This window comes from Sinohyriopsis cumingii, chromosome 13, assembly GCF_028554795.1.
Source record: "Sinohyriopsis cumingii isolate HCF-2022 chromosome 13, ASM2855479v2, whole genome shotgun sequence".
NCBI classification, from domain to species: Eukaryota; Metazoa; Mollusca; class Bivalvia; order Unionida; family Unionidae; genus Sinohyriopsis; species Sinohyriopsis cumingii.
In genome coordinates this window covers 15,535,518-15,607,606 of record NC_142973.1, presented here as the reverse complement: position 1 = coordinate 15,607,606, position 72,089 = coordinate 15,535,518, and the positions used below count along the sequence as shown (strand labels likewise).

Sequence of the window (72,089 nt, the reverse complement as noted above, 5' to 3'; positions counted from 1 at the left end):
TGGGTTATTTTCTTTCTTGCAAGCCCCTATGTTCCACTTCTGTTTGTGATAATAACTTGTGATACTTCACATTTTCTAAAGTAGAAATCTTTACAAGCCGTACAAAATACAAAACTTATTTGACTTTGGCTTTTGACACTTGCACAGACTCTTCACTTTATAAGTGTCACGAGAAAATTGTATATCCAATTTTTACCATTTTCAAAAACACGCACACACTTGCAGCTTGACCAGAAATATGTATATCTTGTTTTGTGGATAAGTCACAGACAAGTCCAAGCATATATAGGTGGTTATGAACGTTAGGAATATCCCCTCCTTTTTTCAGAAATATCAAAGCTTGTATGTGCATTTTCCCTTTTCCACTCTATATTAGTGCTTAGATTTGTTCCAAAAAAAAAAAAAAAAAAGAAACGAAATAATTTTGAAGAAAAAGAAACAACTGAATTTTGAATTCAGGTTTCTCTCTGTTTATAATGTTTTTCAAGTTGACGGTGCATGACAGAGTACATTCGCCTACCTTTCCAAAGTGAGAGGCATTTCTTCACATGTCATTGCCTTTGTTAAATTCGGTTTCATTGGTTAGTTATCGTTAATCTTCAATTTTTTTCATGCATTTCTTTTTGATAGAAGATTTAAGGCTTTCTATTGTTGTAACGGTATTTATGTTGTTTGGTCTGTTGATGAAATTATCTATAGCAAAGTGCTTAAGATTTTTCATTTTTTTTTTATTATTTCAAGCCCTACAAAAGGAGACCAAGTTTGTCTTCAAAGACGACTGAAATTCTAAATTACACGGGCGTGAAGGAAAACATCGTTGTGTTTAATCTAATCATGCTTGCCGTATCTCTTTGTGTTTTAGAGGTCATATTTCTTCTTAAGTAAATACACGCATCAATAGACAGACAGATTGGGTCATCATCCTTGAGTTTCACTGTACTTTCGGTTCTTTACTTCATACAAACCCCAAATTTATTAGTTTGAAAAAGAAAAGATAACATGCCCCTCAATACTGTAACACGTCTGTTCTGACTCTACCGATGTGAGTGTTTATGTCGAAATGTTTAAGTGAGATATAAAAAAATGGTCAGCTTGAAAACGCGAACCAATACTGTGACGCTCAGTATTTTGATGTGGTAAGAGGAAATGGTACAACACACACAAAGAGGGCTTGTAAGTTCACATTTCAGTCTGTCTGCACTGTAATGGTAACAACGCAAGAACATAGGGATTATTATGCCACACAGCCCTAGAACAAAACAATGCATCACCCGTTGTAAGCCATTTCATTGGCTATACTTGTTTTCTTACCGCGTTCGCTTCGAATTGACTTGAGTAGCTATTCAGACAGTGACGAGAATGGCCATGCTTTACTGGGTCTATCCTATAGGCGATTTATATAAAAAAATATTTTTAAAAATTAAACTAATGCACGAACAATCGTACCATGGGCGATCCCATGGAAATTGTGTCCGTCTTATTGCAAAATACATCAACATTTAATTTAACCGTGCAGATCGCTAGAACAAACCTCTGATAATATACATTTTGAAAAGTGTTGTGTGACACGGATCGCCATTGTCGCTTGGTGTCTTCTTTCTTGTTCGAAAAGAAATCGTTTCGTCTTGGCTATAAAAATTTAATTTGACTAAGTTTTACGCACTACTTGAACTCATACATTTCACGTTGTAGGTGTAAGCCGTCGTTCTCAGTTTTCTGGAAGTTCGTTTTTGCGTTTCTCAGATGTGATACTATTTTTTATGGACCGAACGAAATTTCTTTTGGCGTGAATCAGGACTCGTGGTTTTGTGGCATATTTGGAGAGCATTGATTAAAGCTCAGTTATGTCGTCTTCGAAATCGCTGACACGGATTTGAACTAAAACTTCAGGTTTTGTGTGAGGCGATACGGTACATCATTGCTTTTTACTTCCTCAATGAAATCGTTTCATCTTATTGCAAAATTATATTTGACTAGGTTTCATACGCAGCAGGTCCATGTATATAGGGAGAGTGTCTTAGCGTCAGAGTATTCATTCCGCTCTCAAACGATCAAGAAGATGGAAGAGTCAGCACAGATCGACCTGCTGGTCAAATATTTGCTAAAAGTCATACGAAAGCATAATTCACATGCGAAAGTGGCAACAAAACTTACTCTTTTGGTCGTTGATTTGATGAGAGTCATACGAAAGTGTGTAAGTGCTAATGAAGTTTGCTATATCTGCAAAGGTAAATGGGTATTTGTCTCCAGAATACCTGCTTCGTCTAAGAAAGAGAGACAAAAGTCAAGATACCTAATATCGTTGTCAGGAGAAAGGACACTGGAATTCAGAGTGCCCTACGAGAAAAGAGAAGAAACAAAAACAAGACGAAACAGAGAAGAGGGATTCAGAAGAAGAAGAAATTGAAGATGATGAAGAACTTGTGCCAGTAAAAACATGGAAATGGAAAAATTGACAATGTGAGCCGATGCGTTGGCCCTGATGTGAAATTTCATACTACCTTCTAAAAGAGAATAGACCAGAAAGAAAACGTAAGTGTCTCTTGGTCTTGACATTGTATAATAAGGATGGCGTGTTTTGTTTTTACTCACACTTTATGAAATTGTGCTCTTTCACCTCTCTCTATCCCTCTGGATCATGTTTTAGTTAGAATTGAAATGGAAGGATGTTTTCCTTCACGCACGCTCTTCAGGCATGCAAGTCCGTAAACAATAGTCAGTCTATTCGTCCATCATTTTGTGTCTTGATGTTTCCTAAATCACACACTGATGCCATAAAATAACGGGTTAAATGGGTTTTGTAGTGTTGGGAGTGGGGGTGGGTGAGGTGTAGGTGTTTGGCAGAGTTGGTCATTGCAGGTGAGGGCTTAGGTGCTTTCAAAAAACTTTTTCTTCTTCACTCTGTGTTGATGGAATATAATGGGTTATTTTCTTCACTCTCTGTTGATAGCATATATATAAAGGGTTATTTCTTCACTGCGTATGGATAGTGTATACTGGTTTTCTTCTTCTTCCCTCTGTGGTGTGCGTGTGTGTGTGTGTGTGTGTGTGTGTGTGTGTGTGTGTGTGTGTGTGTTCGCGTACGTTGTGTAGATCGCATATTTGGTTGTTTTTCTTCTTCTTCCTCCCGAGTGTGGATAGTATATTTGCGGTTTGTATGCGTTAGCGACGTTGTGTGGATAGTATATCTGGGGTTTGTATGCGTTCGCGTACGTTTGTGTGGATAGTTTATTTGGGGTTTGTATTATCTCCTTTCTGTGTTGATAGTGTATTTGGGGTTTGTATGCGTTCGCGTACGTTTGTGTGGGTAGTTTATTTGGGGTTTGTATTATCTCCCTTCTGTGTTGATAGTATATTTGGGGTTTGTATGCGTTCGCGTACGTTTGTGTGGATAGTTTATTTGGGGTTTGTATTATCTCCCTTCTGTGTTGATAGTATATTTGGGGTTTGTTTTTTCCTCTTCCCTCTGTGTGTGTGTGTGTTCGCGTACGTTGTGTAGATCGTATATTTGGTTGTTTTTTTTCTTCCTCCCGAGTGTGGATAGTATATTTGGGGTTTGTTTTTTCCTCTTCCCTCTGTGTGTGTGTGTGAGTGTGTCTGCGCGCGTATGTTGTGTGTGTGTGTGTGTGTGTGTGTGTGTGTGTGTGTGTGTGTGTATTGGTCTCTGTTTGTCCCTATAAAACTCATTTTATCCCTATCAGATACACTCTACCTACCTACCTACAGTAGCGCGTATTCAGGTCAGCCACTTGCAACACTGTTGCCATTTATCCCCTAGTGTTCAGTACAGTGGCGTCACTGACGCTGGAAATATCGACTTGGGGATTTCCACATTTTGTAGCTATACATATATACTAGAATTCATAAACAGCAACGTCACTCAAGCTGAGGCTATAAAAAGATAGTGGGATTTTTCAAAGGAAAAACCCACAAGTTGGAGCTATAAATAGATAGTGGGATTTCATAGGAATTTCAGCTGATTATAGATACATAGGTATTTATCCACGATCGTCACAGAAGTTGATATTGTAAGTAGTTACTAATTTTATCCATTTTAGTCTAAACCATTGTAACTTAATTTTCGGGGATATGTTTATTTTCCTTTAAATACTGGGACAATTTCGTCATTTTAACGTTACTTTTAGTCACATCCATTTTGTCGTTGAGCATTTCCTTGATTATAGCTATTTATAGCATCATTACAATTATGCAAATTTTTGAACACCCCAGCAAGATTTCAGGTCTTGGTAACGCTTTATATATAAATCCCACGCTTGTACTAGTGTTTGTATGTTTCTGTCTCTGTTGTGTTTGACCCTCTACCATCATTGTCCCTAGATAATCCCACCATGTTCAATTCCCCTTGACGCTATACAGATCCACCATGTTCAATTTCCATATGTTAAATTCCCTTGAGGCTATATCCCCCAGGGGTTTCCGTAATGTTAAATTTCCCATTGTCCCTAGACAGTCCCACGATCTATTCCCCATGTTAAATTTCCCATTGTCCCTAGACAAGCCCAAACTCTATTCCCCATGTTAATTTCCCCTTGTCGCTAGACAGACCCACACTATAGTTCCATGTTAAATTCCCCTTGTCGCTAGAGTGACCCACGATTTATTCCCCATGTTAATTTCCCTTGTCGCTAATCTGACCCACGAATTTTCGCCATGTTAAATTTCCATTGTCGCTAATCTGACCCAGGGGTCTCTGTAATGCTAATTCCCATTGTCGCTAATGTATGCCACCTTACTACTTAGGAGGCTTCCTACGATGTACCATTGCTAAAGAATCAGGTATAGTATAGCATTCCTAAAATTATTTTTTTTTTCTGGAGAGGGGGATACGCCTGTTATGGACACATACTCCAAGTGATAGCATGAATGATGGTGCTGGTTTCATGCGAATTCTTATCTTCTTCGCAAATATTATTGTTGGTAGTGGCACCATCAACTCCTTCTCAATCATTTCAAGGCTAGGGTGATTTCAGAACGAAACAGAAGGAAGAGTTAGAGACTTTTTTGCAACGCCAAAAAGAAGAAGAGATATTTATTCTACAAAAACAAGAGAGGCGAAGCAATATGACAAAAGGATGAAATCCTTAAACAGTGAACAGAAAGACAAGAATGAAAACAAACGTTTGATTGTGTTACAAGACATTTTAGAAAAGTTAAAACACTTGATAAACGTTATCAAACTTCTTTTGAGAAACATAAGAGAATAAAACCTATACCTAAACCTTCTGCTGTCAATGTTATAAGTAGCGGCAAACACTACCGCTATTTTTTTTTAAGAAAACCCTAAAGGTCCATTTTAAGGCCACTCGATTTTGAAAAAAAAGACAAATCTCCTATTCAATCATTGCCATTCTAATTTTGTTTATGTGTATGCATATGTCCTCCTGAATTAAAAACTAAAATTAAAACTTAAACTCCTTGTTCCTCTTGTTTATAAGCATGTTAGTGCGTATAGTGTGTTTAATCGTTTTATCCTTGCTTGTGTGCGATAGTCATATTTACATACAGAGGGAAAAATTATTTTCTTAACAAGTACAAAATACTCATGTACGATAGATCACTTTGATATAGTTTAGGTTTTTTCATTTAAAAAATGGTATTTCCTACTTGATAGAAAAATCCCCAAAGCCCTGCGCCAAGCTTGTTTATTTTTTTAATACATAACGTTCTCCGATATAAAAAATGTCCAAGACAAAATATCAATTTGAGTACTGACATCAACCGAGAATAGTGAATTCCACAGAAAAGAATGATGTACCTTAGCAAAGTTAAACTATACCGGGTGTGATGTCACTCCATGCACGCTGGGTGATGCTGCTCCCAGTATTCATTTGAATGGAAAGTTTAGAAGAACAAATCCAGAAAGTACCTTTGGAATTGTGATAAATCAGTTAACACATATTTTGTACAGATTAAAATTAAATAATTCCAACATTTTAAAACTGTTGCTATCCAAATAGTATAAGAAGGCTTATTCTCAGAAAAGACTACGACAGACACCAAACTATACGTGGATATAAATCATATAAGCTTCTGGACGTCATGACGTCTGCAAATAAAAACCAAAGTACATTTGCGTAAATAGCCATTATAGAATAGTGCATTTAAAAAAATGCACCTTTGGAACCACGTGAACGCATTTACAGAGACTAGATTCAAGTGAAACACAAATGACTGGTATCTGAAATTACTTTTTAATAATTGGTATCAGACTGTTATCAAAAGACTAATTACTTTGAAAATGTTCAGATTATCACACATCGATCAAACGCGACACGTTAGAGGAAATTACATTGCTCAAAATTTAATGACATGTCGACAGTATCTGGTTTAAATGGAACGCAGCGATGTTTAGGACCAATATCTTTCAAGATTCAGAATTATTCAGATAATCATTCACTTTGGTACTTAGTGAATCTGGCATCAAGAAGGTCTGCCAGGATTCCAATCAGTCAGGCAAGCACAGACATATGTGGATTATATATTTTCATTTTATCACAGCCAGGAAGATCGATTACATGTTTATGTATACCACAGAGCATAACTCATTTTGACCAAGTTCGAAAGATCGGGAAAAAATAAAAATTGAATAGACGGTTTTGCAAATGTAGTTTACGCCACTTTTTCCAAATAAAATAATACAATTCATGCAGGTAATATTCATGAAAATTATGATGGACAAGAGATTCGAGTCACTCATTTCTACTTGTAGTTACATGTAATTCCTCATATGCTAATAATATATCAAAGACAATTTTTGCAATACTTAAACAATCAGCTGTCCCTGCTTTAAAAAAGTGCATCCTATCTACCATGATAGTAGGACTATTTGTTTATAGCTTAATGGAAGAAATTATTTGTTCTTACCACAAATGCTAAATCTGGTTGATATATATGAGGCGAATTGCCATTATCTATTATACAAATATACTGAAGTACGATTGCAACAATTAAATGGTAACGTACATGAGATAAAAGAATACATACGTGAACCGCAGTCTAGTCTCATGACAGTAATTTCTTTAAATTTGGTGTTGTATAAACGACTGTGCCAAATGAGAGAACACGTGCATGCACCGTTAAATGGTTACATAAAATTTTCTTTCATGTATATTAATTAATCCTATGTTCGGACCTCCAAAGAAGGCGGGGTATATTCAGAAATGTATTTGCCTTTAGATGTGATAGCAGTTCAAACTGACGCCGCAGCTCACCAAACAGAATAAGCTGCCATGTCTGTGCAAATATCATTACAAAATCATTGAACTTGGGTTTGAAATTATTTGAACTTGACAACAGTTAAGTTGCATTGATAATTTGAGCACTTGCTATGGACTGCAATACTAATAAGATATGATTTACTTGACAAATAGAGACTAGAAAGTGTCGATTAAAGAAAGCTATGCCAGTCTCCGATAATTCCTTTCATACAGGCAAATTCTACACGTCCTGGATACAATTGAATTCAATTGTCACTGCTCGTATGTTGTAAAATCATCCACTCAGGTTAGCCCGGGATGACTGTCTCCGCGTGTCCTTGAGGAATTCACCTCATTCCCATTTCCGCCGCTTGATACAGAAACCAACCCACTCCGGGGGAAAACCAAGAAAAACAAAACACAATATATTTTTCTTTTATATTAACACATGATTGTTACGAATCTATGGTCTTAAACCGACTAACAGAAAAAGCAAAACCAACATTTTTAACAAAATTCAACAAATAATTTACTTCCCTAGAATGCAAATTGAAAATTTAAAAAGAACTCCCAGTATTGTGAATTAAATCCCAAGGAATCCTGAAGGTTCTATCAGAAGCACAAAAGTATATAGTGTTCTAAATGAATTCCAGTGTAAAGGGTAAAAGGAGATATTTGCATTGGACACACACGACAAAAAGTAATGAGACGGTGTTATACATAACTGTTCTGAGTTTATATAGGAACAAATGATTTAAATATCAGTTCTATAAATGTTTATATCCCTACACTCAGATATTTTTTTTTTGTGCAGATTTCTTGTGTATTAGCATCTAGAGTAAATCTTTTTTTTATCTGATGAAATGAACCATTGTGCTTAAAAAGCGTCCCAAAGTGTACAAACTAATCAACTACTAGATTTCCCACTGATGTTTTTATTTACTACACAGAGAATATTTTTTCAACATTTCCTCGTAATCTCCATTCTCTGTAATATAAACAGAATGCATTCAAAGTCTTCTAAAGATCTTTCCTGTTATCGTCAAGGTTAACAGCATAGTCATCAGAAGAATAAAACTACCATCTCATCTAAGGTAGGATCTTATTATCGTCCACGTTTATGATATTGTAAACAAAAAATTAAGGTATGAACCATTTGTATTTACGTCTCCGCTTATGGCTGTGTTAGATTTTAGCGATTTAGTGGTTTATTAATGGGAAGTCGGTGTTGGGGAAATATTTATCAACCGACTAATAGGCCAATTTCTAGGAACAGACGTCAAAGTGTACAGCATTCATGAGATTTGATGATGGCGTGGATTATTTCCGTAGTTTGAGATAGGGTGAGGGGTCCATATCTCAATTTAAAGGTGTTGAGTGATTGTGCCTTTCAATGTGAAATATTCGTGGCAGGGACTAATATTTTGTTCCAATTAATAATTTAGAAGGAGTTGTTCTTGTATATGTATATGTTCCCATTAATAATTTAGAAGGAGTTGTTCTTGTATATGTAGATGTTCCAATTAATAATTTAGGAGTTGTTCCTGTATATGTAGATGTTCCAATTAATAATTTAGAAGCAGTTGTTCCTGTATATGTAGATGCCTTTTATTGGTGTATGTGAAGGCATGTTGGTTGAAGGACATATGCTAATATTGAAGGACACATGCTAACTGTGGTTCAGAATTGTGTTTCGGTTGACCCGGGTATAGAGTCTAAAAATAGTTCCCTCCAATGGGTGTTTGAGGTGTGATTTGTATTTCATGGTATGAGGTGCTGACGTTACACTACGGAATCCTAAAAAGGTGAAACCATGTAATTGTGAAGTTGTGATATTTGTGGTCACTGATTGATTAGACAAAAATTATGTGTAGTCTTGGCGCGTAATGCGAACTTATAGTTGTTAAAAGTGCTACGAACGGTGATCAATACATATTCATTATGACAGTGTTATAGAGACCGTCGTCGCACTTTATCTACTCTCCATAAATACAGCTAGTTGGCTACACCAAGAGCTGTATGACTGGAAGGCTGTGCGTGACCGGAAAAGTCTTGGATTAGACACATGGAAACAGAGGTAATTGCGTATGACAAAGACACAGTGTGTGACCGATGAAAGAAATATAACATTAAATTTTTAACAAAGATGTAAATATGTTTCGTGCAAAAGAAAAGAAACATTCGAATAATTTTTCTCCCTATACACAGAGAATACATTCGTGGCACTTTATCTGTTAAAATGAAAGATCGACATCAAGCCAGACTTTTGCTCTGAGATTTACAGAGACTTTTTCAACATGCACTCACAAGAAAACGTCTGGAGAAACTCCAGACCACTCCACTCAAGATAAAAGTCAAAATATTTGTTATGTCAGTCAAGAGAAAGGACATTGGATTCCAGAATGTCCACAAATGTAAAGATTGTTATAACTTTATGATCTTAAACTAAATAACAGAAAAGAGCGAAAATCAATTTTTGTAAAAAGTCAACAAATACTTTATTTCCCTAGAATACTAATTGAACATTTAAAAAAGAACTTAAAGTATTTTTAATTAAATCAAAATAGTCCAAAAGGTTCCATCCCCAATCCTAATGAATAAAGTTCTAATTCATTTCCAGTGGTGTCCCAAAATTTCGTAAACTCTGAATGTGTTAACGTGCCTGTAGTGGCATGGAACATGGAAATGCGCCAACAGCCTTTTGATGAATCACAATAGTATAATCCAAGAGGTCTTTGTTTGAATTCACTCTCATTCAAAATTAGTGTTTCTGTCCATGAATATTAATGAGCACTTTCTAATTCCAGTGACTAATAATTTGAATAAATCCAAATAAAAAACTGAACACAATAATACAAATGATTCTGCTTCAGATGTTATAGCAAGAATTAGCAATTTTTCACTTAAACAAGATTATATAAAAAGCTAAGACACACTATTAAAACAAGGATGAGGGTAAAACGTTCATTTCTAAAAACTTCTGAGTTGTCAACAAGATAAAGTCTGGTAAAAAAAATTATACTAAACACCATGTGAAACATCATGTAGACCAGGTTTATATGGGGGACTAGACCCAAATCCAAATAAACATGTTTACCTCAATCGATAATGATCTGAATATTTAACCCATACTTATAGAAAAACGTTAACTATATATTACGTTGTTCACAAAATAAATGAACTTGATTTTTGACACGGTCAAGTCCAAATACAATTATACATAACATATAATCATGGAGAAAGAAATTGGCCAAGAATAAAAATCTAATATACATAACAAGATACCAGGTGTCATTGTCAAGAAAAAGGACACCGAGGTGTTGAGAGTGACCCAATGAAGAGAAATATTTTAAAAAGAAGTAAATTTCCGAAGATAAAAGAAGAAGAGGATGAGGAAAAGAAAAATTATCCAATCCCGCAAATAAATTCAAAGCCGATTTAGTTTCCTTGAAAAGATGAGCAGTTAATGTAAGCTTTACAATCGTAGCATTATCTTAGTCTTTAAATATAAGAAACCTTTCCATAAAGATTCCTTCGAAATGATTCGTAAAGATATCCCCCCCCCCTAAGGATTCCTTCTGAATGCGATCAATGTACATGTGTAAGCTATAAATTCAATTTATCACATAGTCTGTACACTTTGCCTATAGAGTGTGCAGTTTCATATTTTTTATATTATAACATGTGAACATATCACTTTATGTGATTCTGATTGGTCCAAATAAGCCCATGAAATTATTGTGTATCATTCTCTTTACTGACTGGCTGCGATCGTGGGGTAACCTTTTTAACCCCTTTTGGAATTTTTTGTTTTCACTGAACATTTTTACCCGCCATTTTTGTATTCGACTCTCAAAAGGGAATAGGGGGAAAATGGTATCATCTGTTTCAGTATTGCCAATTTCCCCCACAGGTGTTATTATATCATATATAACATATCATTACATGAAAAATGGCAAAACCCCCAAGACAAGAGCAATAACAACAAGTAAATCTACGGGGGTTGGGATGGAGGGGCGGTATATCTATAGCATGGAATTAACCCTATATACAAGCTTGGTTTAAATGTGAGTGTGTGATTTGGATTTTTATTGTAGCTTTAACAATTTTTCAGTCATATCGCTACGATGTCTGCAGTGTGGCAGTTTATAGTAATGTCAAACACTGGGGCATCATGTCGCAGACATGTAGCATGATGTCCCGCCCAGTCACATTACCCTGACACCAGGCCGACCAGTCCTAACACTAATCTCTTAATGCGGAGCGCCAAGGAAGACAGCTGTTAGTACCATTTTGTAAGTCTTTGGCATGACTTTGCCGGGGATCGAACCCACGACCTCCCTCACCCGAGGCGGACGCTCTAACCACTAGGCCACCGGAGCGATCATGGTTTAAATGTGAACTTACTGAAGTAAATAATCTCACCTATGTTCACAGAAGAATGTATTCATAAACCAGTCTCCACAACTAACATAACTTTATCCAACCACAGCAATATTTACGCGATATGTGTAGTTTTTACTCTTGACTATAAATTGTAAAGATCATATAAAGTGAACATATTAGACATTTCATTTTTGTACCCATGTAAAAAAAAAATCTCTTTTAAGATATTAGGAGTGTAGCTTGCATAGATCTATGAATAGTTGTTGACGTAGGTGTTTAAGACCAATAATAATAACATTAATAATAAGTCCTGTTAACTACCTTGTGGTTATTTCCCATTGGAGGATATATGTCAGGTGAGTTCTTAGAAGTTATTTCCCGTTTTGAAATATTAGATTGAGTAGCAATATTTGTCACGTAGGTATATATATACATATATAATCGTAATAGACTCTTGAAAGTGTATATAAGGAGAGAACTGAGCAATAAAAGTCATTCTTTATTTGATTAATTTCTGTTTCGGATTCTTCTTTCAGTGTTTAAAATCAGACCGCAGATATGTTTAATGTTGTGTTTAGATAATTTGAGAGGATACGTTTATTAGGATTATTTATAGGAATTACAAAGTGCTCATTGGACTAGAACATGACTCTGGAACCATTGTGAATTATTCAAAGGACTTCTGGACAATGCCATTGTGATATGTACATTGGAGGTTATAAAATTCTTCCGGAACATGGTATTCTTCTTTTACTTGAGTATAACGTTTATGAATATTTTGGATTCACTTATTAATACTATAAGTTCCTCTTTTATTTTAATTTTATAACTTTGATAGTTAAATTATTTGCTAAGTTTTACAAAACGTGTTGCTTTTGATTCCTTCTGTTACTTAATTTATGACCATAGAGTTGTAACAATTCCTTATACTTTTTATATAAATATTCCGTTTCTTCTGTCCTGTTTCGAATATTTCTCTTTATATAATGAGATGTTCTTGAATAAGTTAGACTAATGCAAAAGTAGCATACAATACTTCTACACCAGAATTATCAGTATTCAAATAATTTTCTAATGGTACGATATTTGTAGAATATGGCGATCTATACCCAAACGGAAGATCAGACTTAAATAAGATGACAGAAATCTAGACCCGAACGAGAGTTATGTTTTAAACAAGATTATAGAAATCTAGATCCGAACGGAAAATTGACATTAGACCACCATCTTGTTGATGTAAGTCTGTCTAATTGGAACAATGTTAGATGTGTTTTGGGCGGAAAGTGTGAGTTTGTCTGCACGCTAAATGAATTGCAAAGCAAAAGGTGTTTCATAACGGGGGAGAGGGGGGGTTGAGAGAAAGAGATGAGTGGATACTCAATTGGGTATATACAATTCTTCTTCTTCTTCTTCTTCTTCTTCTTCTTATTATTATTATTATTATTATTATTTCATGATGTGTCTGTATGAAAATAGAGAGACGAAAAGAGTGAGAAAGAGACGGAAAAGGAGAGAGATGGAAAAAGAGAGTCGGATGGAGAAAGGGGACTTATTTTAAAGAGGTACAGTTACAATTATGATATAAATCTAAATCATTAGTTTTAATATCAAGAAGGGGATGTGGGATTAGAAAAAATAACAATCGTAAATTTTTCAATTCACACTGACAACCGGTTGTGGTCGATTTTTTTTGTGATCACTTTCAGAAAATCAGTATTATATTAAAAGGACCGATCCTACTGAAAAGGATTTATTTGCCAGTAAACTACTTACGATTATGGTACGTCCAGGTATGAAAACTTTAACTGGGAAATAAATCTTTTCTAATAGGACCCGTACGGCCTGTTAGCACAATTGTCAATCAAACATCTAGGTGGCCCTTTGCCACTTTTCCCCCACGCTGAAATTAATTAGAAACATTATAATATTAATGCATATGATTTGAAAGAATCAATGCAAATGGCTCCACATGGGGAAGACAACTTAATTTGGCCTGCAATGTGTCAATGAATATTGTTGGATACAAAGTCGTCAGTCAGTTATTACGTTGACGCTGAGGTCGCCACCTGGGATGTTGACGGGCATCGACGACGTCTATAACAAAAATGAATACTCGGTCACTCCGGTTGTACATGAAATGTACGTGATGAATAAACCAGATCGCTATGCACTGGCACCAAATGTTCATTGGTACAATTAATTGTGTTGCTGCGCGTGTTTTGAGCATTTTACTGGTGCAGCACAAGGCTCTGGTTTAACCGAACATCGACATGCAAGGAAAACTAAGTGGGAAGAGCTTGTGAGAGAAATTGGCGCCAGTCCCAGAGACATTATTGCGCTGTATCGCTCGTTGAAATGTCTTATCGTTATTACCACAATAACCGGCGAAGTTCTTGCTGATACTGGACTATTCCGGAATGGTGGTGTTATCAAACTCATTGTAGAAAACGCACACAAATGATCACCTGAGCTACAATGTCAACTCAGTCAAATTAAATGATTAAATTTTATTCAGGATACGTTTACCAGTCAGTTGGTGGTATTCGTAAGAATAACACTGTATTAGCTTGGTTACTCATCGGCGGCGAGATAGCTGAGGGAGCTTTGATCAATTTGTGCTTCCCAATGGTGAAATGAGAGAAGAGATGGAGAAGTTCAAGGCGGCGTGTTAAAGAGGCTCGGGGAGCTGGAAAGGAACGAAAGAAAGCTGCAAAAGAGGAAGAGGGACTTCCCTCTTCTAAATGCCATGAAGATCCAGGAGAGAAAGGTCAATGAATGGGACATCCAGATTGCATCTGTAGGAAAAGGAAGACTGAAAGAAGGAGAGCAAGGAGCGTTGTTTTAGGCTCGTGGTCTCCACCAAGACATCATATAAGAAATGGGTACAACAATGTGCAATCTGCGGGCTCCGACCTGACAGGTGTGGACACTGCTAAGGAAGTAGTAAACTCAAACGGCCACTCCGATCAGTTGAGAAGTGATATATTAATCTTATTATAATTTTGTGTTGTATGTGATTGTTGTTTGTGTATGTTGTTGACTACTAAACGTTTAAATCCCTTTATCGCTTTGCATGTGTTTGTATAGATGCAGGTAAACTTATACAGTTATAGTAGTATATCTGTAAAATAAAACACTCCCCACCCTATTGTATGATAGTATGTTTGCATATTTGTATTTGGAAGTCTGTGTCTATTTCATATCCATCATTTACATCCTTCATTCCTCTTGTGTGATAATATGTGTGTGTGTGTGCGTGTGCGTGTGTGTGTGTGTGTGTGTGTGTGTGAAAGTGTGTACATCAACACTTTCTACCCTTTCCGTTGGATGGTAGCGTAGTGTATTTGGATGGTATTTAAAATGTGAGTGCTGGATTGCATACATAGTGTGTTTGGATAGTCGAGGTGTTTGCTGGTTTGTAGATTTTTATTTAAAAAATGCTGACATTATATTTTGCCTTGTACCAATAGACTTTTGACCATTTTTCCTTTTATTAATTTATCACTGCCATTCACGTTTGTCCCAATAAACTTCGACCAATTTTTCCTTCACCATTTTAACAGTACCATTCCCGTTTGTCCCAAATCACTTTTGTTCCTATAATAACATTCCCATGTTAAACCTATATACTATTTTAGCATAGGATTTCCCTTTGTCTCTATAGTGGCTCCCGCATGTTAAGTTATCGGCGGCTATGCGATTATGATATGTCCATAGAGTGCCATATACAACTGGTTGTACGTGGACACCACATTTCCAAATGAATTTAACTGGTTGTACGTGTCCATCACATTTCTGGAATCTTGATGGAAATTAGATTGTAGTTTTATACGTTCTTGATATCTCCAGATCAATATCTCCTTCCCAAATGACAAACAAAACTTCAACAAATGCATGCAGGGCCGTAGAGAGCGATGACGGGCCTTGGGATAAGAAACACCCGGGCCTCTCCTAGTTCTTGTTCAAATAAAAAAAAGTGTTGTTCGGCCCGTGTCTCCTTACTGTCTCCCCGCTTGCCCCACCCCCCTCTTGTTGGCCATGAATGTGTGGCAACAAAGTGCAGGAAGCTTCAAGCTTCCTAACCAAAATCAAGGCCTTTGAAAGAATAACTATTTATTTGTTATGGCGTGAGGAGGGGAAGGGGAAGGGTAACTAATTGTCTCTCGGGATGAAAATCCCCTTGCCTAAAGGAAAACGCTGAGAAAATAAATGTTAATGTACATGATTTTTTTTGTGGGGGGGGGGGGGGCGTGGCTCTTCATCCATATATTTCAACGGAGCTGAACGCATTGTAATAACCCATCACATTTCCAGATGGAAATCTCCATGCAGAAAGGAGATCTCAAACGAATTACATGCCAAGGTGCGTCAAGCTTTTAGCTTTTAGCATCCTTTGCGCAATAAAAAGTTTTGAATGAACAGATATATGTTTTGGAGATAGAAAAACGTGATCCGCCATTATATTTAAATTGAATTGAAGTAGTTTTCTGGGCCCACAACATTTCCAAATAGAAATCCCATTACTTAAAGGAAAACTGCAAGAAACAGCATGCCAGAAAACAGGATTAACAAATATATTTTCTCTGATGGCGGAGGGAAAATGTGGTTATCGTCCCTTATATTTGAACTGAACTGAACTAGTAGTAAACGCTTTTGGAAAACTCCAAGAAAATGCATGCCAAAGTGCAGGAGCCTTTCTGCTACCAGCTGAAAGTCAAGGGTATAAAACGTGTTTATCTACTCTTATATTTTAATTAAAATTTTACTATCGTCTCAACAGTTCATAGGGGACATTTCACACTAGGAAAGCAAACTGAAGAACTAAATCTGTCTCAGTTGACACTGGATAGTTTTTCAGGTAAACTTTCTATCAGTGTTTATCAAACGACAAAATGTTACCGTTTAATGAGATAATAAAATCTATGACGGCAAACATAAAAAAGTATTACAAATTCTAAACACTGTTGACTCCATTCATCGTCAATGTCTATGTTGGATATGTTGTAACGCACCTTTGGTTTGTAAAATTAAGCAATTACATGTTATTATGTGTGTGTTTATTCTTTTCTCCATCCTGTTTCATATAAAACCATATTTGTGTATGCTTGTAAGTAATCCTGGTTTTTTCCTTTTTTTCGTTTCATGTATGATTGTTTATAAGTATGTTAGTGCATGTGTGAGCATCTCAACTTCTTCCCTTCTTTCATTCACACCTAAACTTCTTCCCTTCTTTCACTCCATGAAAGATATATAAATATGATTGTACATGAGCGTATATATTCCTTCAATTTTTCTCTCATTGTACTTCACTGTTAAGGTTAGGCCTATATGGATTATAAGAGTGGTAGGGTGTGTTAGCATTATTTGAATGGAGATGATAAGGAACTCATAGGGGAACTCCAAACGGCGATTTGGATAGTAAATGTGCGAGTAATTGAAAGTACATGACTGGTCTTTGGTTACTCCGATTGACGTATTCGATAGCATGTGTAGTTTTAACAATACATTTCCCAATGCTTCTATACTGGGCCATACTGGCAAATATATAGCAGGTTTTAACATTATATTTCCCTTGTACCTGTTTCGACTAATAATGTTAAACATATGGGCATTTTTATCATTGCATTTCCCCTTTTGCACATACCGACCGACAATGTTAAAACAAAAATAGATGCATTTGTACAAAGGAAAATCTCATGTTAAGTTTTAGCATAACATTTAAACCCATTTACATTTTAGCATTCATTTCCCCTTGTCCCTATGTTCACCAATTTGATAATTTCCGTAGGTATAACATTAGCTAATGCTGATTCTCATGTTAATCCATATTGCCCTAATATACTGCTAGCGAAGTACAGGATATGTTTGCAAATCACACCGATGATATATACATGCTTATAAATGTTTCTGCTTAGGTAAATGACATACTTTTCATTAACCTTTATCAATATTCAAATTTGAAAGGATATATATTAAAAATAGAAAAAAGCATAATATTGGCAAACACTATACTAATCTGCTGAATTGATTTCATCAGTTGGGTTTCTACAATGCTATTCAGTAGTATCGATCGTCAGTTTTAATTTCGTTGCAATTAAATTTGTTTTGTGAGAATGTAAAGTAATGTAAGAATGACTGAAGTATTGAAAGTATAAAACTTAGTGACCGGAAAACTGCCAATAAGTATTCGTAATCCAGATTCAGATAATCTGTTGCGTCTTTTAGTCCAACCAATGCAGAGTCATTCAAACGCTTTTGCTTAAGGAGAAATTATAGGAAAGTCTCCCATGATAATGATTTTTATGATTACATGTTTCTATACGCTGTTGTGGATTTCTCGCTTGCCAGGAAATTAGATTGGCTACCTCGGAATTTTGTCAGCAAAATCCCATAGTCATGTAAATAAGTCAGAAACTTTATTAAACCTTTTATCGTGTATACGATACATAAATTATTTGCTTGTTAGTCCTAGTATTTAAATCATACGTTCAGTTGGATTGTTCACTCAATTTCGTAGATGACGAAATTATGTTCTTAGATGGACTAATGTTCACCATTATGTCTGAGATCCCAAAACGGCCATATTTACGGACATAGGAGTTAAATTATTACCACTGACTAACTTTGTGTATTTGACATAAAGTGACCAAAATTATGCCATGCAATGTTTTAGTTATTATGTTGTCCCAATTTTTATAGCCATAAACAACCACACAAAAGAGACGTGGGGGCTATCTTCTGGACTTATCAAAACCCAGTAATGGAACTGACTAAATTATGCCATGCAATGGAATGGAACTATTTCCCCACGGTCTTTACTCAAGACATTACATCAGCCTGTCATATATAGAATGACACCCAAATAATCACACAGGTTTAATTTTGTTCCTTGTAAAATGTATTGCTTCGAGTAATGTAACCTAATGCCTACCTCTCATGCACCCACTCAGATATGTGTTCATCCCAAAAATGTAGATGAGTAATTAAAGTGTTTAATTTATGTCTAGCATGAACAGAATCCATGCAACCAGTAATAGCCATCTATTGGCTATCACTTATACACTTGCATCCAAACCCACAACATACATGCCAAGCTTTCTGGGACCAAATGAGGGAGATCACTGTTCACAATCCAGGATATTTGGTCCAAATCGGGAAGATTAGCATAACGACCATTTTTGTCATAAATTTAAGGATGAAAATGCACATTGTGCCAAAACTACTTAAATTAAGTAATTAATAAATTAAGTAATAAATAAAGTACAATAATTACTCAGCGTTATTAATTTTCTTATAAGTTATTTTCTTTAGTGCACTGTCTGCTGATGTAGGTGCAAATAATTACATCACTTTAGTCACATTATGTGATGCTTTCTCTTCCAGCATACTGCATACTTTTCATATGCCTTGTGTTAATTTTTGGCCCCACTAGAAATGTTAAAATGTGTATTGCAAGTTGTGTAGTACACAAAGCTTTCCCCATTTTCACTACACTAAACACATTTAAATTCATCTCTCCAGGCAATATTGAACTTTTTTTCAATGGCATATTTCCCTTTGAATCAGTTAACGTTATGTCTCAACTTGGTACAAAAACTATTATATTTCCAAATAGTTTAAGAACTGTTTTATACTTGACAGGTTGCCTGCAATCTGTATGCATGACACATTACTCAATATTGAAATATTGGTAAGTAAAACAACTTATATGTGCACAGTACTTGCATCAGCACATGTCATGAGCCACGATTTGATTGGTTGTTAGGTTAATAAAAACTTGGTTGACAGATGACAGTAATCAATAAACAGTTAAATGAATGTTGTTTTAGCTGTAAATACCTATGCTTGGCAGAATTTTTATGTCTAAAAGCTTTTGTTGGCAAATTGGTAGATCAAAAAGTTGAAAATCAAAAGACTACTGCACAGTCTGGGAGACTTACCATGTATGTCATGCACTCATCCCCAAAAATGAATGGAACAAGGTTGAAGACAAGAACTTGAATGCACAAGAAGTTAGTTACTAGACCAGCAAATTTATCATTCGGCTTTATACACATACCCACTGATTTTCTGTTTAAAAATGCAAGTATATACATGAAATTATTAGTTAACACTTATGTATCAAACAGGTCTTTGCTCCTGCTTGGAACAATTATAATAATCTAACCTGTTTGAATTCTATATACATTTCTTTCATATAATCATGTATCAGTGCATACAATGTATGATCCATGGTGTAGGTACCACTATTAATATCTACCTACATGGCAGAGTAAAGTGTTTATCTTGAATTCCACATTTTAACCTGCTCTTGTTGTTTTTTCAGATGCTGTTGTGAATGATACTTGACACTGCAACTGAAAATTGAATGAAAAATGTCTAAAAATATTTCATTGATATGGGCTTTCATAATTGCATCATTTCTTTTGTTAATGCAGATAATATGTATTCATCTCATTCAGGAAAGGCCAAGGTGCTTACACTGTTCTCTGCTGCCCTGATGTCAAAGTTTGTTTCCTGTCAGGGTTGAGTATGCTTCATTAGTTTGGCTGACTTCTGTTTTTGTACTATTTCCATTATTGAACTGAAACATTTTGTTTGGATTTTCTAAGGGCTTTTTTATTTATTATATATTGGCAACAGATTATTTTCAAATTAATGCAGATGAGAGTAGCAAAAGATCAGTCAAGGCCACTGCCCCCTGCATTGTTATGCTAACTTCTAGCCACTGGTACCCATTGTTACAAACTTAAATTATATTGACTTTTCAAGTGGTTATTGAAAGCATACTGTTCACATACAAAGAAAAAGTAACAATGTAGAATTATTGAAGCCCATAGTAAAGAACCAATTTTGGTCATTTTTAGACCATTTGAATTAATTAATTTTTTGTGCAGCTGCTAATATGATTCACAATGCTATTTGAAAATACACCATGGTTTCTGTTCGACCTTAGTTTGCATCATGTTGTTGGGGCCATCTGTATTAAGTCCCTTTTTTGGCTTCATCATTTGAACAAATTTATATTTATAATGAGCATTTTTCTTTTATGAGAGTTTTTGTTTTCACATTATTTGGTAATGAAGGGTTTTGCTGTATTTTCAATGAACATATTATCTTTGTTTTTGCATCATTTTTACCATTTTATATATCTTCAGGTACATATTTAATTTTAGTTGGAGGGGTTTATATTCATGGGAATTTGGCAATGCATTTGCCTTTACCATTTTATGCTACATAGATTGTGATTGTCACTATACCACTAGAATGGTGCTGATGATGTGCTGTTAAACTACATACACACACTATTCAATCCATACATGCTTAGTTTAGAATTTTATCCAGTTATTTCTTTTTTGCAGACAGAGGTTATGTGTTATACAGCAGATAATATTCCCTCTAAAAGATGAACTTGTCACCGTCACCCTCAGAAGAGAATTTAAGAAATACACTTCATGCTAGCACATGTGATGCATTGGAAAGCTTCGTGAAAAAGGAAGAGGAGTCCTATGATGGGTTTATGAGTGGTTTTTTATATCTGAAAAAAGGTATTATGGTTGAATTTAGTGCTGAAATGAAATATGGAGTTTCGAAGGCAACTAATTGTTCATGAAAAACCAACTTAGGTAGGATAGAATTGGTATCACTGATTATTAAAATGTGTACAAAAATAGTAACTTGAGGTTATAAGAAGAAAAAGTCTGTAAAAAAAACTCCTTGCTCTTTTCTTCTGAAATTTTCTTTATATATCTCCAATTACATGACATCTAAGTAAATAACTTTCCTGTTTGACTGCACCTTGATTCAACACCATACATTTATTTCTTGCAATTTTCTGTTTTCATAATTTTGTAGGTATGTCTTTCTTCTCATTGATAAAAGTTCAATGAAGAATGAAACTTAATTTCTATATTTTACTGGCCCCATACTAAAAGTAATACACTTCTGTGACACTGACTATACATTGATTGACCGATAAGCCAGTAAAAGATCAATCAAGTTGGTTATTTAAAACTATACTTTTTTAAGGGCACAGAGATTGAAAAGTTTATTGTTTTCTGTATCTCAGTATTTATTTTATTTTGGTACTGCTGCATGTAGTTTCAGAAGTTTCATTGATTTAATTCCTGACACCTGGATCAGTTCTGGGACTTTTCTTGTGTATACACATGTCCAGCATGACAAGTTGGAATTTAAGGAAGAAAAAGTAATACAAACCTTTAGATGGGGTATTTCAGCTAGTAATATAAACATGAGAAAGAGGATGACAGTAATTGCAATTCACAACAGTGGTCAAAATGTGTAATGGACTAAGTAAACATGGGAAGGAGGATGTCAGTAATTGCAATTCACAGTAGTACCCAAACTGTGTAGATGGACCAAGTAAACATGAGAAAGAGGATAACAGTAATTGCAATTCACAGCAAACTGTGTAGATGGACTAAGTAAACATGGGAAGGAGGATGATAGTAATTGCAATTCACAACAGTGGTCAAAATGTATAATGGACCAAGTAAACATGGGAAGGCAGATGACAGTAATTGCAATTCACAACAGTGGTCAAAATGTATAATGGACCAAATAAACATGGGAAGGCAGATGACAGTAATTGCAATTCACAACAGTGGTCAAAATGTATAATGGACCAAGTAAACATGGGAAGGCAGATGACAGTAATTGCAGTTCACAACAGTGGTCAGAATGTGTAATGGACCAAGTAAGCATGGGAAGGCAGATGACAGTAATTGCAGTTCACAACAGTGGCTAAACTGTGTAGATGGACTAAGTAAACATGAGAAAGAGGATGACAGTAATTGCAATGGAAAATTTGAAGTCAGACTCAATAGGTTGTCAATAAAATATTTTAAGAGATGTGACTGGTTTCTTCTGACATTTTATATAGTTAGAACCATTATGGTGTTGTTCTTAGAAGTCAGCCGTATAGACACATAAGTTACCTTTCCAAGAAAAGTGACTAAACAGTGTCTCCCTTTCTCTCTCTCTTTTCTTTTTTTTCTCTTTCTCGTCTAATTCTGTTTCTTAAAACAGAAATCAGCACAAGTACATCATTGGTGGAGAAATCAGCATAAGTACATCATTGGTGGAGAAATCAGCATAAGTACATCATTGGTGGAGAAATCAGCATAAATACATCATTGGTGGAGAAATCAGCATAAGTACATCTTTGGTGGAGAAATCAGCATAGGTACATCATTGGTGGAGAAATCAGCATAAGTACATCACTAGTGGAGAAATCAGCATAAGTACATCATTGGTGGAGAAATCAGAGTAAGTACATCATTGGTGGAGAAATCAGCATAAGTACATCACTGGTGGAGAAATCAGCATAAGTACATCATTGGTGGAGAAATCAGCATAAGTACATCATTGATGGAGAAATCAGCATAAGTACATCACTAGTGGAGAAATCAGCATAAGTACATCATTGGTGGAGAAATCAGAGTAAGTACATCATTGGTGGAGAAATCAGCATAAGTACATCACTGGTGGAGAAATCAGCATAAGTACATCATTGGTGGAAAAATTAGCATAAGTACATCACTAGTGGAGAAATCAGCATAAGTACATCATTGGTGGAGAAATCAGAGTAAGTACATCATTGGTGGAGAAATCAGCATAAGTACATCACTGGTGGAGAAATCAGCATAAGTACATCATTGGTGGAAAAATTAGCATAAGTACATCACTGGTGGAGAAATCAGCATAAGTACATCATTGGTGGAGAAATCAGCATAAGTACATCATTGGTGGAGAAATCAGCATAGGTACATCATTGTGGAGAAATCAGCATAAGTACATCATTGGTGGAGAAATCAGCATAAGTACATCACTGGTGGAGAAATCAGCATAAGTACATCACTGGTGGAGAAATCAGCATAAGTACATCATTGGTGGAGAAATCAGCATAAGTACATCACTAGTGGAGAAATCAGCATAAGTACATCATTGGTGGAGAAATTAGCATAAGTACATCATTGGTGGAGAAATCAGCATAAGTGCATCATTGGTGGAGAAATCAGCATAAGTACATCATTGGTGGAGAAATCAGCATAAGTACATCATTGGTGGAGAAATCAGCATAAGTACATCACTAGTGGAGAAATCAGCATAAGTACATCATTTGTGGAAAAATTAGCATAAGTACATCACTGGTGGAGAAATCAGCATTATGTACATCATTGTTGGAGAAATCAGCATAAGTACATCATTGGTGGAGAAATCAGCATAAGTACATCATTGGTGGAGAAATAAGCATAAGTACATCATTGGTGGAGAAATCAGCATAAGTACATCACTGGTGGAGAAATCAGCATAAGTACATCATTGGTGGAAAAATTAGCATAAGTACATCACTGGTGGAGAAATCAGCATAAGTACATCACTATTGGAGAAATCAGCATAAGTACATCATTGGTGGAGAAATCAGCATAAGTACATCATTGGTGGAGAAATCAGCATAAGTACATCCTTGGTGGAGAAATCTGCATAAATACATCATTGGTGGAGAAATCAGCATAAGTACATCATTGGTGGAGAAATCAGCATAAGTACATCATTGGTGGAAAATTAGCATAAGTACATCATTGGTGGAGAAAATTTCAGAGACATGACATATGTCTTCAAACATTTGATGGTGTTAAAACCATCAAGGAAAAATGGCTTACAAGTCTCAATCCCCCTTTCTCAGGACAAATGTCTGAAAACTTTCAAGACATGCAACATGTTTTTCCAACATATTTTACAGTTAAAACTATTATGGTAATATTTTTAAAAGTAAACTGTACTGATATCTGTGTTACCCTTCTAAAAAAGTGGCTAGCAATTTTTTCTCTCTTGCAGTAAAACATACTATTGCTATTTTCTTGGAAAGCAATAATGTTCTAATAAATATGTTTGTTAGAATGTATTTTAATAATTACTTTAAAAAAAATGTTCAAAAATTATCCAGTATTGATTAACTGGCCCAACTTGTGGCATAGTAATTGACCTAGCAACCACTACAATTGCAGGGTTGGGGTGGGGGCCTAGGCCCAGTTTGGGCCCAAATTCACATAAATTATTTTCAGGAGAGGGTCCCATATTTAGGTTTGGGGACAGGGCAGAATGCCTTACTAGGTCACTGGGTCCTGCACCCATTTTTCTTGTACAGTAACTGTACATGTTTGTAATACCATTAGGCACTTACCGTATGATTTACATTGCTTTCTGCACTGTATACATGTATGTAATACCATTAGGCACTTACCGTATGATTTACATTGCTTTCTGTACTGTATACATGTATGTTATACCATGAGGCATTTACCATAAAATTTATATTGTTTTTAACACTATTTGGAGTCCATAGATTGTTTCAGTGCCATTCTGCACTTTGTTTCATTTCCCTAAGATTCATAATTAAAGACACCATTTTAGTAAATTCATGGTCTTGGCTTGATTATTAAAGTCAGGCTAAGTACATTTCGGTGTATGTTTTGGGGAACTAGTCTGGCTATTCAGTTTTGAAACTAGTGTGGCTAGACTCATTTTGGGAACTAGTGTTGCTACTCAGTTTGGGAACTAGTCTGGCTACACAGTTGGGAACTAATCTCAGGCTGGCTACTTTGGAAACTAGTCTGGCTACTCAGTTTGGGAACTAGTCTGGCTGCTCACTTTGGGAAATTAGTATGGCTACTAAGTTTGGGGAATTTTTCTGGCTGCTCAGTTTGGGGAACTAGTATAGATACTCAGTTTGTGGAACTAGTGTGACTACTCAGTTTGTGGAACTAGTGTGGCTACTCATTTTGGAGAAGTAGAGTGGCTACTCAGTTTGGGAATTAGTGTGGCTACTCAGTTTGAGAAACTAGTGTGGCTACTCAGTTTGGGAAGTTGTGTGGCTAATCAGTTTGGGAAATTAGTCTGTCTACTCAGTTTGGAAACTAGTCTGGCTACTCAGTTTGGAAACTTGTCTGGCTACTCAGTTTGGAAACTAGTCTGGCTACTCAGTTTGGGGAACTAGTATAGATACTCAGTTTGGGAACTAGTGTGACTACTCAGTTTGTGGAACTAGTGTGGCTACTCATTTTGGAGAAGTAGAGTGGCTACTCAGTTTGGGAATTAGTGTGGCTACTCAGTTTGAGAAACTAGTGTGGCTACTCAGTTTGGGAAGTTGTGTGGCTAATCAGTTTGGGAAATTAGTCTGTCTACTCATTTGGGGAACTAGTCTGGCTACTCAGTTTGGGGAACTAGTATGGCTACTCATTTGGGGAACTAGTGTTGCTACTCATTTGGGGAACTAGTCTGGCTACTCAGTTTTAGGGAACATTTGTTATATGTATATTTCATACAAAGTGCTACACAGAGGCTGGACTGATGTTATCTTGGATATCTATATTGTGTATTTCATTTATGGATGACTATATTAACAAAAGATTACAAAGTGGCTGGCAGAAGAAAAAGATCTCCAGATTTATCATATTCTTTATTTATTAATTGAATAATCCTTGCAATCATGTTCCAGACCATTTCAATGTCTTCTTTTTTCTCGTATCAACCTGTTCAAACTTACAGTGTGTTTTCATTTTTTCAATGCAGAATTGCACTTTCTCTTTCTGATACTTCCATATAGCCTTGGTAATTAAAATCATGATACCATCATCCTTTTGATTTGTGAAAAGTACCTAACTTATTGTCCTAAGATTCTTTACTCAGTTGTTTATTTTTGACCACATGAAGTAACTGTATGTTAATGTATGTTTGTGGGTGAGTCCTTAATTAATTAAAAGCATAGTGTGTAGCTTGAAAAAGGCATTCTGCACTGTCTATTGTAGCACCCCTGTCATGTAAGGTCCATTTGATGTGACAACTGTTTTGTAAATATTGCCGTAACTGTCCTCTGTGGGCAACAAAACTGATTCCATACACTACATGCCATGATATGGACACCCCCAATGACCACTATTCAATGTCCATGGTGAGTAAACTATGGAAAAATTAAATGTCCACCATGGCAGTGTGGATTTTCCAAAATGTATGATGCATGCACTATATAATACATTAAAGTCCCACTGTTAGCTGTCTGAACTTTGTGAGCATTAGTGAACTGTTTATTACATAACAGTACCTCAGCTAGGTGTCTGACCTGAGAGAGCATTAATGTACCATATATTAAAAAAGCCCCTATTCTAGGTGTCTGAACTGAGAGAGCATTATTGTACCATATATTAAAAAAGCCCCTATGCTAGGTGTCTGAACTGAGAGAGCATTATTGTACCATATATTAAAAAAGCTCCTATGCTAGTGTCTGAACTGAGAGATCATTATTGTACCATATATTTAAAAAAGACCCTATGCTAGGTGTCTGAACTGAGAGAGCATTATTGTACCATATATTAAAAAATCCCTATGCTAGGTGTCTGAACTGAGAGAGCATTATTGTACTATATATTAAAAAAGCCCCTATGCTAGGTGTCTGAACTGAGAGAGCATTATTGTACCATATATTTAAAAAAGCCCCTATGCTAGATGTCTGAACTGAGAGAGCATTATTGTACCATATATTAAAAAAATCCACTATGCTAGGTGTCTGAACTGAGAGAGCATTATTGTACTGTATATTAAAAAACCCCTATGCTAGATGTCTGAACTGAGAAAGTATTAGTGTACTGTATATGAAAAAAGCCCTTATGCTAAGTGTCTGAACTGAGAGAGCATTATTGTACCATATATTACATAAAGTCTCTATGCTAGGTGTCTGAACTGAGAGAGCATTAGTATACTGTATATGAAAAAAGCCCTTATGCTAGGTGTCTGAACTGAGAGAGCATTAGTGTACCATAAATTACATAAAGCCAATATGCTTGGTGTCTGAACTGAGAGAGCATTAGTGTACCATAAATTACATAAAGCCAATATGCTAGGGGTCTGAACTGAGAGCGTATTAGTGTACCGTAAATTACATAAAACCAATATGCTAGGGATCTGAACTGAGGGAGTATTAGTGTACCGTAAATTTCATAAAGCCAATATGCTAGGGGTCTGAACTGAGAGAGTATTATTGTACTGTATATTACTTAAAGCCCCTATGCTTGGTGTCTGAACTGAAAGAGAATTAGTGTAATGTATATTACATAAAACCTCTATGCTAGGTGTCTGAACTGAGACAGAATTAGTGTACCATATATTACATAAAACCACTTTGCAATGGGTCTGAACTGAGAGAGATTCAGTGTACCATATATTACATAAAGCCATTATGCCAGGTATCTGAGCTAAGGGACCAGAACTGTAATAATAGATCAGTTGTTTGTGCGGTAAAAGCTAGGAAATGTTTTAACAGTGTATAACTTGTCAATGACTTCTGAGCATTTGGCAGTGTATACCTTGTCATGGATGTGTGATTTTCCATGGTGCATTTGGTAGTGTATACCTTGTCATGGATGTGTGATTTTCCATGGTGCATTTGGTAGTGTATACCTTGTCATGGATGTGTGATTTTCCATGGTGCATTTGGTAGTGTATACCTTGTCATGGATGTGTGATCTTCCATGGTGCATTTGGCAGGGTATAACTTGTCATGGATGTGTGATTTTCCATGGTGCATTTGGCAGGGTATAACTTGTCATGGATGTGTGATTTTCCATGGTGCATTTGGTAGTGTATACCTTGTCATGGATGTGTGATTTTCCATAGTACATTTGGTAGTGTATACCTTGTCATGGATTTGTGATTTTCCATGGTGCATTTGGTAGTGTATAACTTGTCATGGATATGTGATTTTCCATGGTGCACTTGGTAGTGTATACCTTGTCATGGATGTGTGATTTTCCATTGTGCATTTGGTAGTGTATACCTTGTCATGGATGTGTGATTTTCCATAGTGCATTTGGTAGTGTATACCTTGTCATGGATGTGTGATTTTCCATTGTGCATTTGGTAGTGTATACCTTGTCATGGATGTGTGATTTTCCATGGTGCATTTGGTAGTGTATACCTTGTCATGGATGTGTGATTTTCCATAGTGCATTTGGTAGTGTATACCTTGTCATGGATGTGTGATTTTCCATGGTGCATTTGGTAGTGTATACCTTGTCATGGATGTGTGATTTTCCATGGTGCATTTGGAGCAGCAGAGGGGGCGAATCGGACATTTTGTCCAATCGTTATTTTGCTTAATTATTACTTTCTGCACTCAACGATCTAGTGTCGTCAGCGCCTGGTAAAAAAAAAACGACGACGTCGTTGGGGGATCGTCGCGTCGTCATTTGGTTTAATTAACACCTTCTGCGCGCCGATTCCCAGCGTCGTCAGCGTCCGGTAAGCACGTCGACGACCGCGTCGATGTCATTGCCCCTCTGCTGCTAAGAAGTTATTTACAATGAAAATTATTTACAACTAACCGAATATTTGGTCAAGTCCGATACGATATCGTGTCCGAGGATCATGTAAATTTATCGTTATGAATCCATGTGGGGTCGACTGAGCATGACTAAAAAAGTTTCGAAAAACATTAAAGTCCATGTCACCGCCGCACCATGTCTGCCAAATATTTCGTAGCGTGTGTGTATCAACGCCGTTGAATACAGCAAGAATATTGCAGTTATCTCTGATTACTTTTGGAATCTGAGTGTATCGTTGAGTGACATATATCACGTCAGTGTTTTTATGCCTGCCTCTGGAAAATATCCTAGCTGGGTTCTTTTGATTGTCTAACATAACATCATCGTACACGACTAGATTGTTAACGTCGCCATCAATATCATCAATACCCGGTGCATCATTGATATCCGTAATAAACTCAATAACATTCTTTTTAGCGATCGCTGATGCATTCTCGTTGAAATCTTTCAACACCTCGTAGCATCGTTGATCATCTACGCTAGGAGCAACCAAATACAACTTATCCCACTTCATCCATCTCATTATTAAATTGAGTAACAATTGCGTCTTGCCGGATCCAGATGGTCCGATGATAATCATCCGGATCGAGTTTGGTAACGCTGCAACATGCTTAACTGGTTCTCTTGTTTTAGTCGCCGAAAAATCAATTATATTCATATCTCTATACATAAATTATGGATCTATATTGTGTGAAGTGTAGAGTGCGTACTGGCACAAATGATATGACAACCGTTACGACAAGAAATAACAGATCGGCGCTTACTGGTAAGTGTGTACAATGCGGTACAAAGAAATTTAGATTTATTTCTATTAGACCCGGAGATGTTTTAAAAAAAAGCGAGGAGGTGACATCGCAGCCAAATTGGCAAAACTCCCCGGAACACCGTGGGCAAAGTATCCAGGAGAAAAACACCTCCCAGGATATAACTACTGTGGCCCCGGAACACGATTAGATATTAGACTCGATGATCAAAATCAGCCCAAACCCGGTGAGTATCCAATAAACGCTATCGATAAGGCGTGTCATGCTCATGATGTTGCTTACAAAAGTAGCGATCTGCAACAGCGTCATATCGCGGATGTAAAATTAATTTACGCGCTAAATGCTATTCCTGATAAATCCGTCAAAGAAAAATTGGCCTCATGGTTGGTAAAATCGGCTATGAAAGGTAAATTAATGATTGGCGCTGGTAATTAATAACAATCATCCAAGAAAAACGATGGATTCCATCTATTATTCTCCGAGAGGATACTGGAAGGGGAAGGCCGCAATTGGTAAGCTTGCAAGCGCTGCAAAGGTAACAAAGACCACTGCGGCTAATTGGTTATCCAAACAGGCTATATGGCAAATCTATCTACCACCGCCTAAACAAATCAACTTCTCGCGCTTTGATGTCAGCGTACCTAATGAAGTTCATCAGGCTGATATACTATTTCTGCCGCATGACAACGGTTACAAATACGCGCTAACCGTAGTTGATGTTGCGAGTCGATACAAACAAGCGGAACCGTTGAAAACAAAGTCAGCAACTGAAGTAGCCGATGCGTTTGAGCGGATTTATCGAAGAGGTCCTCTGCGCTGGCCAAATCTATTACAAGTTGATCCTGGTAGTGAATTTCGCGGCGCTGTTTTATCAACGCTGAAACATCATAGCGTCGCGATACGACGAGGTCATACTGCGCTACATCGTGATCAGGCAATTGTTGAACGATTCAATCGGACTCTCGCTGAACGGTTATTTGGATATCAATACGCGAAGGAATTCATCCAAGAAAAACGATCTCGTGAATGGGTTAAAAGGTTGCCAGGTGTAATTGCAGCGTTAAATAACGAGATTACCCGAGTAATCAACATGAAGCCCAGCGACGCGATTAAATACGAGTATATACCCGGAAAATTAAAAATAAATAGCGTTTCTAAGCCGATTCTTGGCGATGTCACTGTTAGATATCTATATGAACCAGGAGAGCTTGAAGGCGGTAAAAAAAGGGCTACCGATCCTATTTGGAGTGTTACCACACATAACATATCAACGATAACACGATCAACTGGTAGACCACCGATCTATAGACTGGATTCAACTGCTCCTCAGCGCGGATTTACACGCGAGCAACTACAAGTGATACCTAACGATACTCAATTACCCCCGCGTGGTCTTAACTAGCGCCGTTGCGTCTATTACACTCAAGACAGGTCAACCTCACATTGTTTTTGACATGACCGAGACTGTTATCGATCCTATCCACGGTAAATTGGCGAGTGTCTTTATCCGAATAACGCCAACTCATTATACAATTGCAACTCGCGCAGTGATTATTCTGTTGTTGTCGTAGCGAGATTATTAATTCGGCATCAATATCAAAACGCCGCTGTTTTTTTTTATCCTGTTGGCGGTAACCCGAGAGTTTTCTATCAATGACGCTTGCATCGATGGTGACTTTGTCGCCGGCTTCGTCGGTGGCTTCGTCAATAACAATTCTTCGAAGCTGATTTATCCTTCGTACTCTGGACACTGCAAGATAGACTAGATTCGACCATTCGATGCGATTATCAACTATCCAAACAATTGTGTCCGTGATGGTTAGTCCCTGCGAGGAATGTATTGTTGTTGCGTATCCTAGCGTCCACGGGGATTTATCAGCACGTAGCGCGTCCTCGACGACGCTGATATCAACGAGCACGATATCATTCAGCACGAGAATTTGTTTTTCTGTCCGACCTGGAATTTCAACTTCAATGTTCTGCCGCCGTGTGTCCGCGGGTCTATAACATAACGGCACTGGACGCGTTGGAAACTTTTCCTTATGCAACGTAAACAACTTCCGCTGAAGTGTGTCTCTGACTATCTTTCTACTCGCTACAATCAAATCGTTTGGTCTCCATGTTTCCCAGAATTCATTTAACGGCGTTTCCGGAATCACCTCGCGAATTATTTCACATTGAATTCTATCCGGCTGTAATCTGATTAATTTCTTAACCTCGCGCAGTTGTTCATCAAGTGCTCGGTAATCAGTATCGGTTTCTTCATAATAGTCCACAAAACCCCTTAACCAATCATGTGGACCCTCGCCGACAAATGGTGGTGGTTGGCCATGGTCCCCACACATGATTACCGCTGTATTCGCGCGCAGCAACCACTCAAGAAACATTTGTAAAGTATCTAACGAAACAGTACATATCTCATCCCAGATGATAATGTCGGGAATAAATTTTTCACCCATTCGATCAGGAGTCCACTCACCGCCGCTGTATCGAAAAAAGCTGTGATAAGTAACGGCGTCAACATTTCGTTGTTTTATCTCTCGCGCTAGTCTATGGGTCGGTGTAAGCACGATTATACTTGCCCGCGTTCGAAATAATTCAATTGCCCGAGTCGTCTTTCCTGACCCGCCACAGCCGCTTAAATAAACCGTCTTGTGTCTACAAATTGGATCAGAACACGATGGTGCATTAGACCATTCTGACAATTTATCACCGCGTAAGTAGTTGTTCTCAACGGTGACATCTGCTGACGGGGAATAATCGCGTCGTATTTCATTTTTAATTCTCCATGTACCCCAACTCTCGTCCGGACTAGTAAACTCGGCTACGTTTCCTTTATACGCTACGTCAACATAAAACGAATCAACGGCTACTCTAACCGCGGTATCGGGGAATCTATTTATCATCGAGAATAAATTGATAGCGGCATATCCCAGCATAGACGCCCTCAAATGTGGATACGCCGGGCTGTCTCCATCGCTGTAGGTAACAACTGTACCCAACCTCGTTCCATTGGACAAGAAAGCTGTTTTGCAGTTCACGTATCTATTTTTTGCCACTGTGTCCTTGATTACGAAATCATATTCTGCGTCATCTATAATCAGCCGTGAGCAATATCGTTTGTAGTCGTGGTTTTTTCCACCTTGTGTGAACTTACCAATTATTCTTCTACCGAGATCTTTTGCCTCGCGGTTTCGTTGGTTAAATATCCTCCTGGACCATTCGATGATATATTCCTCGTCGGCATCAATGTTTTTTCTGGACTCGTCAATTATGCTATCTAGACGCTCCGGTTCTGGTAACCAGACTTCAGTCTGTGCCCGGTATGATATAATCGCGTCACTGACAATCAACGAAACTAGCATGCTACAATCAATCATATACCGTAGCAGCGCTATTGGCAGCCATCTCTTTTCAGCCATGTGTCTACCGATCCAAATATAGCAACAGCGATGGAGTCCTGCCGCGAATTCAAATGATACTATGCGAGCGAATCCGGTTAAATCAAAATCAGGCAGTGGTCCATTAATAGCAACACGAATCATTTCATGACTGGGGTGTCCAAATCGTCTAAAGTACTCAGCGGCGGATCCATACCCGAGAAAACTCGCTGGATAACAGGCAACCATATCAACCGAGATCATAGCGTCGCGGTTGTATTCAGTGTTCCATAGTCCACCGTGATAGTATTCCAAACAACTGGATTGTACATCCGGTAGAAATTCCCTGCGCGTTGGTCTCCACGCATTTTTCCTTGCTGCAACATGAGCTACAACCGATGGAATCGTAAAACAATTTGTTAGCAGTTGTTCATCATGCTCCTCAAATTCTATGGCGGTTTTTTTCATCCTGTTGTGAAATGCTTCAGTGCGATATAATTCACCGTTTGGTCTTACAAACTGATCAAAGGTATCCGCATCGTTTTCAGCGCTGCGAAGTAACCACATTGATACAGGGTCGTTTTTACACAAGTAGGCAATAGCATCAAATAGTTTCCTCTCCGCGAGAAAACCGTCCTTGGAGAATTGTTCTCCCAGGAATTCTTCGGGGATATACTTTACTGTTCTATCCCGTGGAAATATTGTGATCACGGGCGTCCATGCGTGTTCGTTATGATCAATAATTTTGATTGGGGCTCCCTTCGATTTATACTTCGATTCGTATAATACTTCACCGGTTATCGTTGTAACGGTTATTGGAAATCTCAGCGATGTTTCTAATCTCGCTATGTCGCTGATGGTTGCTCCACGCTCTTTTACGGTTAGTTCCCACTGGTTGATTTTGCTACGTCGTAAATCAGTCAATTTGTTTCCTCGACATGCATTTGTAAAATGCTCTATTATTCGTTCTGCTACACAATTTATCCCAGTTGACTGTTTCATCGGTTTCAGTTTTCCGATATCAGGTTTCTTATTTAACAGGTATATTCCATAAACAACTGCTGTTTCAGGATACGCTCGTTCATAGTATGGTTTGTCAATTCCGGTTAACAACCCCGGCTTGGAGTCGCGGCTGACAGTGACTGTTTTCTTGTCGCTGAGAACTGGTTCAAATTTATCACGCATGATCCAATCGCCTGATTCCACCCGGACAATGAATTTTACTCTGAAGAAATACCTTTTACCGTCAAGTTGTGATATTATCATTGCTGCGCGGTTGTCGTTCATGGTAGCATCAACAATGCCATCAATTCGAAATGTTGACCAACTGTGAGATGCGCCATCACGCTTGAATTCATTGATACAATCGCGTATTTTACTCAACAGGGTTTTATCGTTTATTAACGCTTTTGGTGTGTCCTTGAGGACTCTATCGAGATTAAACCTAATATTTTTCCGGGGCTTAATTGCTGCCAATCTCTCGAACTCATCCATATAATTAAAACAAGTATTTAAATGAAAGAATATAGTATAATGAATCACTGCAAATGGTTGATGATTGGGTCGACAACCCCGTGCAATAAATCATGTAGAGGTGAATTCTGCGGGTATCATTTACAAAGCGTTCGTAATGGTTCTCTTGGCCCCCTCCCGTGCTTGGTTTGCCACGTCGGTGTAAGAGGAAAATCACAGTTGTGTATCAATTGTGGCGGAAAGCGATACAGGGAACTAAAACGCTATTATGACAAGCGAATTAAAAACGCCGTCATTAACCCCACCGCCGACTTCGTCATCAAAACCCCCCAAGACTACGTTGAAAGATTCATAATTAAACCAAATAATAAATTAGACAAGTAGTATTATTATACAAATGGACCAAGAATTTCAGCCGCATCCCCTGCTCGTCAATTACGAAGCATCTCGCGACGGTATTGTTAGAAATCGTAGACTGAAGAAGCCGGTTGGATGGAAAAACAATCACGGGTATTTAATGTTTACTGCTGGAGGGAAAAAATATCTCTGTCACAGAATCATCTATGAATGTTTCCACGGATTGATCAAAGATACTCTCGTTATTGATCACATTGATTCTAATTATCAAAATAATAGACTGTGTAATCTGCAAGCCATCTCTCAGAGTGAAAATAGTAAAAAAGGCCAAACTGGTAAATACTCAAAGAAAGCAAAACCCGTAAAGTCATTTGATACAACAACTCACGAGGAAAAAATATTTCAGTCGATGAATGAGGCAGGAAAATATTTTGACATTTGTATCGCCTCAATACAATTTGTTGCAGAACGAATATATCAAACAGCGATCTCAAAAAAGACGGGTCATAGAATTCGATTTTCATATATAACATCAAAGGGAGATAACTCGTTTTGTGATAGCGTCGCATGACAAGAGTTACGTCCCTTGAAGTCTAATTAATGTTGCGTCCCTTGAAGTCCAATTAATGTTGCGATTAATTAATCATTTTACGATGAAAACTAATGAAATACACGCTATTATCTAACAGCTGTATTCTTTTTTTTAATGTTTTATTTGAGTATTTGGTTTCATTTAAATGCCGTGAAACACCATTAATAAGTATTTAAGGATTCAAACGATTCAAGGGAATTCAAATTAACACACACCTTGTGACTGACGCCGCTGTATTAGTCACTTTATATACAAGATGACTCGTTATAAGCCTGGGGCTTTCGAAAGCCAATTCAACTAATCAAAACTAACCCACGCTCTTGACCCGGGCGTGTGGTTGTCTTTTGTTCACAATCATGCAACCGGGTTAATTTAATTGGGTTGCTTTTGATTGGTTGAATTGGCCGTAGAGTTCCGCCCCGCCGTTTTATGTTTGTGCTGTCTTGTGCCGTCCCATCATCCATCAATCATTTCATTGTAAATATATTCATCCTTAATTAAGTACATGTAGTGATGTCCCCCAAGCATATCTTCTGGGCGGTCTACGATGACGTTTGTCACCCTAGGCCTCCCTCCCGGAGATGTATGCTTTGGGGTTCCAAGATGTGAATGTCCTTAATTAAGTATATGTATATGCCTGTAATCTGCCACAACACTCGAGTGGAGATCTACGGCATTGTACTGTCCATGTATGCCTGCAATCTGCCACAACACTCGAGTGGAGATCTACGGCACTGTACTGTCCATACAAAAAACGGGGTCAAAAATGGCCCCAATAATTTTATTAAAATTTTTGATATTAGAAATAAGATGTTTTATAAGAATAATGAATATCGAAGACATCAATAATATATTAACTGAGATTTCAAAATTAAAAAATCAAGGAATTGAATTATCTGATGGTCTCGACAGTGAAAAAATATTATCCGATTATGAGATTATTAACGAACAGTCGAAACGGGGGCGTTTTACCCTGGCCCGCGAGTATTTTTTTATAAAACGATTACAACATACGATTAATGAGAACCTGTACCACAATGACGCAAATGCATTCATTGGACTATTTACTGCCGTTGAAATAATACGAAAAAAACTCGGACGTGTTTATGAACGACGCCGGGAGATTTCTAGTAAGATCAAAAACATTAGAAGGATTATAGACGAAAACTCCGTGGAGCTCCCGATGGTACACTCGGCGGAAAATTAGAAAATTGCGGATCAATTTACAATAATGGTAGGTGAATCACTTACTACTCGGCTAGCCAGAGAGCGGCTAGCAGCGCTTAAAAAGTTTATACCGTTACGAGACAGAGTGAGAGAGAAACTTCAAACGCGACAACAAATGCAAACCGATTTTACTGTTGGAAGCGAACAGTTATTTGCCCCGGTAACTAAAGCGACTAAGGATGTTACGGCGGCAACTGTACCCGTTCTTGGTGCGCTTGAAAAGATAGCGGCAGAGACAAAACAAACAAAAAGGTCTTTAGAAACACTCCCTGCAAAAATAGCGGCTGCTACAACACGGAGGCCACCACCACTCGCTATAACCGAACCACAAGAACCTTATGTTACAATGGCCGACGAAGAAGAACCAGGCGCCACCGCAAGAGAACCAGAAGAAGAAATACCCGAAGAAACACCAGAAGAAGAAATACCGGAAGAAAAAGAGGGGAATATACCCCGTATTGTACTCAAGAAGAGCACAATAGATCAAATTAGAGGCTTCAGCAACAGGGAAGAATTAATTAATTTTACTGCCAACAATTTTGCTAAGAACATACGAGATAAGAAGCATATCAATAGCGGTTACGAGAAAAATATAAAGTCGTTAAAAGACTGGGCAAGAATAGTGTATTTAGCAAGTAAACATAAAGATGCATTACCACATCGTAGTAAATCCGATTACGACGCATTCCACAAGGAAGTTAAGAGTATAACACCAAAAAAAGGAAAAGGATACCCTGTTGGTAAAGAATCCTACGGCGTTACCTGCCCTAATAGTGTTCTCAGTGATATATCACGGCTGGAAGTACTAATCGGAGGAAAACGAGCCGGAAATAACTCTCCGGAAATAATCAATGAGGCCGCTGATATTTGCAAGCGTTTATTTGCAGGCGGTATTATGGACATTAATGCATATCGAACGCTCATAGACGAGCTCGTGGATGATTAATTGGAAAACTGGTGTTTTTAATAAGGATGATCATACACTACAACCATGATAAACCAGTACTCGTCTACGTGGTAAACTCGCGATTGCCTGTTTACCGCGCGTACTATGGAGATGGTCTCGGTAGCACCATTGCGGGGTTATTTACAAGAATGGCTCCAAAAGTAGCGCCGTTAGCCAAACAATTAGGAATGAAGGCTATTGATGTTATTCGTGATAAGGGTATTAGTGCTATTGGAGATGTTGCCGGAAAGGCGCTTTCTGCCGCGCGAGACAAACTAATGTCGTTGGTGAAATCCAGGAGAAAAAAACAGAAACCACCGGTGATGCCATCAACGACAGTGATGCCTGCAAATGTCAGTAAAGTAATAAATAACGCCGTGGAAGAAAAATTAGAGTCGTTGGCGACGACTCCGTCGTTGGCGACTTCGCCATCCGCCGATGCGGCAACCAACGCGCTCATGAACGCGATAGCGGGGAGTGGTTTAAATTCAAAGAATTTACGACGAAAAAATCGCAATTGAAAACATCAACATGATAAATAATAGAATGTTTGCGCGTACCGCTGATCCCGCGTTTGATATGGATGCCCCAGTGCGCAGGGATGATTCTGTCCGTGATTATCAATATTATTCTTATTATGCAGCGCAACCCGACCTACGATCGCGAATTGAACTTCAGGTCCAAGATACCAGTAAATACTTTCTGCCGTGTGAAGCGTTTATCGAAATTGAGGGAGAACTCGTGACAAATGCCGCCGATAATACACCATACGCAGATGACCATCGTGTTCGAGTTGGCTTCGTCAACAACGGTATCATGGCGTTATTTGAGAGCGCCAGATATCTTATTGACGGGCGAGAAATTGAATCAATAGAACGCGAGGTTGATGTTGCAACGACGATAATTGGGTTGGCGAGATACTCGGATGATTATACAAGATCGGCGGGCCCATCTATGATGTTTGCGAAGGACACCACCAATAACGCTGACCATATTCAGTACATCAACGTGCTGGCGGAAAGAGATACCGCAACTGACCCACAGGCTGAAGCAGCCAATCCAGACCGCAGAGCAAGACCAGGTGCTAATTTTAATATTATAAAAAGCACCAACAATGATTACAATCTAGGATTCGCAGCACGAGTAGGAATGTTGCAAGGACCACGCCGACAGTTTTCATGCGCGATTCCACTCCATCACATATTTGGATTCTGCAGAAATGTCAGAAAAGTTGTCTATGGGGCTAAGCATACAATCGCGCTGACGCGAAGGGGCGATGATAACAATGCAATATGGCGTGCTGCTGGCGTCGCTGCCGGTAAAGTCATTTTAACTAAAATGACATTGTGGATGCCGGTGCTGACTCCATCAGTTACCACGGAAGCACGATTGTTAGCATTTATGGAACAGGGAGGGAAATCGTTGTTGAGTTGGCTAGCGGTAACAACTGATGCTAAAGAGGATAACGTCGCCGATACGTTTACATGGCACCTGGCATCAAAACAGGGTGTTTCAGCCCCGCGTCATATATTCATAGCGCTACAGAATAGGGAACGATTGGGCAGTCAAGAACGCAGCCATATGATATTTGATCAATTAGGAGTCAGGGATGTTTCGCTGAGAATAAACGGACAACAGGAACCATCCGAGGATATACAGCTTAATTACGGCGACAACCATATCGCACGTGTGTACCATCGATTGCTGTCGTATATGGGTCGTGATCAAAACGTCGACACTGGTTTGCAAATATCACAACTTGATTTTAAAAACCTGTATCCGATTTATTATTTTTCGCTGGAACATCTTGATTTAACGAGACAATCCGTCGTTGATATACACTTCCGAGCTCGTATAGCCCCGGGTGGTGTTAATTATAGAGCGGTTGCTGTCATTCTCAGCGATAAATCAATGCTGCTAGAAGGTGTTGGTGGACGAATGAGAATCGTTGATGCGCCAGTGGAAAACATGTAATTGAAAGCACAAAACGCGTTTACAATAAATGTCGTATAGTGTCGTCAGTGTAGAGTTGACTGATGGTCAAGTCAAGAAATTACGATCAAAGTCGGCTAAACAATGCGGAACCACAATAACGCTGAAGCCGTCGCAGATGGCGGGTGGTAATCATAAGATATCGTTGACGGCGCGTCAAATAAAACATTTCAATGATGCGATGAAGAATAAAAAGGGTGTTCAAATAGATTTTTCGGCCGCAGCAATTAAAAACATGGAAAAGACCGGTGGGATATTTCCGCTGTTAGCTGCGATTCCGGCATTAATTGCCGCGGCCGCACCAGCAGTGGCTAAGGCGGCGGCGTTGGGGGCCGTTGGTACCGCGGCGGGAATGGCATTGAAGAAGGCAACCGGGAAAGGCTACAAAAAAAAACGACCCGTAGCCGGAAAGGGTCTAAGACTACCGGGAACCCCGTATTCATGGTATTCGGGAAAGGGTCTAAGACTACCGGGAACCGTTTATTAACGCAGGAGTCAATGACTCCTGAGTCAATGACTCCCATGTCTAATTTTGATTTAATAGACGCCGCAAACGCGTTAGCGATAAAAAACTTCAGAGGTGTTTTTATGAGGGATCAATTACCGGCGGCCCCAAGGAATACTGAAACCGGTATAATTAACCTCGATGGGTCCTCCGGAGCGGGAACTCATTGGGTTGCATACGCGATTGATCCGCGTGCGATCGTCTATTTTGATTCATACGGGTTAGCCCCGCCGAAAGAGTTTATGCGGTATATCCGGGCGTGTTCAGCCCCGGCGTGTTCAGCCCGGGTTTTTTATTCCACGCTGCCAACACAGCAGTTAAGTGACCCACCGATATGCGGCCGTGAGGTATTGAACGTACTCGCGGCGATTTCATCATCGCGAAAACCACCTCATGTGGTTGTAAACGAATACACTAGTAGGGTCGTAGAAGCTCAACGGATTTTAGAGAATAACATTTACAATAATAATGATTGATATTTGGGGACGACCGGTTTCGGCGCTGAAAGAATCCACGGAAACGGCCGCCGCCGACATAAAAAAAATAATTGAGGATGAAATCGCTGATATGTTGAATTTAACAAGTGTTGACCCGGGCGAAATAGTTGTATTTCAAGACCGCCAGGGTAAATTGAAATCCGGTAATATGTCACTGAATGACGTTTTAACACGACAGCGTGATGCCGACGAGGGCTCTATCGCGTTGTATACCGCCGACGGACGAATCAAACCGGGTGAATCCATCTTGACGATAAATGGAAAAATAAGTACACTTGGCGACAATTATATAACCATGTCAAATTCGTTAAAGGGTTTACGTAGTGAAATTAAATTATATGAAGAACGGATCGTGTTGACGCTAACGCATTTCGACGATGTGCAACACATTGTCGAAAGATTTTTTCGGGGATCCACGACGGCAGACGAACCAAATCTTGTAAAAATAAAAAATACTATTTCGGATCTTATGGAGATGTCGGCCAATTTACCCCCGTTGCGAAAAAATGTTAACAGGATCGATGACAACTTTGATAAATTCTTTGGTAAAAAAAATACCAAGCCGGATGAGATTACAATAACTATAAATGATATCACTGCGTATGGACAGGAAATAAAAACAATCAAAACTGATGTTGCAACAAACAAAAGGAGTGTAGACGCGCATGAACGGGAAATAGAAATAATCGGCGCTAATGTTGCAACGATCATAAATAATGTAGACTCGCATGGACGGAAAATAGAAACAATCAAAACTGATGTTACAACGATCATAAATAATATGGACACGCATACACAGGAAATAGGAACAATCAAAACTGATATTGAAGCGAACAAAAAAAATATAGACGCGTATTGGCGGGGAATAGGATTAATCAAAACTGATGTTGCAGCGAACAAAAAAGGTATAGACGTGCATACATATGAAATAGGAACAATCAAACTTGATGTTGCAGCAAACAAAAAAAGTATGACCGAGAATACACGGGAAATAGAAACAATCAAAACTAATGTTGCAGCGAACAAGAATAATATAGACGCGCATTGGCAGGAAGTAGGAATAATCAGAACTGATGTTGAAGCGATTAAAGACGGGCTACCGAGAGTAGCAGAGCAATTTGAAAAAATAAAAATCCCTCATGAGAACATCATCAACACAGTATACACAATTCGGCATGGATCATTCGATTGGACTCCTACACAGAATACAGTAAATATCACCGCAACTGTTAAGGGCATTTATCGATTGACACTGATTTCAATGATGCAGTTTAATATATTATCGTCGAGTTCATCCGGGTTTAACAATACAATATCAACAATTATAGACAAGAACGCAACTGAACTATTTACAATTTATGCCGTTGATAGAAATCTAGCCGGGGCAAACATTACATGGTATGTGGAATTTGTAGCGAATCTAAGTAATTAAAAACACTAGTTCTTTTAAAATAAAAATGACCACCAAGGAAATTGAATCAGAGGTATCACCGACGTCACATCAATATCGATTCGATACCGCAAAAGAATTCTCCGCGAACTTGAAAACGCTTTCCGAACAATACCGTGCAAAAATAAAAAAATACCGCCGAAAAATAACCGCCATCGACGCGGTCGTGTACTCGGTGTCGGGTATAGTGGCCGGTACCGGTGTTATTTTATCCACGGTGACCACGATAGCCCCGATCGCTGTTCCAATCGCTGTCTCCGCGATGACAACAGTTGCTGGAGTCGCCAACGCAATCACTAGGAAGATATCATCGTGTTTTCAGAAAAAACTCAACGAGTATACAGTAAAACATCAAATAGTATCCGACGCATACTCGAAATTATCCGGGTTGATCTCGTTATCGATTGATAATTTGTTCGTATCCGATGTTGAATTCTCCACGATGGTCCAGTTATATAGCTCCGCGATGTCAAAAATCGAGGATTTTCAACTGGAAGCCGAAACCACCTGGTTGTTGAAATTAGACACTAAAGACAACAAATAATAATAATGTCGCTGAACCCCGAAGGGTTTCAATTACTTCAGCGGATCGCGGAGAACACCACTCCGGTACAAACAAATATGATATCAATAACGTCAACGAAACCCGAATTCAGTGTGAACTTCCCGTCGCCGGTTCCAGTGAAGGAAATAGCGCTGGCAAAATTGCGAGTATATCACAGTTGGCCTAATATTCGAGCGGACGCATTTAACGGACAACAACCTAATAACTCGCTGGTTTTTGCACGGAAAAATAAACCCGATGGGACCCCAGACTGGGAGGAGGTTACAATACCAACTGGGTCATACCAAATAGAGCAAATCAATAAAGAATTTCAACGCAGAATAAAATCGATCACAGGAAAGGAATCAAAAATCGCTATTACGGTTCATGAACCGACGTTATCATCGACGATTGAAATAAGCACACCGGGGTATATGGTTGATATTTATAACAGTTCAATAAGAACCATACTAGGATGGCCTAAGAATCCACCCGCGGATTTGCACACAAATGTGCAATCGTATCATGAGATTAATCCCAGTTATCTGAATGATTTGTCTATTATAAGAAACACGTTATTACCCAGCGAGTTTATATTTCAAGACAGGAATACCATGCAATGGTTTTTTCCGTATAAGAAAACTCCTGAATTGTCAGCCAAGGTCACAGTTCGTTTAGATGATATCACTGGTGCGTTTGCCGAGATTAATCGTAATTACCAATCACAACTAGAACAGCTACGGAAAACAAAAGCACGAAAACACGTTGAGGTGTTAAATCAACTTATATCAGACATGGAATATATTAATGAGCGAATCGTTAAGACAATATCCGATAGCAGCGATGATAATAAACAAAAATTCCTAACCGGGTATAATATCACAGAAGCCGATTTACCCGATTTCAAGTTTCCAGGATACAACGCGCCAGAACTAAGAAAGTCTCTTAATGATTTTCTCAGTCCATCAACTTATATCCTCAGACACGATAACGGGGATGATGGTATGCATATTGCTCCATACAACGTAAATATCGCATCGGTGATAGCAATCAATCTAGTGTGTGATGTTATCGAAGGGAGTTACCAGGTAGATACCAATCAATCAAATCAAGCTCAACAGGGATATATCCTTTATTCATTTTCACCAACAGCCCCTCCGGGATTTTTAATCGTTGAGAATCCGATTAATCCGGTCTATATGCGATGCCATGATCGGTTTTTAACGAGAATTAATTTTAAACTCACCGATCAGTCAAATAACCTAATTGATCTACAGGAGGAGGAGTTAGTGATCACTCTGTTTGTAAGATCATTGTAAATAACTTCTTAGCAGCAGAGGGGCAATGACATCGACGCGGTCGTCGACGTGCTTACCGGACGCTGACGACGCTGGGAATCGGCGCGCAGAAGGTGTTAATTAAACCAAATGACGACGCGACGATCCCCCAACGACGTCGTCGTTTTTTTTTTACCAGGCGCTGACGACACTAGATCGTTGAGTGCAGAAAGTAATAATTAAGCAAAATAACGATTGGACAAAATGTCCGATTCGCCCCCTCTGCTGCTTTTGGTAGTGTATACCTTGTCATGGATGTGTGATTTTCCATAGTGCATTTGGTAGTGTATACCTTGTCATGGATGTGTGATTTTCCATGGTGCATTTGGTAGTGTATACCTTGTCATGGATGTGTGATTTTCCATGGTGCATTTGGTAGTGTATACCTTGTCATGGATGTGTGATTTTCCATTGTGCATTTGGTAGTGTATACCTTGTCATGGATGTGTGATTTTCCATGGTGCATTTGGTAGTGTATACCTTGTCATGGATGTGTGATTTTCCATAGTGCATTTGGTAGTGTATACCTTGTCATGGATGTGTGATTTTCCATGGTACATTTGGGAGGGTATAACTTGTCATGGATGTGTGATTTTCCATTGTGCATTTGGCAGGGTATACCTTGTCATGGATGTGTGATTTTCCATGGTGCATTTGGCAGGGTATACCTTGTCATGGATGTGTGATTTTCCATTGTGCATTTGGCAGGGTATACCTTGTCATGGATGTGTGATTTTCCATGGTGCATTTGGCAGGGTATACCTTGTCATGGATGTGTGATTTTCCATGGTGCATTTGGCAGGGTATACCTTGTCATGGATGTGTGATTTTCCATTGTGCATTTGGCAGGGTATACCTTGTCATGGATGTGTGATTTTCCATGGTGCATTTGGCAGTGTATACCTTGTCATGGATGTGTGATTTTCCATTGTGCATTTGGCAGGGTATACCTTGTCATGGATGTGTGATTTTCCATGGTACATTTGGGAGGGTATACCTTGTCATGGATATGTGATTTTCCATTGTGCATTTGGCAGGGTATACCTTGTCATGGATGTGTGATTTTCCATGGTGCATTTGGCAGGGTATAACTTGTCATGGATGTGTGATTTTCCATGGTGCATTTGGCAGGGTATACCTTGTCATGGATGTGTGATTTTCCATGGTGCATTTGGCAGGGTATAACTTGTCATGGATGTGTGATTTTCCATTGTGCATTTGGCAGGGTATACCTTGTCATGGATGTGTGATTTTCCATGGTGCATTTGGCAGGGTATACCTTGTCATGGATGTGTGATTTTCCATGGTGCATTTGGCAGGGTATACCTTGTCATGGATGTGTGATTTTCCATGGTGCATTTGGCAGGGTATACCTTGTCATGGATGTGTGATTTTCCATGGTGCATTTGGTAGTGTATACCTTGTCATGGATGTGTGATTTTCCATGGTGCATTTGGTAGTGTATACCTTGTCATGGATGTGTGATTTTCCATAGTGCATTTGGTAGTGTATACCTTGTCATGGATGTGTGATTTTCCATGGTGCATTTGGTAGTGTATACCTTGTCATGGATGTGTGATTTTCCATGGTGCATTTGGTAGTGTATACCTTGTCATGGATGTGTGATTTTCCATTGTGCATTTGGTAGTGTATACCTTGTCATGGATGTGTGATTTTCCATGGTGCATTTGGTAGTGTATACCTTGTCATGGATGTGTGATTTTCCATAGTGCATTTGGTAGTGTATACCTTGTCATGGATGTGTGATTTTCCATGGTACATTTGGCAGGGTATACCTTGTCATGGATGTGTGATTTTCCATGGTGCATTTGGCAGGGTATACCTTGTCATGGATGTGTGATTTTCCATTGTGCATTTGGCAGGGTATACCTTGTCATGGATGTGTGATCTTCCATGGTGCATTTGGCAGGGTATAACTTGTCATGGATGTGTGATTTTCCATGGTGCATTTGGCAGGGTATAACTTGTCATGGATGTGTGATTTTCCATGGTGCATTTGGTAGTGTATACCTTGTCATGGATGTGTGATTTTCCATAGTACATTTGGTAGTGTATACCTTGTCATGGATTTGTGATTTTCCATGGTGCATTTGGTAGTGTATAACTTGTCATGGATATGTGATTTTCCATGGTGCATTTGGTAGTGTATACCTTGTCATGGATGTGTGATTTTCCATAGTGCATTTGGTAGTGTATACCTTGTCATGGATGTGTGATTTTCCATGGTACATTTGGGAGGGTATAACTTGTCATGGATGTGTGATTTTCCATTGTGCATTTGGCAGGGTATACCTTGTCATGGATGTGTGATTTTCCATGGTGCATTTGGCAGGGTATACCTTGTCATGGATGTGTGATTTTCCATTGTGCATTTGGCAGGGTATACCTTGTCATGGATGTGTGATTTTCCATGGTGCATTTGGCAGGGTATACCTTGTCATGGATGTGTGATTTTCCATTGTGCATTTGGCAGGGTATACCTTGTCATGGATGTGTGATTTTCCATGGTGCATTTGGCAGGGTATACCTTGTCATGGATGTGTGATTTTCCATTGTGCATTTGGCAGGGTATACCTTGTCATGGATGTGTGATTTTCCATGGTGCATTTGGCAGTGTATACCTTGTCATGGATGTGTGATTTTCCATTGTGCATTTGGCAGGGTATACCTTGTCATGGATGTGTGATTTTCCATGGTACATTTGGGAGGGTATACCTTGTCATGGATATGTGATTTTCCATTGTGCATTTGGCAGGGTATACCTTGTCATGGATGTGTGATTTTCCATGGTGCATTTGGCAGGGTATAACTTGTCATGGATGTGTGATTTTCCATGGTGCATTTGGCAGGGTATACCTTGTCATGGATGTGTGATTTTCCATGGTGCATTTGGCAGGGTATAACTTGTCATGGATGTGTGATTTTCCATGGTGCATTTGGCAGGGTATACCTTGTCATGGATGTGTGATTTTCCATGGTGCATTTGGCAGGGTATACCTTGTCATGGATGTGTGATTTTCCATGGTGCATTTGGCAGGGTATACCTTGTCATGGATGTGTGATTTTCCATGGTGCATTTGGCAGGGTATACCTTGTCATGGATGTGTGATTTTCCATGGTGCATTTGGCAGGGTATACCTTGTCATGGATGTGTGATTTTCCATGGTGCATTTGGTAGTGTATACCTTGTCATGGATGTGTGATTTTCCATGGTGCATTTGGTAGTGTATACCTTGTCATGGATGTGTGATTTTCCATAGTGCATTTGGTAGTGTATACCTTGTCATGGATGTGTGATTTTCCATGGTGCATTTGGTAGTGTATACCTTGTCATGGATGTGTGATTTTCCATGGTGCATTTGGTAGTGTATACCTTGTCATGGATGTGTGATTTTCCATTGTGCATTTGGTAGTGTATACCTTGTCATGGATGTGTGATTTTCCATGGTGCATTTGGTAGTGTATACCTTGTCATGGATGTGTGATTTTCCATAGTGCATTTGGTAGTGTATACCTTGTCATGGATGTGTGATTTTCCATGGTACATTTGGCAGGGTATACCTTGTCATGGATGTGTGATTTTCCATGGTGCATTTGGCAGTGTATACCTTGTCATGGATGTGTGATTTTCCATGGTGCATTTGGCAGGGTATACCTTGTCATGGATGTGTGATTTTCCATTGTGCATTTGGCAGGGTATACCTTGTCATGGATGTGTGATCTTCCATGGTGCATTTGGCAGGGTATAACTTGTCATGGATGTGTGATTTTCCATGGTGCATTTGGCAGGGTATAACTTGTCATGGATGTGTGATTTTCCATGGTGCATTTGGTAGTGTATACCTTGTCATGGATGTGTGATTTTCCATAGTACATTTGGTAGTGTATACCTTGTCATGGATTTGTGATTTTCCATGGTGCATTTGGTAGTGTATAACTTGTCATGGATATGTGATTTTCCATGGTGCATTTGGTAGTGTATACCTTGTCATGGATGTGTGATTTTCCATTGTGCATTTGGTAGTGCATACCTTGTCATGGATGTGTGATTTTCCATAGTGCATTTGGTAGTGTATACCTTGTCATGGATGTGTGATTTTCCATTGTGCATTTGGTAGTGTATACCTTGTCATGGATGTGTGATTTTCCATGGTGCATTTGGTAGTGTATACCTTGTCATGGATGTGTGATTTTCCATAGTGCATTTGGTAGTGTATACCTTGTCATGGATGTGTGATTTTCCATGGTGCATTTGGTAGTGTATACCTTGTCATGGATGTGTGATTTTCCATTGTGCATTTGGTAGTGTATACCTTGTCATGGATGTGTGATTTTCCATGGTGCATTTGGTAGTGTATACCTTGTCATGGATGTGTGATTTTCCATGGTGCATTTGGTAGTGTATACCTTGTCATGGATGTGTGATTTTCCATGGTGCATTTGGTAGTGTATACCTTGTCATGGATGTGTGATTTTCCATTGTGCATTTGGTAGTGTATACCTTGTCATGGATGTGTGATTTTCCATGGTGCATTTGGTAGTGTATACCTTGTCATGGATGTGTGATTTTCCATAGTGCATTTGGTAGTGTATACCTTGTCATGGATGTGTGATTTTCCATGGTACATTTGGGAGGGTATAACTTGTCATGGATGTGTGATTTTCCATTGTGCATTTGGCAGGGTATACCTTGTCATGGATGTGTGATTTTCCATGGTGCATTTGGCAGGGTATACCTTGTCATGGATGTGTGATTTTCCATTGTGCATTTGGCAGGGTATACCTTGTCATGGATGTGTGATTTTCCATGGTGCATTTGGCAGGGTATACCTTGTCATGGATGTGTGATTTTCCATTGTGCATTTGGCAGGGTATACCTTGTCATGGATGTGTGATTTTCCATGGTGCATTTGGCAGGGTATACCTTGTCATGGATGTGTGATTTTCCATTGTGCATTTGGCAGGGTATACCTTGTCATGGATGTGTGATTTTCCATTGTGCATTTGGCAGGGTATACCTTGTCATGGATGTGTGATTTTCCATGGTGCATTTGGCAGGGTATACCTTGTCATGGATGTGTGATTTTCCATTGTGCATTTGGCAGGGTATACCTTGTCATGGATGTGTGATTTTCCATGGTGCATTTGGCAGGGTATACCTTGTCATGGATGTGTGATTTTCCATGGTGCATTTGGTAGTGTATACCTTGTCATGGATGTGTGATTTTCCATAGTGCATTTGGTAGTGTATACCTTGTCATGGATGTGTGATTTTCCATGGTGCATTTGGTAGTGTATACCTTGTCATGGATGTGTGATTTTCCATGGTGCATTTGGTAGTGTATACCTTGTCATGGATGTGTGATTTTCCATTGTGCATTTGGTAGTGTATACCTTGTCATGGATGTGTGATTTTCCATGGTGCATTTGGTAGTGTATACCTTGTCATGGATGTGTGATTTTCCATAGTGCATTTGGTAGTGTATACCTTGTCATGGATGTGTGATTTTCCATGGTACATTTGGCAGGGTATACCTTGTCATGGATGTGTGATTTTCCATGGTGCATTTGGCAGTGTATACCTTGTCATGGATGTGTGATTTTCCATGGTGCATTTGGCAGGGTATACCTTGTCATGGATGTGTGATTTTCCATTGTGCATTTGGCAGGGTATACCTTGTCATGGATGTGTGATTTTCCATGGTGCATTTGGCAGGGTATACCTTGTCATGGATGTGTGATTTTCCATTGTGCATTTGGCAGGGTATACCTTGTCATGGATGTGTGATTTTCCATGGTGCATTTGGCAGGGTATACCTTGTCATGGATGTGTGATTTTCCATTGTGCATTTGGCAGGGTATACCTTGTCATGGATGTGTGATTTTCCATGGTACATTTGGGAGGGTATACCTTGTCATGGATATGTGATTTTCCATTGTGCATTTGGTAGTGTATACCTTGTCATGGATGTGTGATTTTCCATGGTGCATTTGGCAGGGTATACCTTGTCATGGATGTGTGATTTTCCATGGTGCATTTGGCAGGGTATACCTTGTCATGGATGTGTGATTTTCCATGGTGCATTTGGCAGGGTATAACTTGTCATGGATGTGTGATTTTCCATGGTGCATTTGGCAGGGTATACCTTGTCATGGATGTGTGATTTTCCATGGTGCATTTGGTAGTGTATACCTTGTCATGGATGTGTGATTTTCCATAGTGCATTTGGTAGTGTATACCTTGTCATGGATGTGTGATTTTCCATGGTGCATTTGGTAGTGTATACCTTGTCATGGATGTGTGATTTTCCATGGTGCATTTGGCAGGGTATACCTTGTCATGGATGTGTGATTTTCCATGGTGCATTTGGTAGTGTATACCTTGACATGGATGTGTGATTTTCCATGGTGCATTTGGCAGGGTATACCTTGTCATGGATGTGTGATTTTCCATTGTGCATTTGGCAGGGTATACCTTGTCATGGATGTGTGATTTTCCATTGTGCATTTGGCAGGGTATACCTTGTCATGGATGTGTGATTTTCCATTGTGCATTTGGCAGGGTATACCTTGTCATGGATGTGTGATTTTCCATGGTACATTTGGGAGGGTATACCTTGTCATGGATGTGTGATTTTCCATTGTGCATTTGGCAGGGTATACCTTGTCATGGATGTGTGATTTTCCATGGTGCATTTGGCAGGGTATAACTTGTCATGGATGTGTGATTTTCCATGGTGCATTTGGCAGGGTATAACTTGTCATGGATGTGTGATTTTCCATGGTGCATTTGGCAGGGTATAACTTGTCATGGATGTGTGATTTTCCATGGTGCATTTGGCAGGGTATAACTTGTCATGGATTTGTGATTTTCCATGGTGCATTTGGCAGGGTATAACTTGTCATGGATTTGTGATTTTCCATTGTGTATTTGGCAGGGTATACCTTGTCATGGACTTCTGATTTTCCATGGTGCATATGATAACTCATGAGATCTAAATTTTAACAACAATTTAGTATCTATTTTTAGTTACAACTATCCAGCTTGATAAAATTTACATCATGACTGAGCTTATTACATTTGGATTACTGTGCCTTGGTTGACTTCTATAGAGAGGATGCTGAGTTTATCAATTGGGGAGTACCATGTCACAAGGACTGTTTCGAGATGTGGCTGAGTTTATCACTTGGAGAGTACCATGTTACAAGGACTGTATAGAGAGGCATCTTCACTACCCAAGGTTCCAATAACCCTATCTACACCTTGGCATGTCAAACAAACATTTCTGTGCTTTGGGTCTGTGAATTTCATTGGATGTGGTGGCAAGCCACCACATCCAATCAAAATTGAGTTGTTCAAATTTGAACACTGTTACTATGTGATCAAGTCAAGGGGAGCACACTACTTGAATGGACTGATAAATAAACAATTTTCCACTGCCAGTCCATGTTTGCACAAATACCTTTCACTCGAATATACCTATAATGGCTTCCCTTTGGTACATAGTCATACTTTTGATGTTAAACTTACAAAGTATCCTTTTTAAGTCAATTGCCTCCACCATTTTTGGCCAATGTACAATGCACAAAGCTATTGGTTAGTTGGCATAACATACTAAGGGAGGCAACACATGAAATCCAATAGATGTCATTAGGACAAAGCACCAATACAGATAGTTGATCCACCAAGGTGTAGATAGAGTTATTGGAACCTTGGCTAGCGAAGATGACAGAGAGGTGGCTGAGCTTATCATATGGAGAGTACCATGTCACAAGGACTGTATAGAGAGAAGTGGCTGAGCTTATCACATGGAGAGTACCATATCACAAGGGCTGTATAGAGAGGTGGCTGAACTTATCACATGGAGAGTACCATATCACAAGGGCTGTATAGAGAGGTGGTTAAGCTTATCACTTGGGGAGAACTGTGCCAGAGGCAACTGTATAGACAGGTGGTTGAGTTTATCAGTTGGGGAGTACCATGTCACAATGACCATATGGAGAGTTGGCTGAGTTTATCACTTGGATAGTACCATGTCACAAAGACTGTATAGAGATATGACTGAGTGTATCACATGGGGAGTACTGTACCACAGGTGACTGTGTAGAGAGGTGGCTCATGTTCCTTCACAACCTAGCTTTATCATTGTTTTATGGTACATTGTATTAAATATCTTTCTTAAAATGGGTCCATGTAGTTTAATACAAAATAGCTAAAAAAAACTATCTGATCATGTGATTTACTTCTGCTAATTAGGACTTTCATTGTTATTTTAAAAAAAAGTTTTTCTCTCTACTTAATATAAACTTCATCACTGATATCAAGTTATCTTTTGTTGACATGTGATACTACAGTATTATTAGCAGTGATTGATGGATGTAATGCTATAGAAAGACAAGCCTCATTTCACCTTTAACAGTGATTGATGAATGTAATACTATAGAAAGACATGCCCCATCTCACCTCTGGCAGTGATTGATGGATGTAATACTATGGAAAGACATGCCCCATCTCACCTCTGGCAGTGATTGATGGATGTAATACTATAGAAAGACAAGCCCCATTTCACCTCTGGCAGTTGTGAAAAAGTTCAAGTTCAATAGATGGTTAGAGCAAAAATGCATGGGGCCAGAATGAATTTGTGAATGGAGATGGGTTAATTGGCCTGAAAAATGCCAGTTAGGATATAATTATTCTTGTTTAAGCCCAGACCTTTTACATTATCTAACGGCCACACTCTGTCAACAAACACACTCAAGTTATGTTCAGGTCTGGATGACAATCTGCATGGGAACTACACAAAAAGTTTGCTGTAATGCATGTTTTTGTACATGAGATGTTTTGTACTGAATCCATATTCTGTTGCTTTTATGTGCACTAATATGTAACACCTTGTTTGTGTGATGCTTGTTTCTTAGCTACATTGATATACTTGTACATATATAAATAATTGAGGTCACAAGGGAAAATACTTTATGTACTATGTTAATTTGTGAAATGAAGACATTATTAGTGAAATGAAGACATTATTATTATTATTATTATTATTATATACAGTAATTCAGACCTTGACACATTCTTGTTCAGATGCAAGAAAATATACAGAAATTAAAACCTGACAAAAAGAAATGACGGAATTGCAAATTTCTTATTACATCATTCATTCGTATTCATGTCTATTTCAAAATAAGAGATAAAAAATCAATTAAAGAGGTACCAAGCCAAAAGTTAAGTATTGTTAACATAAGTCTCTTTTATGCACCATTATTGCTCAATATGAAGTAATATTATGGTTTACAGTATTAAAGCTTTCTTGGAGGGGTCATATTTGAATAATGGTATTTTCTCTTACCGTCCAATCAATTTTTTCAAATATATATATGTGATTACTTTAATTTGCAGAGGATGTGGTAGAGTGGGAGGACAGAAGAAGAACCAAAGCTGCTGATGGCACTTCAGAGAAAATACAGAAACCAACAAGTCCACAACAAGATGAAGAGAATAATGTTGACAGTCTCCCTGCTGATGAGGAACTGGAACAAGAAGTAAGGGACTCAACCGAATAGTGTCAAGCAAATAAATCTTTCTGAGCCTAGTTGTGGCTCATCGTAGAAAAAGCTTTATATGGTATAAAGTGATGCATCCTCCAGCTTTGTCATTTTAACAAATTGCAGTCTGTCCTGGAGATTCATAATGTCTAAGCTTGTACTGGTTCATGTCATACAGTGACTGATAGTTGTCAGATCCCCCTAAAGCTAGAGAGTGCCTGTGAGTACATGGTTCTTTCTAAAGCAGTAGAGTGTCTGAGAGAGTACATGGTTCTTTCTAAAGCAGTAGAGTTTCTAAGAGAGTACATGATTCTTCCTAAATCTAGAGAGTGACTGAGAGTATATGGTTCTTTCTAAAGCATTAGAGTGTCTGAGAGAATACATGGTTCTTTCTAAAGCAGTAATGTCTGAGAGAGTACATGGTTCTTTCTAAGCAGTAGAGTGTCTGAGAGAGTACATGGTTCTTACTAAAGCAGTAGTGTCTGAGAGAGTACATGGTTCTTACTAAAGCAGTAGTGTCTGAGAGAGCACATGGTTCTTTCTAAAGCAATAGAGTGTCTGAGAGAGTACATGGTTCTTACTAAAGCAGTAGTGTCTGAGAGAGTACATGTATCTTTCTAAAGCAGTAGAGTGCCTGAGAGAGTACATGGTTCTTTCTAAAGCAGTTGAGTTTCTGAGCGAGTACATGGTTCTTCCTAAATCTAGAGAGTGACTGAGAGTATATGGTTCTTTCTAAAGCAGTAGAGTGTCCGAGAGAGGACATGGTTCTTTCTAAAGCAGTAGAGTGTCTGAGAGAGTACATGGTTCTTACTAAAGCAGTAGAGTGTTTCTGAGAGAGTACATGGTTCTTCCTAAATCTTGAGAGTGACAGAGTACATGGTTCTTTCTAAAGTAGTAGAGTGTCTGAGAGAGTACATGGTTCTTTTTAAAGCAGTAGAGTGTCTGAGAGAGTACATGGTTCTTACTAAAGCAGTAGAGTGTCTGAGAGAATACATGGTTCTTTCTAAAGCAGTAGAGTGTCTGAGAGAGTACATGGTTCTTTCTAAAGCAGTTGAGTTTCTGAGCAAGTACAGGGTTCTTTCTAAAGCAGTAGTGTCTGAGAGAGTACATGGTTCTTTCTAAATCTAGAGAATGACTGAGAGTATATTATTCTTTCTGAAGCAGTAGATTTTCTGAGAGAGTATGTGGTTCTTTGTAAATCTAGAGAATGACTGAGAGTACATTGTTCTTTCTAAAGCAGTAGAGTCTCTGAGATTGTACATGGTTCTTTCTAAAGCAATTGAGTGTCTGAGAGAGTACAGGGTTCTTTCTAAAGCAGTAGAGTGTCTGAGAGAGTACATGGTTCTTACTAAAGCAGTAGAGTTTCTAAGAGAGTACATGGTTCTTCCTAAATCTAGAGAGTGACTGAGAGAGTACATGGTTCTTTCTAAAGCAGTAATATGTCTGAGAGAGTACATGGTTCTTTCTAAAAGTATAGAGTGACTGATGTAATTAATTCTACACAAAGCTACTGAGAGTCCAAAAGTTCTTTCTAAAACCATAGAGTGACTGAGAATACAAGGTTCTTCCTAAAGTTGTAGGGTGACTGAGTACATGGTTCTTCCTAAAGTTGTAGGGTGACTGGAGAGTTCAAGGCATCTTCTAATGTTAGAGAGTGGCAGAGAGCAAGTAGTTCTTCCTTTAGCAGTAGAGCAGCTTAAGAGTTCTCTGACTCTTCTAATGCAGACTCACTGAGAGTTCTCATTTCTTTCTAAAGCCATAGAGTGAGAGTAATGGTTCTTCCTAAAGCTAGAGAGTAACTGAGAGTGCATATATATTCCTAAATGGGATGCCAGTCTGTTAAAGGATTACATAGGTTATTTGGTCATAAAATGAAGACACTGATTTTATTATACAAATATGTTAATTTTGGCAACACATATGGAAAATATAAATACACCACTCCCTTGTTAACTCATAAGCAATTGGTCCTTAAATATTGACCACAGCATAAACAAAGGCACAACAGTAACAAGGGAGACTCAAATTTTGGTTAACTTGAACACTTACGGGAGGGTGAGGAAGGCTAGTACCATATATACTCGCATATAATCCAAATAATTTAGGAAAATATAAAAGGCCTGGAAGAAGGGGGGGGGTCGGCTTATTCGCAGGTCAATGGCTAAACTTGACAGTTTTTAGGTCTTTATGTTGACTACTGTAATAATTTTTCCATGTTCTAAGGCGTAGACATATAAAGATAAAGTAACTTTCGGTGACCCGACAATTATTAAACTGTTATAAAGTACTATGATTGATTTTGTTATTGTTTTGCATGTGCATATTTTCTGATTTCTCCAACACGAAGTTAAATAAAGGTAAATACAGACTTCATGATTTGCGGGCCAGTTGAATTTACCAGGGAGACCTTGCTGAACTATAATGTACAGTACTTACACAGTGCAAAGCGTACATAGCGTCACTTAAATCCTTACTTATTCCCAAACATATTTGATGCAGATTTTGCTTTATTCATTGTTTCGACCAAATTGCATTCTTCCAGATAACATTTCAGCTAGTCCTTAATACCTGTTTCATTTACATTGAATCACGCACTCACAAGTTACTCATTTTCAATGATATAAGTGATCCTACAATTTGAGCTTATATTTTTAAAAAGGTACACACATTTAATTGTACAAGGTACATAACCATTATAATTTACATGTTTATGAAGGGTGGTAATAATAAAGGCTAAAATTCTCATATAGAGACTAAATAAAAAAAATAGAAATTTGGACCTAAAATTGGGAGGTTTTTTGTGGCATTTTAAAGCCTTGTGTTTACTAAATATTGATCAATCGTCCTGGTCCAATATGCATGAAATTTGCAAAAAGATTTACCGTTTCTCCCTGTGATGTGCCCTATTTTCCCCCAGGACATGCTCTATTTTCATATTCTGGTCATCTGTGGTCAAATTGCACAATAGCTAAAGATTAGTCTTAAATAAACAAGCAAGAAAGCAAGCACAACTAATTAATCCTTATCCATGCAACTATTTTGTGAAAACAATTGGCCCTCCGCCGTAATTCAAAGAAACCACGTTCTACACTATTGTGTGTTACGCAAGCACCAGCAACTGATTGGCAAATAAAGGATTCCCAAGTTTGTTGAATTAAAGGTACCAAAAATAGCCAGCCTCATGGTACAATATATGTGGCAACTATTTTCCCCTCTTTGTATATCCAACCTTATTCCCTTATTGTCAACTCATAAAGCATTTAGTATTGTTTATTATAAAGCATGTATTCTGAAGTAGTTTTTTGAGGACACATTTGCTGCATGGTATGTATTTTCATTCCTTTTAATTTAACGATATTAATTAACATTGGTATATACAGTATAAAAATGCCAGGTGTTCACTCGTGTAAGTTTCTTTCATGGGAATGGCACTATAGCATATGGAGTTACAGCATTCATAGTGATCATTCTTGGGATTGAAATTAATTGTGGACAATTTTATTGTTGTGGTTTACTTTTTTGTTCTGGTTTATTTTTGTATTATTGTAGAGGTAAAAAAAATCATTAATTTTCATGAATAATGTTTAAACTTAACATTCTGTTTAGTGAAGAAGCTAATTTTTTATAGTAAAGTAATTATTTCTTCACAACAGTGATTCACAGGTGATACAACAGAACACGTAGGACTTTTCTTGTTTAGAAGAAATGAAAATCGTAGACATAATGTAATAATCGGGAGGTCTCTGCAAAAATTGGAAGATATTATGAAATTGGGAGGTAGGTGTGGAGCAACCCCAAATATCAAGAGTTTTTTTTCCTCTGGTGTGAAAATTGACAGGTATGGTGTAAGATTGCTTACATCAAAGCAAACTACAACTCAGCTTTTATGGTATTAGCATCGAACTGTGTTGTTTGTTCATTGTGTTTTCATACTGGGATTGCATTTTAATGAGTTAGATATTTACAATTTCAAAGCAAAGTAAAAACATATAACCGGTGTACTGATATAAAATGTCCAATGCAGGAATGCATAAACAAACAATAATCGAGTCAAAAGGGAGAGGTAGTGTTACAGCAACTTGCAATTGCTAAATTCTTGTCATTGTTCGATCAAATTATACACAAATCTAAATTAGGCAGAAACAATAAGAAAACAGAAAATTAAATAAATTACTTTTCAAACAAGTTTCTACCATTTCCTTTTAGTAATCATGCACACCAACCTTGAGATAAGTATACATGTAATTTTTTTAAATATAAGTTTGCTTAAATAAATGCATTTAGAATTTACCTCGTGCATCTTGAGATGTCTCAGAGTTGTAGATCAGCTTATGTTCAAGTCATGCACTTTTTAGTCTTTATACCTGTTCAGTTTGGGAGTTGGCTTATACACAAATGTACTTATACGCAAGGATATACGGTAACTTCATTGATGAGAAACATAATCTCCTTTACTGTTTACAAACATTTGTATAATGGATTTAAATATTAAATAATAATAGATTATTAGGTCTTAAGAAACCATTTAGTTAATAAATTAATGACATACATTTAATATTAATTGAGCTGAAATGGAGTACTCACAGATTTGTGCATTGGTAAAGTTTGAGTTGCCTCCCTCTTAGTATCAAAGCACATGTATCCATCATAAGTAAACACAAATAAACTGAAGCATCATTGCTAGAATTACGCTCATAAACAGCTGGAATCAAACCCATTAATATATTTGCGCCATACACTTCTTTATCAATAGTACATAGCAATGTCATTTATACTAATAAAACACAGTACTGTACATGGCATTTGCATTGTCCCTGTAAACCACATCCAGACTTTTTAGAAAGTTATCTTTGATTATATCACTGGCAGTGTAGAGGAACAATCAACAAAGTATCCTAAGGCAACTTGGAAAGAGTTTATTGTGTATGAATTAAAAAATAAAATTAGGCTTACCCTTGACTGGAGATAATTAATCTGTTAATTAGCATTTGTTGTCATTTTGAAGGACCATTTGTTCTCAACAGTTTCAAACAAAAGCTAGTTTAGTCACTGAGTAAGCACTGAATTAGGTTCTCACGGAAGTGCCTGCATGTATTGCTGTGTCAGCCAATCAATTATTTTTCCTTTAGAATAGAAGAGGGCATATCTCATTGAAGCCAAAGTAAAAGATAAAATTAAAATATGAATTTTAGTTGCCAAGACAATTCTGTAAATGGTATTTATTTCTTAATGTTACCATCAGGAGACATTTACCAAAGTTTCATTGATCAATATTTCATCCTCTATTCTGTTATTTAATGAGAAAGTATTTTTGCTAATTTGATTTGTCATTAAAATTTATTAAAATTTGTGAATATCATGATGGTTCTAAATTTCTTTGTACTAACTGCTGTATTCAGTGATAAAATGAGCAATATATAGAACTTTCACTTACCAACTTCAGTTGTGATTTATTTTCATTTTAACAAATAGGGGGTTATTTGAGGCTTTTCCAGAATAAAAATAAGGGGTCCACATCTGCCTTCATGTTATTAGTAGTTTCATGAATTATCTGGATATGCTAAAATGACGGAGTGATTTTTTATTCATTTCCAATTCATTAGATGAATTATATCCCAAAGGTATCATATGTCAATCACAGATATTATATGTTGACATTTTTATAAGGTAGAATATGGAGTTTATTTTATAGTCATTTCTACCTGAAAATGCCAAATTCATTATTCTTATGCAATTTTGTTGCATAGTTTAAGAGCTATTACATGCAATGGTGTTTATGCTCACTAAAGTTGGAGGAGGTATTACTTTCAAAGTGATATATCAGGACAACATATAATTTGTTTAAGGGGAGATTATAGTACTTGTAATTCATGCTTGACTATGGAAGAAGAACAAAATAATAACTAACAATTTGTTTGAAGAATTAAGAAAATATAGGACATTTAGTGAATTCTGGGTTTCTTAAGGGTGCAAACATATTTCCTAACCCTTCTATCATTTAAGTCACAAAGAGAAAATAAGTGTACCAGATTATTTGCCAATAATGATTTTAAACAAATTGTGGTTACTGTGTATACTCATGTACATGTCAAGCCCAGCTGCAAACAGAATTGACCCTGATCTGCCATTGCATAATGCACTGGCAGATTAGGGTCTGTGTTGTTTGCTCTACAGATTAATCTTAAAGAAACTGTATAGACCAAGACTTTCTGGTGCATTATGCAACAGCAGATCTTGGTCTGTGCAGTTTGCTGTTGGACTTGACTTATAAGCTGATATTGATGGTAAAGAGATGGTAAAAAAGGGAAACTTCTATTTTAATGTAACCTCTTATCTCCTAACATGTAGTTTGTTAGGAGTAATTAGTAAAACAAAAAACATAGACCCTGATCTGTCTGCACATTATATGATGGCAGATGAGGGTCTGTGTTGTTTGCAGTTGGACCTGACTTATAAGTGATTATGTACAGTAATTCTTGATATAATTTAATGCCCTTATTTCTTTGTTATACAGTAAAAGCAAATGTTAGAACAAAAGAAATCTGCTGTCACTTTGATTTCCTGTACCATATGAATTAAGGCTACCATGTATACTCAATTGTATGTAGATTCCAACTGCAAACTGCATGCACCCAGATCTGCCATCACATAATGCACTGTCAGATCTGGGACTATGCCATTTGTTAGCATTAACCAGTAGACTAAATAACATAGACCCTAATTTGCTAGAGCATTAGGTTATGACAGAGAAGGGTCTTGGTTGTCTGCAGCTGGACTCAAGTTATACATTAATGTATATGGTAACTTCAGTATGTTCCAAAAATAGTTACTTGTTTTATTTTTCTTCTATTAGAAGCCATTTATAAGTATACTGACTGCAGGTGTAACATTAGTCTTTACATAATTCCATATTCCTAGTGGTCATTGTTCATTTGATAGTAAACTGTCAGACTGCATAGACTAGCAGATCTGGGTCTATGAAGTTTGTTCAGAGTAATCAGTAGAACAAACAACATAGACTGTGATATTATGATGCATTATGTGACAGCAGATCAGGGTCTATGATGTTTGCAGTTGGACACAAATATGTTAGCATACATGGTGTTAGAAAGCTCATGCTGGCAAACTTAACCACTTCAAGAATGTTGATTCATTAGGGATGTACAACGTTTTAACTATGTCAGGATATAGAAGACTGTCCTCAAAGTATGAATTTAGATCCAGAGAATGTACAGGATATACACTTCTCAACAGTTATAAACTCATTATTGTTTGTTATCGCAGGTGCTCAGTGAAGGCAGTACTACAAGCAGACTTGAGGAAAGACAAGTCATCAAGACTGGAACCCAAGTAAAGGTCAGGATACTGAGAATTCATTTCCATGCTTTTTAGTAACTTAGATTTTTGATTGGTACTTAAACTTATGGATGAATCACACATTCTTTTTATACACCCATCATTAGGCTGAGCACATTATGCTTTGAACTCCATCTGTTTGTCTGTTACCAATTTTGTTTCTCCGCAATAACTTGAATTCTCCACCATCTACAGTTACTAAACCTTGTGGAGAACTTACACATGGGGTAAGGAAGAACCCTATCCATTTGAAATCAAAAGGTCATAGGTCAAGGTCACTGTAACTGAAGTAAGCATAATAGTTTCCACACAATAATTTGAGCCCTCTTCCATCTGCAGCTACCAAACTTTATGGATGGCATGCACTTGGTACCAAAAAAGAAACCAAAAGGTCAAAGGACTAGGTCACTGTAACTGAAAAATTAAAACCAGTTTCTGCATAATAACATTAGTTTTGCATCACATACTTTGTGGATAGCTTGTGCTTGTTGTATGAAAAAAGCCTTTTAATTTTATGGTCAAAAGATAAAAGGTCACAGCCTTGGAGACTGAAAGAAGAAAAATGGTTTCCACACAAAAACTTTAGTTCTACATAACAAGCCTGGAATGTACATTGTGGATGGCTTGCACTTGGGGGTATTGAAGAAACCTTTTGATTTTGGGGTCAGAAGATTAAAGGATGAAGTCATTGTGACTGAAAGAAGAAACATTATTTTGCATAATAAATTTTGTTCTTTACAACATACCATCACCAAAGTTTGTGGACAGCTTTAAATTAAGATATGGAAAAGGCTTGATGATTCTGGAGTGATAGGTCAAGGTCATTGTGGCTGAAACAAAATTAGTTTTGCAGAATAACATTTTATTCTAGATTAACATTAACATCATTGAGACACTTTGGTCTTTGAGACCCTTTGGTCATTGAGACCTTTTGGTCATTGAGACCCTTTTGTCATTGAGACCTTTTGGTCACTGAGACCCTTTGGTCATTGAGACCTTTTGGTCATTGAGACACTTTGGTCATTGAGACCCTTTGTTCACTGAGACTCTTTGGTCACTGAGACCTTATGGTCATTGAGACCCTTTGGTCACTGAGACCTTTTGGTCATTGAGACCCTTTGGTCATTGAGACCCTTTGGTCACTGAGACCTTATGGTCACTGAGACCTTATGGTCATTGAGACCCTTTGGTCATTGAGACCTTTTGGTCATTGAGACCCTTTGGGCATTGAGTCCCTTTGGTCACTGAGACCTTATGGTCATTTAGACCCATTGGTCACTGTGACCTTTTGGTTAGTAATTTCCAACATCAGCCATCATTAAATAAATTTGAAACAATGATTCCTCACAAAAGTTTTTACGTATAAAACAATTGCCATATTATTAGCATTAAGTATTTCACAATTTTCATTGAATCTTAAAAGTTAATATTGAGGAGAATATTTAGCAACACTTTCAGAAGTCCTTGAAAAATTCTAAAGACATTTTTATAAAAGTAATAATTGATTTGGATAAAATTCCAAATATTTATAACATTGAGATGTACGATGAGAAATTAATACATGGTCCAGCAGAATTTAGCAAAGAATAAAATACACCTGAGCATTTCTGTAAAAAATCATTCAGAACACTTGTGTTTCAGTTTGACAACTTTGTGGTGGACGAGGAAGAGGAGGAGGAAGAAGAGAAGGATTTCAAGACAGGACATAAAGGCCTCAGTGATTTGCTAGGGAACAGCACTGGATACACAGCTAGCTTTGATCATTTCACTGGTAATCAGGGAAGACTTAATTAAACTCTCACCCAGATGTATAGTTGGATGGCTGTGGATGAGGTTGGGTATGTGGTTTTCGAAATGGGGGAAACAGAAAGGAAACAAAGGAAACAACTAAGCTACTATGGACAGCTTATAGACTTGCATTTCAAAGAAAAGGTGTGGATCCTATTATCCTGACCATCCAAGCCATGTTTGTTTTATTCAGACTTTGAAATATGATTGGGGGTAGTTTTTAAATGTTTGCAAAAATATTTAGAATTTCCATCCATCCCCCCATAGCAGATCTTTATCGCGGGAGTAGACTTTAAATTTATATATATATATATATATATATATATATATATATATATATATATATATAGGGCCCCCGAGTGGCCAAGTGGTCTAAAGCACTCTCCATTACGGATCAATGCCAGCTCACCTCTGTCTGCGTGGGTTCGAGTCTAGGATTTGGCCAGTGTGAGTATGTGAGAAAGCTTGCCAGTAGCTTCTCGTGGGTCGGTGGTTCTTCCCAGGGTTTTCCCGGGTTCTTCCTCCACCATTAATACTGGCTGCCACGCATAGCCTATCATGTGCTGAAAAATGGCATTAAAACCCCACAACAACAACATATATATATATATATATATATATATATATATATATATATATATATATATATATATATATATATATATATATATACATATATATATATATATATATATATATATATATATATATATATATATATATATATATATATATATATATACATACATACCCAGCAGAGACTGTTCATTATATTGTTTGATGCAGCATTTTCTCTATTGTAACATTGGAGTTTAAATTCTCCAGCCAAATTCCTAATTGCTATGTATTCCAAATGCTTTGTTACAACACTCCTTTGTTACAGTATTTAATTGTTATAACATTTGATTGGGGTTGTCTGCATGAGAAAATTAGCTTAATTCTAATATTTTCATCATCTGCCACACCAAATCCAGATTAATAGTGGCAGTCATTTAAACAACAAAAGCATAACAAAGGTAACACAAGCATGATAATCACCCATCTTTTATAATCAGTAAATAACAAATGTCTAACAAACATGCCAGGTAACAAAGCATGGTAGTCACACCAAATTTATAATTGGTACTTTAGGACCATGGGTTGCTGGTTCAGTTCAATTAAAGCATCAGAAGAAATGTTTTTTGCTTTGTATTTAGCTTTACTGAATAATTTATTATTAATCCTTGGTTATCATTTTTCACCACTGAATATAGCTTGAAGTAAATCTCTTGTGCTCATTTTAATTTCTGACTGTTGTGAAAATTGGCTGGTCAGGAAAAAAAAGTCTCTTTAGACACAAAACTGCAAATATAAGAAATAGAGGTCAAAGTTCCATACACTTTGTACTGCTTATTTGTGCATTAGTACCACCTGTTTATCATGAACTACATCCTCTATATAACAGACCCTCTATATAACAGACCCTCTGACTGCTTTGTTTAGTGACCTGGAATTTTTTCAATTATCTGTCCATTGTTAGATGGTAAATAATTTTGAACTGTCAAACCGTTTATAGGACTTGATTTCCAATACCATTAATTGCTTCCACTTTATCATTTTGCATGGTGGATACTTTACTTGTAAATTAGTATCTTTACAAAGAATCATAAAAATATCTTTAGAGCAGTAGTAACATCTTTGTCGCACATATCATTACCGTTTTCATTTACTAGATGTTATTGGAATTATTTAATTTGAAATCCCATGATGATATGACCATTCATTCATTAGAAGCAGTGATAGCAAAATCTTGAAGATGGCCACTGTGGTGGCTTAAAGGGGAAATATAAAGACATATACATGTAGGAACAGCATGATCTTGGGATGAATGTGTGTGTAATGTTTCATGGCAAGTTACCAGGTAGGTTAGCAGGAGAGAAGTGACAAGAAACTTGTGCTACTGAATGTTAAACAAAAGGCCAATGTTTCGTTTTGTACATTTTAAACTAAATAATTTTGAAATATCCCTTAGCTATCATTTTGTTCTTTTCAATGCTTTTAAGGTGGATGGGAATAACAGTTAATGATGGATGTGTGGGCAGTTTGTAAATGGGTAAATAGACAGGTTTTAACACAGGTTTGACAGTTTTTCAAACTATACCTGATAAGAAGGTAGCACTTTCACTTCTACAAAATTCCTCATTTTTCACCTTTATTATCTCAAGATAGTGCTTTGAACTCTGTCTTCTTCAGATGAGAGAAATAGGATTTCAACAAGAATCAGTGATAATTCAGGCACATTCCACAATAAAGAGTTGGCAACTCAGTCGTTTCAGTGTGATAGAACTGACAAGGAACATATTGCTCTACAGGAAGAATCAGAGTTGATAGGCCCAGAAAAAGAATTTGAAATAATTACTGAGGAGTACAGTACAAACTTTGGTCCCCAGGGGGACACTATTAACCCTGGTGAAGTGGAAGATACCCATGGAGACCCTACCCTCCAGGACCTACAGAACATAACACATCTAGATTTTTCAGCCACCTACAGAACTGAGGGAGTTCATCATGATGCAGATACTCAGGAACAAGCTGAGGTATTAACTTAGCACCAGCCTAAACCAGAGATATAAGGATAGAGCCACACTAAAAAAATATAAAAGAGTTCTAATGAATATTGGAAGATAACAGAGTTGGGTAAAAACTCACAACTAGTGACTAAAAATAAAACCCCAGTTAAATCTGCAAATAGCATTAAAATAAAATGTAATACATAGGGCATCAATTTTAGTATCACCCTGTTTATCTACCACACATACCTGAATCTGATTAATTAGTTTATCTTATGCCCTTAAAACCATTGAAGCTGGGTGACTGTTCATTTCAGTCAAACTTACAATGATCCCATATTTAACATGCCCTTATACACCTTGCAGGTGTGTACGGTGGTCCCAAATTTATCATACCGGTATACACCTTGCAGGTGTGTAGAGTTGTTCTTCACTATGCAGTGCCTCAGTTCATCTCTCATATGGTTTTCGGTCTCTTTGGTAAATTAAGGTTTTGTGCTTAATTCATTTCCTTTGATTTAATAGGTTTATGATAACTCATGTGGTTTTATTTGTAACAGATCAATGGAAAGTTTAAAATTTTCTGCTTGCCTGGAGTGGCATTTGTTCATTAATTCCTACAGCTAGATCAGTCAGGGTCAGCTGCTGTGGCACAAGACACTTTTAGTCCAATTCCCTTGGTACTAAATGACCTATTGGTGATGCTGTGTTATGAAGCACCAAAGCAAATTTGCTGACCAGGAAATGAGATTTTCTCCTAATTTATAAAAAAATTAAACTTTTCCTTCATATTATACATAAAAATTCTCATACAACCTGACTTTTGCACAAAAAATTAAAACTTGTTGCTCTTAGCCAGACAATTTTTATTCATCCTCTTAAAATAACACAGTATGATAAAGTTTAGCCATATCATAACAGTAACCTTGGCAATAGCATACCTCAAACATATTATGATTAAGTTTATCCATATCATAACAGTAGCCTTGGCAATAGCATACCTCAAACATATTATGATAAAGTTTAGCCATATCATTACAGTAACCTTGGCAATAGCATACCTCAGACATATTATGATAAAGTTCAACGATATCATAAAGACAGCCTTGGCAATAGCATACTGCAGTTTATGCCACCTCACATATATTTTAGTAGAATTTTGTGGCTTCTGCTAACCTACCCTATTTTTAGGAATCTTTATATATGTAGGCTATTTTTATCAGTGATCATGTTATATGTAGACTATTTTCAGCAGGGATCAATGGATATGTTGGCTGTTTTCATCAGGAATCTGTGTATATGCAGGTTATTTTCATTAGACTTGTTTGTAATTTTTCATTCCCTCTATTTTTCATGAACAATCAACTCATAGAAATCATAAATATTGGTTGTCAGCTCATATTTTATACAGAGAACTCTTTGTTATTATAAATTTGCACGTCAGGTACTTAAGAAAATCATAATTAATGTTTTTGCTTATCATGAAACCAAATTTTTTTAAAGTGAATTAAAAATTAGAGACATGAAATGCTTGTTTTTCTCTTCACAGCAATGTAGTAATGAGGTGATGCCTTTCACGCTTGATGAAGACTTTGATTATGACAATGTGACCCTGACACCAAAATACACCTTTGCTGAAATGAAGCAGCTGGAGGGGCTTCTACGTGGAATGCAAGCACAAACTGAGACTGTAATCAACTTTGATCCTCCCAGGGGCTGAGTTTTGCTGTGACACTTTTGAATGGACTTCATTATTGTAGTAACCACAAGAGTTGGTACAGGAATTTTAGAATTTTTCTGTCCGAAAGTGACATTCCATGTCATTGCAGTTATTGCATTGAGAGATTGTTATTTGTACAGTTATTTAGTTTTCAATCATAGATGCAAGTAATATGGACTGGTATCACATTTTATAATGTCTTTAAAATAGGGTCTCAGCTTTTGCTTGTATTGTGTCTTAAAATGTATTATGTGATATATTTTCATTGAATAGGCAGTTTTTACTCAGAGATGTTCCTCATTTAAATTACTTATGACCTCTGACCTTTTGTAGTTACATAATGTTATTAATTTCTATCTGATTTGTATTACAAGATGCATGAAAGGAACAGAGCTTGTGAATAGAGCACCCATTAAAATGTATGGTCTAAATCTAATAGAGCACCCATTAAAATGTATGGTCCAGATCTAATAGAGCACCCATTAAAATGTACAGTCCAAATCTATTAGAGCACCCATTAAAATGTATGGTCCAAATCTAACAGAGCACCCATTAAATTGTATGGTCCAGATCTAATAGAGCACCTATTAAAATGTATGGTCCAGATCTAATAGAGCACCCATTAAAATGTATGGTCCAAATCTAATAGAGCACTCATTAAATTGTATGGTCCAGATCTAATAGAGCACTCATTAAAATGTATGGTCCAGATCTAATAGAGCACCCATTAAAATGTATGGTCCAAATCTAATAGAGCACCCATTAAAATGTATGGTCCAAATGTAATAGAGCACTCATTAAATTGTATGGTCCAGATCTAATAGAGCACCCATTAAAATGTATGGTCCAGATCTAATAGAGCACCCATTAAAATGTATGGTCCAAATCTAATAGAGCACCCATTAAACTGTATTGTCCAAATCTAATAGAGCACCTATTCAAATGTATGATCCAAATTCCATCCATCAGATTATTATGAATTTTGAACATTACCCATGTTATAAGTTTGACATGTTTACTGGCTTTGTTATTCACTTGTTGAGATATATACAAGTTAAACAAAATTTTAGGCATGTTTATATGCTACCAATATATAACATACGAGATTTAGAGATCATAATTATCCATCTATCTATCCATAAACAATTTCCTTTTTGGAACTTAGCTCTCAGACTATTCAATGCATTTCCACACATATCAGGCAAGTTGTGTAGAGATGATATGACTTGTAAAGCATTCAAGGGTATACATGCCAAGCAACTTGTATAGACATGGTATATGACCTGTAAACCATTCAAGGGTATACACATCAAGCAAGTTGTGTAGAGATGGTATGACTTGTAAATCATTCAAGGGTATACATGCCAAGCAAGATGTGTAGAGATGGTATGACTTGTGAAGCATTCAAGGGTATACATGTCAAGCAACTTGTATAGACATGGTATATGACTTGTAAAGCATTCAAGGGTATACATGCCAAGCAAGATGTGTAGAGATGGTATGACTTGTGAAGCATTCAAGGGTATACATGTCAAGCAAGTTGTATAGACATGGTATATGACTTGTAAATCATTCAAGGGTATACACATCAAGCAAGTTGTGTAGAGATGGTATGACTTGTGAAGCATTCAAGGGTATACATGTCAAGCAAGTTGTGTAGAGATGGTATGACTTGTAAACCATTCAAGGGTATACACATCAAGCAAGTTGTGTAGAGATGGTATGACTTGTGAAGCATTCAAGGGTATACACATCAAGGAAGTTGTGTAGAGATGGTATGACTTGTGAAGCATTCAAGGGTATACATGTCAAGCAAGATGTGTAGAGATGGTATGACTTGTAAATCATTCAAGGGTATACATGCCAAGCAAGATGTGTAGAGATGGTATGACTTGTGAAGCATTCAAGGGTATACATGCCAAGCAAGATGTGTAGAGATGGTATGACTTGTAAACCATTCAAGGGTATACATGTCAAGCATGTTGTATAGAGATGGTATGACTTGTAAACCATTCAAGGGTACACATGTCAAGCATGTTGCATAGAGATGGTATGACTTGTAAACCATTCAAGGGTATACATGTCAAGCAAGTTGCATAGAGATGGTATGACTTGTAAACCATTCAAGGGTATACATGTCAAGCAAGTTGTATAGAGATGGTATGACTTGTAAACCGTTCAAGGGTATACATGTCAAGCATGTTGCATAGAGATGGTATGACTTGTAAACCATTCAAGGGTATACATGTCAAGCATGTTGCATAGAGATGGTATGACTTGTAAACCATTCAAGGGTATAAACATCAAGCATGTTGCATAGAGATGGTATATGACTTGTAAACCATTCAAGGGTATACATGTCAAGAAAGTTGTATAGAGGTGGTATATGACTTGTAAACCATTCAAGGGTATACACATCAAGCATGTTGCACAGAGATGGTATGACTTGTAAACCACTCAAGGGTATACACATCAAGCATGTTGCATAGAGATGGTATGACTTGTAAAGCATTCAAGGGTATACATGTCAAGCAAGTTGTGTAGAGATGGTATGACTTGTAAAGCATTCAAGGGTATACATGTCAAGCAAGTTGTATAGAGATGGTATGACTTGTAAAGCATTCAAGGGTATACACATCAAGCAAGTTGTGTAGAGATGATATGACTTGTAAAGCATTCAAGGGTATACACATCAAGCAAGTTGTGTAGAGATGGTATGACTTGTAAAGCATTCAAGGGTATACACATCAAGCAAGTTGTGTAGAGATGGTATGACTTGTAAAGCATTCAAGGGTATACACATCAAGCAAGTTGTGTAGAGATGGTATGACTTGTAAAGCATTCAAAGGTATACACATCAAGCAAGTTGTGTAGAGATGGTATGACTTGTAAAGCATTCAAGGGTATACATGCCAAGCAAGCTGTGTAGAGATGGTATGACTTGTAAAGCATTCAAGGGTATACATGTCAAGCAAGATGTGTAGAGATGGTATGACTTGTAAAGCATTCAAGGGTATACATGCCAAGCAAGATGTGTAGAGATGGTATGACTTGTAAACCATTCAAGGGTATACATGTCAAGCATGTTGTATAGAGATGGTATGACTTGTAAACCATTCAAGGGTACACATGTCAAGCATGTTGCATAGAGATGGTATGACTTGTAAACCATTCAAGGGTATACATGTCAAGCAAGTTGCATAGAGATGGTATGACTTGTAAACCATTCAAGGGTATACATGTCAAGCAAGTTGTATAGAGATGGTATGACTTGTAAACCGTTCAAGGGTATACATGTCAAGCATGTTGCATAGAGATGGTATGACTTGTAAACCATTCAAGGGTATACATGTCAAGCATGTTGCATAGAGATGGTATGACTTGTAAACCATTCAAGGGTATACACATCAAGCATGTTGCATAGAGATGGTATATGACTTGTAAACCATTCAAGGGTATACATGTCAAGAAAGTTGTATAGAGGTGGTATATGACTTGTAAACCATTCAAGGGTATACACATCAAGCATGTTGCACAGAGATGGTATGACTTGTAAACCACTCAAGGGTATACACATCAAGCATGTTGCATAGAGATGGTATGACTTGTAAAGCATTCAAGGGTATACATGTCAAGCAAGTTGTGTAGAGATGGTATGACTTGTAAAGCATTCAAGGGTATACATGTCAAGCAAGTTGTATAGAGATGGTATGACTTGTAAAGCATTCAAGGGTACACACTTCAAGCATGTTGCATAGAGATGGTATGACTTGTAAAGCATTCAAGGGTACACACATCAAGCATGTTGCATAGAGATGGTACGACTTGTAAAGCATTCAAGGGTACACACATCAAGCATGTTGCATAGAGATGGTATGACTTGTAAACCATTCAAGGGTATACATGTCAAGCAAGTTGTATAGAGATGGTATGACTTGTAAACCATTCAAGGGTATACATGTCAAGCACGTTGCATAGAGATGGTATGACTTGTAAAGCATTCAAGGGTATACACATCAAGCATGTTGCATAGAGATGGTATATGACTTGTAAACCATTCAAGGGTATACATGTCAAGAAAGTTGTATAGAGGTGGTATATGACTTGTAAACCATTCAAGGGTATACACATCAAGCATGTTGCATAGAGATGGTATGACTTGTAAACCATTCAAGGGTATACACATCAAGCATGTTGCATAGAGATGGTATGACTTGTAAAGCATTCAAGGGTATACATGTCAAGCAAGTTGTGTAGAGATGGTATGACTTGTAAAGCATTCAAGGGTATACATGTCAAGCAGGTTGTATAGAGATGGTATGACTTGTAAAGCATTCAAGGGTACACACTTCAAGCATGTTGCATAGAGATGGTATGACTTGTAAAGCATTCAAGGGTACACACATCAAGCATGTTGCATAGAGATGGTATGACTTGTAAACCATTCAAGGGTATACATGTCAAGCAAGTTGTATAGAGATGGTATGACTTGTAAAGCATTCAAGGGTACACACATCAAGCATGTTGTATAGAGATGGTATGACTTTTAAAGCATTCAAGGGTATACACATCAAGCATGTTGCATAGAGATGGTATGACTTGTAAACCATTCAAGGGTACACACATCAAGGATGTTGCATAGAGATGGTACGACTTGTAAAGCATTCAAGGGTATACATGTCAAGTAAGTTGTATAGAGATGGTATGACTTGTAAAGCATTCAAGGGTACACACATCAAGCATGTTGCATAGAGATGGTACGACTTGTAAAGCATTCAAGGCTACACACATCAAGCATGTTGCATAGAGATGGTACGACTTGTAAAGCATTCAAGGGTATACACATCAAGCATGTTGCATAGAGATGGTACAACTTGTAAACCATTCAAGGCTATACATGTCAAGCAAGTTGTATAGAGATGGTATGACTTTTAAACCATTCAAGAGCATACACATCAAGCAAGTTGTATAGAAATGGTTGTCTTGTAAACCATTCAAGAGTATACATGTCAAGCATGTTGCATAGAGATGGTATGACTT

At 37.6% G+C, this 72,089-nt stretch overlaps 1 protein-coding gene across 1 annotated transcript; it reads left to right on the top strand.

The window, feature by feature from the left end:
• The first annotated feature begins 17,900 nt into the window (after positions 1 to 17,900).
• Positions 17,901 to 68,307, top strand: LOC149784981 (uncharacterized). The gene is made up of 7 exons (XM_089931171.1): positions 17,901 to 18,001; positions 20,966 to 21,151; positions 53,491 to 53,633; positions 60,921 to 60,992; positions 62,634 to 62,763; positions 65,013 to 65,356; positions 66,879 to 68,307. Exons 2-7 carry the CDS (start codon positions 21,010 to 21,012, stop codon positions 67,047 to 67,049), a joined length of 1,002 nt encoding a protein of 333 aa, XP_089787297.1. The 5' UTR covers positions 17,901 to 18,001; positions 20,966 to 21,009; the 3' UTR covers positions 67,050 to 68,307.
• The last annotated feature ends 3,782 nt before the right edge of the window (positions 68,308 to 72,089 follow it).

Coding starts and splice junctions, on each gene's coding strand:
- LOC149784981 (XM_089931171.1), top strand. CDS start 21,010: ATGAACTTGTCACCGTCACCCTCAGAAGAGAATTTAAGAAATACACTT. Junction 53,634..60,920: donor ATGAGGAACTGGAACAAGAA/GTAAGGGACTCA, acceptor TTGTTATCGCAG/GTGCTCAGTGAAGGCAGTAC. Junction 65,357..66,878: donor ATACTCAGGAACAAGCTGAG/GTATTAACTTAG, acceptor TTCTCTTCACAG/CAATGTAGTAATGAGGTGAT.